This window comes from Eucyclogobius newberryi, unplaced genomic scaffold (genome assembly GCF_026437365.1).
Source record: "Eucyclogobius newberryi isolate DKJ021-1_F unplaced genomic scaffold, fEucNew1.0.hap1 SCAF_6, whole genome shotgun sequence".
Taxonomy (NCBI): domain Eukaryota; kingdom Metazoa; phylum Chordata; class Actinopteri; order Gobiiformes; family Gobiidae; genus Eucyclogobius; species Eucyclogobius newberryi.
This window is the reverse complement of record NW_027316278.1, coordinates 9,588,250-9,660,338: the sequence shown is the minus strand read 5'-3', so window position 1 is coordinate 9,660,338 and position 72,089 is coordinate 9,588,250. Positions and strand designations below refer to the sequence as shown.

At 39.7% G+C, this 72,089-nt stretch overlaps 1 protein-coding gene and 1 pseudogene across 1 annotated transcript; one reads left to right on the top strand and one right to left on the bottom strand.

Moving 5' to 3' along the window:
• Nucleotides 1-21,774: 21,774 nt before the first annotated feature.
• On the top strand, nucleotides 21,775-48,734 carry LOC140347381 (ectonucleoside triphosphate diphosphohydrolase 2-like; annotated as a pseudogene).
• Nucleotides 48,735-50,892: 2,158 nt separating this feature from the next.
• Nucleotides 50,893-68,328, bottom strand: LOC140346528 (class I histocompatibility antigen, F10 alpha chain-like). The gene is made up of 8 exons (XM_072432639.1): nucleotides 68,208-68,328; nucleotides 55,586-55,852; nucleotides 55,019-55,297; nucleotides 53,630-53,926; nucleotides 52,739-52,834; nucleotides 52,632-52,649; nucleotides 52,172-52,210; nucleotides 50,893-51,322 (listed from the first exon to the last, which is right to left on the bottom strand). The coding sequence occupies exons 1-8, from the start codon at nucleotides 68,278-68,280 to the stop codon at nucleotides 51,288-51,290; spliced, it is 1,104 nt and encodes a 367-aa protein (XP_072288740.1). The 5' UTR covers nucleotides 68,281-68,328; the 3' UTR covers nucleotides 50,893-51,287.
• Nucleotides 68,329-72,089: the final 3,761 nt, after the last annotated feature.

Below are 72,089 nucleotides of genomic sequence, written 5' to 3'. Positions count from 1 at the left end.
ATATTGGCCAAAAAGGTTGAAGGAGGAGACTCCAAAACTTTACAAATCCTTATCAGTATAATGCACAAAAGTGTGCAAACCAAACTGTTTCAGCTCGATAAATGAATAAAATGAATGAATACCTGGAGCTTGTATCCATGGAACAAGCTGCACTTGCTCTTGGAGACTTGGGTAAGAAGCAACCAAATATATTTGACATAGTATTGTCGTCTCGGAAATGAGTCATGAGTCATAAAGCAAATGTAAAAGCTAAAGGTCAAAGTCATATTCTACTTTAAGGTTACGACCACGATTTAATGTGTAGTGTTCAAATGCAGAGGAATGACACAAACAACACTGAAAACCACTTAGGAAAGGACCATGTCTGGAACTGAACAGTTCTATAGGTCTAAACTCTGGCTAAAAGAGGTCCAGAGTGGAAATGGGCAGTTGCTTTACTAGTTTTGAACAAGGACAAACACACAAAAAAGGACTGAAATGTGGACTAAATTGACAAGTGTTTTAGCTGCGGATGAGCGCCACTAAGGGTGCATATGCCACAGTTTGAGAACCATTGACATAGTGTGTTTTTACTGACATACAATGTATGTCGTCTGACTTAAAGCCTCGCATGTTTTTCTGGTTGTGACTTGGTTTGATGAGATGGAACCTGTAGTGAATGTCATGGTTTTTCACTTGTGGTTGTCTCATTTTAGTGAGGAAATTTTGACAAATGAAACTTTGAAAGTACAGGAAGTGGTGTGCCATGGGCCATTGAGGATGCAGAGGCAATTTGCACACAACCTTCGCAGTTTTCTGACAGTTTGGGTGATCATTTGGCTAGATAGGGCTGTTGTCAGCTAATATTTGCTGTTGAAATTATGACTGTTGCGCAGCTTGTCTGGATTTATTTGGCCCTGTTTGTACTGTGGTTGTTGGGATGCAGCTGTGGCGTTGTCATGTCCGACAGTGAGGTACCATCATAAACTTTGCAGGGCTTGTCGTGCTGGGGACAACTGGGCAAAATGTCTCGCGAAATATTAAATGCGATCATGTTCACTGCGTTTTGGTGAAATGTGTAGTCTAATCTGTCATATGAACTTTAAGGATTAATAAGTGACTGATTAATGAGTGACTTATATGTGATATTATTTGTTATTTTCACACTTGCAACTGAATTTCATACTCCAGTGCGACTTATATATGTTTTTTTTCTTCTCTATTACGCATTTTTTGGCTGGTGTGGCTTATACTCCAATACGATAACTCAATATAGGGACTAACACCCCCATCCCACGTACAAGTTTGTGTGTAACTGTTATTATTTGTTGGTATATTTGCATTCGTGCCCCTGTATATGTTTGTCGAATGTCGATTTTAAAAAACTAAACAAAAACTTTACAATCTGTAGTGTACAATTTAGACCATTCGTGCATTTTTGTATAATATATGTCTAATTATTTAATGTAAAGGGCAATACCGTATCTCCCTTGAGACAAGCCAATATGGATTCAGTTGACGTTTTCATTGGGCCAGTTCCAAGCTCAAATAAATCAAGTTAGTTGTGTCAGGAACTTATCTTGTGCATCATGAATTCTCATAATAATTTTTGAGCTTGCTACCATTTCTTTTTGTAACTTCAGAAAAGATGTCTGTGCTTTTCTCTCAAGCTAAAGTCTCTTTCGTCACATCGCTCAGCTCATTGTGCGATTTTGCCATCAAACTTGCTGCGGACAGTGTTTATCCTATTGTCTTACGAAGAAGCGGGCCCCAATCCCCCCCTTTAACTGTTTGTTATGATTAGCCGTGTGTGAGCTCAGCGACATGAATGGCCGCGAATAGTCCACAGACAGCAGTGTCCGTGTGCCCAGACTGTGTAAATCCCCCGGAGTCCCCCTTCGCCGGGACGTCCGACAGGTGAAACCCAAGCTGCTGATCCGCGATTAACACTGGCCCGCTGCAGACAGGCGCTGACTGCTCCATCTGTGGGCCAAGGAACAGGGACCGTGCCAGGCTTCCAAACTAATAAAGTGACTCATCCAAGTGCCCTTCTCAGAGCAGAGGAGGAGGAGAGGGGGAAGAGAGAGACGAGACGAGAGAGAGATTAGACGGAGAGGAACAGCGAGACACAAGAGCGAGATGAGGAGAGTAAAAAGGTCGGTAGAGAAAGGAGGTGGAGAGAATTAAGAAGGAAACAAACGCAGAGCAAAAGTATAGAAAATGGATAGAGAAGAGAGAGAAACAGAGACATTATGTGTGAGGGAGAGGAGAGAGAAAGACAAAGAGGGAAAGGAGAGCAGGAGAGAAGAGACTTGGAGAAGCAGAGAGTAAAATATGTGAAAGAGAAAGAGGGAAAAGAAAGAGAAACCGATAGAGAGAGATTAGAATATGTGATCGAGAAAGTGGGATAAGAACAGAGACAACGAAGAAACAAAGACAGGTAAAGGACAGATCGAAACGGGGAAGAAGAGAGAAACAGACATGAAAAAGAGAGCGCGGGAGAAAGGAGAGCAGGAGAAAAGAGACTAAGAGAAACAAAGAGCGAGAGAGCGTAAAATTGGTGATTGGGAAAGAGGGATAAGAACAGAGAAAAGAAAGAAAGGTAAAGGACAGATTGAAATGGGGAAGAAGAGAGATACAGACATGAAAAAGAGAGAGAGAAAGGAGAGCAGGAGAGAAGAGACTAAGAGAAACCGAGAGAGAGAGGGAGAGAGAGTAAAATAGGTGATAGAGAAAGTGGTATAAGAACAGAGAAAAGAAAGAAACAAAGAGAGAAGATAAGGGTCAGATCGAAACGGGGAAGAAGAGAGAAACAGACACGAAAAAGAGAGCAATAGGCTGTCGGGAGTGAAGAGAGACGGAAGGGAAAGGGAGCGAAGACAGAGAAAGAGAGAGGGACGCTAATCAAAATAGCCTCACGCTGCCCGGCTCGGCTCAGGCAGACAAGGCCGCGCAGCATCTGTGTTATTTTTAAGGAGCAAAATGTCACCGGGCAGTGAACATGCTCAAGGCGCATATCTATCAGGGCGAGCCGCAAGGTCAGGCCAGATCACTTTTTCAGACAAAGACCTTTGTAAATGGTGGCACGGCGGCTTTGAAGTGCGAACACGAGAAGACCAGGAGCACATTCACCGAGCGCCGCCGCTTTAAAGAACTATAATGGTGACCGGTATTAAGTGATAGTATGTAAAGAATTGGTAATGGTTATTTAAACTCCCACAATAAGTCAATGTTTAGTTCGGAGTAAGAGATTTGGTCTTGGTCAAGTTCTAGTGGCGCAAAAGCTACATATTTTGTCCTTTTAGCAGTTTAAGAACCACTGTAATACTTCACGCTCACAAATACAAATTAAAACGTTATTGCCCGTGTCTGTGGTTCACAAGATTTCCATGCGGTTTCATCAACTAAAGCTAGGTTGCCAAAGAGATTCCGTGGTTCTATGGGCCCTCATCTCGTCATTATACCATCCAAAACGTTCATGAGTTAAGAGGAACATCGGTTACTCCTTAATTGTCCATAAGAATGAATGTGAGTGAGGAAGTATGAAAGCTACGTGAGAACAAGACGCTGCGAAACAGATCTAAAAACCACGTTTCGACTGGTTCACTTTGGAGCCGATTGAGACGGTCTGAAAATGTCTCCGCTGCAGTAAGTGAACCACGATTGGACAAGAGAGAACGCAGACTCAGGTGAACACGAACACAGATTCAGGTGATCATAACTTTATTTGTTGGGCTGACACGTTTAGCAAAACAGCGCTTGGGCACGTTAGCATCTGTTGTTTGTTCGACGCACGGCAACCGCGTCTTAATCAAAAACGTTATAGTTCCCCGTGCATAATGGATCTACAACTGTCCGAAACAAGTCATTACATAAAAAGAGGTGAAAATGCGCTCTAGAGGTGCAGAGATGTTAAATAAATGAGGAAGAAGCTGATGGAGGTTGTTTCTTGTTTACTCTTGTTAGCTTTTGCCACGTCTTTTAGCGACTACATACTTGAAATGACTGAACTGTCTTTTTGTGTACTGCTGATTATGAAGGAAAAGTAGTATTCGGATACAGCTGAGATTTAAATAAAGCATTAGTTAAGTTTCAAGAAGCTCTAACGTGAACCGGTCTGGGGGAAAGTTGAAACGTGGGATGAACTCCTTTCAGCCACCCAGAACTGGCACACCGCTGTTTTTTTGGGTGTCACATATCAGTTGGGTTTAAGGGCAAAGGAACCTAATGCAAACAAGTCCGACAATTCATTTATATTCATTTGGGGCTTGCTCTCTCATGCTTTTTAGCTGTTTTCAATTCATCAAAGTAATGGCTTTTGGGGCCATCAGGCTGTAGTTAAGTCAATACAAAATACACCAGGGCCAGGAACAAATAGTGAAATTGTCGACATGAAATCGGTGAACGTATGGGTCTGATAAAGTATTGTTATCGTATTGTATTGTAGAACTGTACATGAAATGCCACATTGTAGTCGTGTGAAGACAACAAAGCATCCAAACAATTTGACCCCTGAACGCTGGCATTGGGAAAGTGGCCATTTATTAGGAATTAGTTCTGGCTGAAGAAGCACGTGACCCCGCGCTCCCAGAGGACACATCGGCCCATTCAATTTGACTGGTTTGGGATTTCAGCCACTCATTGATAGCCATTTCCGAGATTTATTCTGTCATCGGTCCCCAGCGCGTCGGACATATGTGCGGAGAAGTCATGGGCCCCGCAGTCAAAACACGCCCGAGACCTCCGAGGAATTCGCCCGAAATCAAAAGAATACCACAGACGGACTGAAGTGCTATGAAGTGGCTGGTGACTCACTGCAAGGAGGTCCCCTGGTCTGACTGCACTGGACATGAGGGGTCTTTCTGTGTGGAGTTTGCATGTTCTCCCTGTGTTTGACTGGGTTTCATGGAGGTACTTTAGTTCCCACAAATACATGAACACACACAGTACTGTACTTAAGTAACATGTGTAGGTATCTGTACTTTAACCAGGTGATTTTTACAGTTTTTACTTTTTCTTCATTACATTTGAGAGCAGGTATCAGTACTTTCTATGCTAATACATTTTTTAACTAGACCTTTCTAAGGTTTTGCGCTGCTGAAAGTTTTTTGTTAGCATGTTTCTGGAGACAACTTGCCACACTGTTTTGTTCCCTTTGAGCAAACAATGTAGAGAAAAACAACCTAGAAAATTCTGATCACCAAAAATCCCCAGTATTCCTTATCAAGGTTACAATTTGACGCTTTAACAGTTCTCCAAATTTGTCTGAATTACTTTAATACTTTTCATGTGATAATTTTTGCTCCCATGGCTGTACTTTTAACAAACAAAATGAAGTACTCCTTCCTCTAAGGTCCTGGACATCTGCTCCAACATCTTGAGAAGGGCTTCTGAGCAATGCACTGCAGTCCAACAGCTTTCTACTGCTCACCCCTAATTTCAAATGCACAGCAGAAGAACGTATGTTAGCAGTAAAGCTTTGTTTTTGTTTACTCATTTGTCTGCTCCCTTTTTTGTCTGTCTTGTTTGAAGTCACTACACAAATACTGACACAGCACTACTGTTGCTGCTCAGGCTGTGCAATGATACAGTTTGTAATCAAGAATCTGTCATTTCTACCAGTCAATGATCAGCTGAGGGCTTTTATTAAATCCACAGTTCCACCGCCAATCCTCGTTCTGTAAAAGCATGTGGTCTGAAGCAGAAGAGAATTGACAATGAGTAAAAGTCTGCATTGTTTATTTTCAAATTAAAATGAAACTGAATCAAAATTGTGATCAATCAACATGAGGCGAAATAAACTGTGATGTATTTCTTGTCATATTGTCCAGCCCTAGTTGCTGCTCTAGCAAAAGAAGAATTGAGAAATCAGAAAAGTTTTATTGCCATTGTCAGTGAACGAAAATCACAAAAGTAGGAACTCGAATGTTGGTATTCATAAAATAAATCTTCTTTTTTTCGCGACAAATAAAAGTCCAAGTATAAAGTTAACATTCGTGAAGATGCAACAACACACAATCAGCCCGGCTGCATGAGGTAAAGTAGTGCCGAGGCATCCACAGGGAGCACGTCTGCAAACTGTCAGTCACCATTTCATCCAACTCAAGACTTTGCACCTGTATTTAGAGGTAGAGATGTACTTATTTTGCACATGTTTTACATCAGATGCCTTTTCACAGCCTCGTTCATTCGTAAAATTAACCACAAAGGGGCAGAAATATCCCTCTTTTGGAAGATTACCTTGGACTCTTTTTGAAGTGTTTTTTAATAGTTTTAAAGGCGTTGCACCTCATTTTTACTGTCTTAAAATGTGAAAATCAGTACTAGTTCATTGCAGAAGTCCACATCTATTGCTCACTTACCTAACACCTCCCAAGCGTCCTAATTATTCACCGCAATGAGTTTATAAGTGCTTTCCACAGCTCATCACAGCTCGTCACGGTAAAGCTAACAGCAACTAGCATGCTAACGACGCACTTCCAGCTTTGCAGAGAATACTATGCTCTATAATCAGATGCAGAGAAAGTGCTGTGGTCTCATTTTTGACCCAAATAGATCATAGAAGTACAGCTCCTTTAATTACTCACGACGTTCCAATTTAACATATTGCCAAAACAGCTATATTATCCATGTTTTTGTCTTATCTCACACCTCTGTCTTTAATCACAATCCGTAGTAAATGAATCGATTAACACCGCTTCTCCCCGCTCCGGCCCCTGTCCCAGTTGTCCCGTCCCGGTCTGCAGCTCTCACCTGATCAACACTGCCTGCACTTCACACAGGAATTTTCCATTTTCTATTTTCTGTCTGCCGGGCCTGAGCCGCCTCCGCCCCCTCCACGCCGCGCGGACACAAGTGCTGCCCTACAACACAAACCGGCCGGTGACACGACAGCATGTCTGGTATTTCAGGACCACCTCCGTGACGCCGCCGCTGTGGACGGAGGGTTATCTGGATTGTCTATACTCTATACATTGTCCCAAGGAGCTTTGGAGACCGGTGCGTTTATTCGACGCAGCTTTACCAACGGAATTCTGAAGTGAAATATGTGAAGGAAACATAAGCATCTGTTTAACGGGCATTTAACAAGTTAGACTAGTTAGTTAGTTAGTTAGTTAGGGAACATATTTAAGACAATGCATTTAAGATTTTACTAAAATGTTGACAGTTGTGGTGATATAATGTGGTGTGGTTTATAATTGTAGTTCCTGGTTGATCGTGAGCAGCAAATGTGACACGGAGGTAATTCCACAACTGTTACCTAGCAACCATACTGTGAAAGGGCCAAAATCTACATATCCTACTCAATATTTATGCTGATAAAATCTTTTTTTGTTAAATTGTTGTTCAAACTGTCATAAAAATGTGTCCGTTTTGTGTAAATTGTCCCTGCGTTTTGAATGGCATGTCGCTTGTTGATGACATAGACAGGGAGGGATTCTGTTTTAGAACTCGGCTCTGCTTCCTGCCATTTTCAACTTGTATTATTGAAACCTTTTCTCCACAAACAGCGACTTGACTAATATAAAACGACTGATAAATACGTACCACAGGTTCTTTCCCCCCCAAGTTTATAAAAACCCCTCTAATATGCACGTGAAGTTTTCAGTTATTCATCTGCTCTGGTGGAATAGGGTTTAGATCTCAGGAAAACTGGACAGCTGGCCAAGTCACTACTTTTTCGACATGCACCTAAACCTGTACTACAATTGAGGTGCCTTTGTTCAAGTCCCTGTGCAGTCCTATTGATGCTGCATGTACCAACGCTGTCCAATCACACGAGGAGCACACTGCGAGGGGCATTCGACTGCGAGAAACGGGCAGGAAAATGATGTGTTTGGACGTGTACTCGCTCATTTTAGATCAGCAGCAATGACACAACTGCGGCCCCTCCATCGCGGACTAGCACGTGTCGCTTCGTTGTTTCGGTCCGCTGTGTTAAAAGTGAAAATACTGGAGCTCCTGTGTGTGATTTTGCGCAGCAGAGAGCAAATAACTTAACGTAAATTCCTACTTGGATGTGCCGTGGACCCCCCGATGTGCACCTATTCAGTTCTTTGACTTGCATGTAGATTTGGGACAAGAGCGGCCTAACAGGTTTTGGGGGCAAAGGCGATTCGATTTTGGTTGTGTGGCGCACTCAGAGTTGTCCGTGCATTGTAGACGTAGACTTCTTCTGCACATACTCTCTTTGCGCCATCACAGAAGTATGCACAAAAGGCTGATCAAAATTGTGCCACAGTATCTGGAGAAAGGGCCCTTGGAAGTGGCAGTTACCAACACAGTTCCTCAGAAAATTTGAAGAATGGGTTTTATAGAGAACACATTTTTTCTAAGGAGACCACAAAAGTTTACCATAAATCTTCACTCACTGTTAAAAAGATGTTTAGGCCCAGATGTTTTGTCGAGCTTTACAATGCATGAAGATAAGACGGCAGTGTTGTGGATCATTTAGTCATAAACATTTAATTAAGACGACATATTTCTTTTACAGAATGGTTGCAGCTTAAGGTAATGGTCTTGTCTGTTTGATATGACATTTATGCTGTGTTTAGTGTATGTCTACTCAAAATGTGCTAATTTTTTATCATAAAGATTGAAGCTTGACTCTTTTTTTGAGGCTGTACTTGGAGAAGGGCCCTATGACGTCGCAGTTCCCCACACATTTCACCAGAATACCTTTTGAATGAATCTAACTCACCTTAAAACCTGTTTAGCAAAGGTAACGGCTGTGAAGATATCTCTCAGGGTTGAGGAGTTGAGGTCAGAGAGTTGTTTCTCATTACATTATGTGTCTAGCTTTTACCTGGCCGACCCCTTCAGAAGGACTTCTCTGACCCCTGTCCATCTCTCCTTAAATCTCGCAGGTTGATTTGACCCCAGTGTGCAACAGAGGAGGAGGGGACATGCATCACACACAACGCACAGGTAAGAGGAGGAAACTTTAATATTTTCATAGATTCAAACCGTCATAAAGAAGAGACCGCCCTGAAATATAATAACGTATATATGCACAAATGTCTCTGTTTCTGTAATATTTATTTTTGACACAACAGTACAGTACAGTATTTTTTTCCATCAGATATATTTTCTCTTTCTTGAGAACATTTTTTTTATACCAAATTGTACTTTATGTATATTTCAACACCTTTAATTGTTATTTGAGTACAATTTTAGCAACACTTTTCATCCGACAGAAATGTATCGTGAAAAGGGTGTTTGTGCTGCTCCACCATGGATCTATTATAAGCTCTTAATATACTGTAGTTCTATGACAACAATGGACTGAATGTCATTTTTTTGGTCTGGAAATAGCTCTTCTTTTTAATACTTACACCGCTACATTTTTATTTGTCATTTCAACGTTAGCATTTCTCAACAGCAATTCTGATTTGATCTTTGGGACAGTATATTACGTACGTATGAGCAGCCGCTACCACACTATTGGTGCTTTTAAACTGCTTCATTTGGCGCCTAACGATGTGGCAGTCCTATTAGCTTCCCAGGGCCGGTCTCACTTCTTCTGCAGGAGCGGGTTCAAGTAGCCCCTATCTCTGCTCCTCTGATAACGCCGTTTGATGTGCTTTGGCCCAAGTGCAGAGCAAACACGGCTGGGGGTCAAAGACATTAGGTGTAACGCCATTAGCCTGCACTCACACAGGTCACAAGAGCACGAGCTGAGAGCTGCTGCCACAGCATCTTCAAAAGGGCGTTAGCATGCTATTAGCCAGCAAATAATTACCTTCTAATTATGTCCTAATGAGCTCAGCTGATAACATGGCAAACATAGCACCTCTTGGGCTGAGGAGGCCTGGTTTTATGAAGAGCTTAAGCTTAAGGTATAAATGAATGTAATGTATTGGCATAAACTATTATTAATGCTGCGTTTCAGTTGTTCTCAGGGCTCGGAACTGAGAGTGACCTTTTCTCTGTGTTTCTGCAACACATTACACTTTATGCACAGTAACAACTCCAGTCAAATAATACAAACCAGGAGAGCTCAAATCAGCCAAAATGTAGATCCAATAAAGGTCTTTTCTTGACCTAAGCTGTGTTTGTAAGCTATAAATCAATGTTTGTGAATTTCTACTTTTTATTAACTACATGACATGACATAACATTAGCACAACAGCACATTTATAATTGCAGATGGTGGACAGGAGAGAGCAACTGAAGGGAAGTACTTCCAATATTTTTGTAAATAATTTATTTTGGAGGTTAAATCGTATCCAAACGCACGGTGCAGACCTGTCGGATGGTCTAACTCGGATAAACTTTGGGTTCTGAAATGATGGCTGATCAAATAAGAATGTTGAGTAAGAGTTCCAGAGTGAATTTACAACTTGGATCCCACCTCTGAGGACTGGAACGCTGCATAACAGTGCAGTCATGTAATGCTCAGTATATACTGTTAGTTGACATTGAAATGTCTTGGTTTATCTCAGTGGAGTAGGACATGTTTTGTGTTTCCTGACTGATTCTATAGAGTAGGCTATTATTTTTTATAGATTTCAGGCAAATGATTCCTTCATGATTTGAATGATTTTGTGAATAACTGAACCAATTTAAAATACATAATATGTTTTTATTTGAAGTGCACTATTGCTATAACAACACAGGAACGTTGACATGTCAAATCAGGAAGGGATTCTTATGTCTGAAACTCATAAATTCAACAAATAGGCTACAATGATGAAATTTTTTTTAAGCGCATCATAAAAAGCCGTGGTTGTTACTTAAATAAAAGTAGTAAGAACTGCCTCGTAGAGAACATGAACTGGCTCCTGCAATCAGACCTGTGGGGAACCATTAAAGCACTATATGTCTTTATTACCTGTAAGACTCCTCTTAAGTTGTTCTGTTCTCGTAGGGACTCCCTAAAGCCCCTTAAGTGCCTCTAACTATCCCTTTGGTCCAGACAATTACGAGGAAACCACAGGGGCTCTGCAAATGTTTATTCCTCTCAGTGTCCCTATCAAACCGGGCTGCCATCACCGGGACGGGGGCAGCAGAGGAGAGAGGGGGGGGTAGAGAGGGGTGTGTGTGTGTGTGTGTGTGTGTGTGTGTGTATTTGGGGGGGGGGATTCACAAACGGGAGCAGCAGTCAACAGCCCGGCGCAGATAAGGCTCAGATCTGACAGAGGATATAGTTACATGTCACTTGTGAGAGCTCTCGCATTCCTGAGAAAAAGTCTAGTGCCTAAACTTCATTTCAGCACCTCCTCTGCTCCCCCCGAGCACCTCCTCCCCCCCATACCACGATCTGTCCAATTTAGACTTTAGTATTAGCACATACTATTAGACTATTAGTTATACTCTCAATATGTTGGGTGCATGTGGTCGTCGTAACAGCTAAGGCTAACCGGCCCTTCCATAATAATAATAATAATACACTTTTTGGACACTCAAAGACACTTACAATAAAGTTATGCATTGACTTTCTTATTTTTTGTAAATGCTCCGCTATATTTTAATTCAGTGGCAGCATAACGAGCAGAACAACTGATATAATTATTTCCGGAGCTTTTGTTGTTTGTTGTGTGCATATGTTTGGTCCTTCAAGCTGTTGCACAATGTAAACTGAAAGTAGTTTCTCCGTTGTTGCTCCGATTGTGCAGAGCTAAGCCAGCTTGTTTTCAACAACCAAACTCCTCAAAAACCGAATCAAAAACATCTTATACAAGGAAAGAAAGTTAGTCGGTTCATCTGTGTGTGTGATCCCAAAGTCTGTATCATTGATAAATGAGAACGTAGCTGCAGTGTTCCTGTTGTTTATCTGGTTTTATACAACTGTTTACTTGATTTTTCTCTTTTAGATGTCAGTTACAAACTAAATATTTAGAGTTGTAGACCTTTATACTTGTGGTAAGACTGGATCAGCTTTTTCACCTTTTACAGAAGAAGATGCAGCTTAAAGTGAGGACATGTTTGCAGTGTTTTTGTAGTGCATTTGTCTCATTGTCTCATTCTGTTTTATCTTTCAAGTTACTCCAGATTTCTTGACATTTTGCATTTTTTAAGCACTTAATTGGTGTGAGTCTCATTGTCCTGTTTTGGAGAGATTTCCGAATGCGTGTTAACCTTTAAAGACTTGAATGTTCACATATTATATTCACTATCAGGCCAGGTTAGGTGAAAACAAACTAGCATTAGCACTAGCACTACTAACACATATCTCTGCAGTATATCAAAATGGCTTGTTAGTTAGATTTACATGTTTGCAGAGGGATGAGCCGGTTTTACGAGGACAGTTGCAACACAAAACAGTGCGATTGCCTTCCTCTTCTCCAATGCAAATCCTCTGAACGCCTTACGAAACGCACAACCCCTTGTTTTTTCCTCTCTTTTTTATAAATCAGCATTCGGCTCAAAACGTGTCGTAAAACTTTGTCGAAAATGTCAGCGTGCATTGTGTCACTCAGCTCCCGCTCGCAGATAACTGTAATAACGAACGGCCTTAACAACCACGTGCGTCTCTTTAACATCGGTTTTCACGTCCGGACAGTTGCTCCAGCCGCACAGAGCGCTGCGAGGGGATTGTAGGCCGTCGGTAGATACCCTCCTTGTCTCTCTTTCTCTCTCTTTTTTTCCTCTTTTCTTTTCTTCTTTTTCCTCACACATTCCGGAAACAAGCGATGAATGACACCCTGTATCCGCCTCAATACACAAGCGCACCTGAACCGTGAAAGGAAGGTGAAAATTAAGTCTACTTTGCCCCATTAAAAACCTATAGGGCTTATCTACCCCCATAGGTTTTTGGAATGATGCCCTCCCCAATCTGGCACACAAGGAGGCAGCAGGGAACAACAAGTCAGCCCTTCACAATGGGCCACTATAGAAACAATTAGTCCAGAGTGCCGGGGTCTTGATTCTACCGTCTAATTGCCAGTTCAGGCGTTGGGACAGTATGTGTGCGTGTCCGTGTGTGTGTGTGTGTGTGGTTGTGAGCGCCCCAAGGGAAAAAAAACTGTGTCCTACAATAGGTACCTTTATTTCGGGACAGAGTGGGTGTGCTCCAGGCTTAATCCCGCATTCAGAGCTCGACAAGAAAAGTCATTCATATTGAAAAAGGTGGGCACAACACTGTTTCAGGTGCCTCCGACGCTAATCCCCACAGAGAGAGAGCGAGGGAGAGAGGGGGAAAAAAATTAGGATACTCGTTTCTTTCCCAATCGCCGAAAGAGGAACTTGATACGTTCCCGTCCGCGAATGAATGGTGGGGCTTTTGCGCGCGGACCGGGCGCCATTCCTGCCGCGTGAGTGATGAGTGGTTGACGTAAATAACAGTAGTCGGTGCGTGTAGAAAAGGATGAGGCCGAGCATTTACGGGCCTGTTCTGAGTGGGATTTGGGAACTGTTCGTTTTTTCTTTTGTTTTGTTTTGTCAGTGGCACATACCAGATCCCCCCCTGCTCCACTCTTAAACATCACCTGGGCCTTTAATCGCTCCAGCAGCATTCCTTCATGCAGTTTACAGCGGTCCGTCATGCACCGCCACAGGAAACGGGGAATACACGCAAAACAAATGTGGATGGAGAGGCGACACTTGCTTTAAGTGGATTGGGTTCATTTCACTAATTGATCGTTACAGTTTGCGCAGGGAAACAATTTAGGGATGGTCCGATATGGATTTTTTTTTCAGCAGATACGATATTTGTCTTCTGCTCTGGCTAATGAACTATATTTTATGCCCATATCAGTACTTAAAAACCTTCAAAGCCCACCAATATGTAGTTGTAAAGTTTAAGCACTTGTGTAAATGGTAACTTTGGTAAATAACGTGATTGTGTAAACATTATATTTCCACTGTAACTCACTAATCTGTTTGAAGGAGAACTACTTGATAACGTTTTTACCTTATTAACGTGTCTTTGTACGTCCCTGTGATGGTTAAATATGTATTTTCTTCACTAAACCCCATCTCTTTTTTTTTTATATTTTACAACGTTAAATGAGTTTGTATTTGATCATACTCACCAATTTCAATAAGAAAAGAATAAGTGTTTTTGGGTCTGTTCTCTGACAGTGTAATTTCATAAAGGGACCTACAGGAGGAGCCCTATTGCTAAAATTATAAGTTATTTAGTTCTGCTTTACACATCTGACACATCTGAGGACAAACTAAGAATAACGTATGGACACAAATGCTGGGGCCAAAAGAAAATTGCATAAATGTTCAATAATGTGCACCGATTTCAATATCTAGAAAACCCTGTGATATAAAGATAATGCGTAATGATGCTTTAGAAATGTATGAACAACATGGAAAAATACTGGATTTCTATATCAATTTGCAAAAAACATGTGAGTTCAATTCTTCTATTATTCTATTTCTGCGAGTCAGCTTTTCCCATGTACTTTGACTTTCTCTTCATCTTATAATGCTGGAGAACTAGTGTTTTTATAGCTGTCTGAGCATCTCACTGGACACAAACTTACTTCAAATCATGCGACTGCTTCATAATATCAATGCTCATCTGTATATTGAGTCAGCATATTCTGACTTTCACCAAGATATTTGAGCGACATAACAAACAGCGATATTGTGAATTCTCCTCAAAGGGGTTCAACATTGGGATTTATTGACAATATTTCAGGTAATTATTCTTTAGACTCCACTCTTTAGACTTTATTCTTTAGACTTCACTTTTTAGACTTTATTCTTTAGACTTCACTCTTTAGACTCCACTCTTTAGACTTCCCTTTTTAGACTCCACTTTTTAGACTTTATTCTTTAGACTTCACTCTTAAGACTTCACTCTTTAGACTTTATTCTTTAGATTTCACTCTTTAGACTTCACTCTTTAGACTTCACTCTTAAGACTCCACTCTTTAGACTTTATTCTTTAGACTCCACTCTTTAGACTTTATTCTTTAGACTCCACTCTTTAGACTTCACTCTTTAGACTCCACTCTTTAGACTTCATTCTTTAGACTCCACTCTGTAGACTCCACTCTTTAGACTTCATTCTTTAGACTCCACTCTTTAGACTTCACTCTTTAGACTTCACTCTTTAGACTTTATTCTTTAGACTCCACTCTTTAGACTTCATTCTTTAGACTCCTCTGTAGACTCCACTCTTTAGACTTCACTCTTTAGACTCCACTCTTTAGACTTCACTCTTTAGACTTTATTCTTTAGACTCCACTCTTTAGACTTCATTCTTTAGACTCCACTCTTTAGACTCCATTCTTTAGACTTCACTCTTTAGACTTCACTCTTTAGACTCCACTCTTTAGACTCCACTCTTTAGACTTCACTCTGTAGACTCCACTCTGTAGACTCCACTCTTTAGACTCCACTCTTCAGACCCACTCTTTAGACCCAACTCTTTAGACTTCACTCTTTAGACTTCACTCTTTAGACTTTATTCTTTAGACTTTATTCTTTAGACTTCACTCTTTAGACTTCACTCTTTAGACTCCACTCTTTAGACTTCACTCTTTAGACTCCACTCTTTAGACTTCACTCTTTAGACTCCACTCTTTAGACTCCACTCTGTAGACTCCACTCTTTAGACTTCACTCTTTAGACTCCACTCTTTAGACTCCACTCTTTAGACTCCACTCTGTAGACTCCACTCTTTAGACTCTACTCTTTAGACTCTACTCTTTAGACTCCACTCTTTAGACTCTACTCTTTAGACTCTACTCTTTAGACTCTACTCTTTAGACTCTACTCTTTAGACTCCACTCTTTAGACTCCACTCTTTAGACTCCACTCTGTAGACTCCACTCTTTAGACTCTACTCTTTAGACTCCACTCTGTAGACTCCACTCTTTAGACTCTACTCTTTAGACTCTACTCTTTAGACTCTACTCTTTAGACTCTACTCTGTAGACTCCACTCTTTAGACTCTACTCTTTAGACTTCACTCTTTAGACTTCACTCTTTAGACTTCACTCTTTCACACACACAGCTGTTTATGTTGCTCTAACTTTCCTTTATAATCCATCATAAAGCTGGTCACACACTGGAGGAAACTGTCATCTATCAGACCCAACAGTGAATGAAACTGTGACTTTACAGTGACGGTGACATCTCAATAGTCGGCTCCTCAAAACACTTCACTCATTGTCTCCAGAGTGACAAAGCGCGTTCGCATTCACCATAGAAAATCCTGCATTTTCTCAGCACCTGAGTTTGTGGGGCAGGCCACATCAAAGCCCTGCTCGAGAGGGCAAAAGTGTCCCAGGACCGACAAATGCACCCGTTGTAAAACTTAACAAGGTGTGAATGCCCCCTGCGCGCCCCTCTTCCCCCCCCCCCCCCCCCCCCCACCCCCCCACCCCCCTTCCCCCCTGACAAAAATGTGGATTCAGATGACAAGTTTCTGGGTGTGTTGATCAGACTGAGGGGAAACCAGACATGTTAATACGGACTGCATGAGAGGTGCGAGCCAGTTTGTATATTTGGCGAAAGGAGATCAGATTATTGGGTCAAATCACGTCTAAATCAGTCGTTTGCATCTCAATCCCACTGTCATTTGTTTCCTTTTGTGGCCCTAAAGGCATGATCGACGAGGAAACTGATCATTTCCAAACAGGAAGTCTCTGATAAGATCTTCCATCAGATTGGGACTATATTAGCACAAAAGACAACATTTACTCACAATAGACAAATCTGTACACGTCGCTACATTTTACCCATTTTGATTGGACCATATTTTGTTTTTACAGTGTTGTTTTGAGCAAATATGTTTAAAAATCTAAAGTGCATTACATTTTCTGCTAAATTAATCAATGTGAGTGATTTAACTGTTTTATATACAGTATGAGGCATGACAAATGCCCCTTTTACAGGGATTTTTTACACAGATGGCAATAAAGTTAACAAGTCAGATGATGAAAGAGTTTCTTCAAATGTTAAATGAATTAATCAGCATAGATAAAGTGGACATGTTTATCGCTCCTTCCTTCTACTGCTGGAGCAAGTTTAAGGAATGGTTCGGTTCTGTCGGACTGTGCTGCCCGGACACCTCCGATTCTGCTGAGAATCTTAAGAATTAAGTCCTGACCCTTCACCTTTCGGCCATTTGTGTCGCCCCGGAACTCCCGGAGCAGCCACCCCCCTCCCCCCAAACACCCCCCCGTCCCGCACACCCCACATGTACAAGTCACTGTCCACTGCTGCACACATCGGGTTAATGGACTCTGAATTCACGTTACAATTTGACCTGAGAGGGTGAATTGTACCATTCCGTACCTCAATAAACCTGGAAAAATGTCGATATTATATTGCATTAGATCAAATAAATGCTGAGGTTATGTTCTTTACCTTAATGTGTTTAAAGTAATGTTTTTCAAAGATTCAAATATTAAACATATTCTATCTTTTTAGCTCATTTCTTCACCAAATAATCTGATACACATTCATTCTGATATTTCAATATATTGTAAGCGTGTTTGCAAGTCGTGACCCATCGAGTGGTTTCACAGCTGTTCACTTTAATTTTCTTTCTTTACATTGTTCTGGCTGCCGCGTGCGTCTCTATGGTCGTTTAGCACGCATTCAACAAAAAGACCGGATTTCCAGCGAAAATGGGTGACGTCGAGTCTGAGCAGCTCCTGGGAGAGTTGGCCTTACGTTGTACTTTATGTAACATGTCCATTCTCTCTGGGGACATCTCAACAACACAACACACACACACACACACACACACACATGCAGTGCAAGTGCCCATCTCCTTCCTAACCTCAACCATTCTACCTGTTCCTGATCCAAACCTCAACCCATTAGGGAATTAAAGCCTATGACAGGATTTTACGATTTTCTAATTTTGACTTTATTTGGTGTATTTATACTTGACATATAAATTAAAGTTTTACACCAATTGAGTAGGTATTGCTGGGGGGAAACTTTGAAAAATCTGTATAAAATGACTGGAAGTGACATCACATCATTCCAGACAAAGTTTATGCATAATTTACACAAAGAAACAACTTTTTTGACTCTCTAAACATTAATTCAACAAAATAAAGTTGCTTTCACATTTATTTTTTTATTTTCAAATTTCAAAACTGATGACATTAGAGTTTTTTGCCCAGTGTTTGCTGGGTAGTTTCCTAGTGTGATGGCAGCAATTGCAAACAGGAAATTAAATTATAAACTTTAAAAATGTGCTTCTGTGATACATTTTTTATATATTTATCTTAACTGCATTTTAGTTCAGGGAGTATTCAACCTGTCATAGGCACTTTGAACTATTGTAAATAATATTAAAAGATAAGCAAACATACATGAATGAAGATGGGATACTTGGGGACCTCCATCGTGTGCCTATTGTTGCTGACTAAAACTAAATAAAAGATAATCACAAAGACTAAAACTATGACTAAAAGTATACATTTTGTCGACTAAAGTATAAAAACTACACACAAATGAATGAAAGGGACAAATAGAGACTAGATCCAAGTCCCAGAGTCTCAAACCAGAGCAGAAACCAACTCAATGTCCAAGAAACACGTCTGCACATGAAACAATGCAATACAGTTCATCATAGCCAAAATAAAATACTATATATTTTCTAGTGGACTAAATTAACATTTTTGTCAACTAAAACGAAAATAAAACTAGAAAGAATGATTGACTACAGCGAGACCAAAACTACATATTGTTTGCTTCGGGGGAAAAGCGCTGACTCCCAAGTAACATGACAAAATTGGCAATAAACAATCTATTTTTTATTACATTTTTGGAACAACAAACACCTGAACGATCTGAAAAATGAACCGTCTCAGCTCTGTGTGGCCAAAGTGACTCTCAAGAGATGTGAGTACGGGACAGGTATACGTCTGGTCACCCTTGAAGTTACATTTCTGAACCAATAGCTCTTTACATCTAAAATAAAATGGCAAAAAAAATCAAGAAAACTTTTTTTTTTTTTCAAATTTGACATTTTCATACAAAGTTTTTACTCTTTTCATACTAGTCTTTTTGCTTTTGTGACTTTGTTTAAATGTAGCAACTAAACTGGGGGTATTTAAACATGCTGTCTCATTTAAACAGTCCCAAACACAGCTCAGTGACATTATCTGTATTTTTTGAGTGGGAAAGGTCATTATTTATTTGACTGTTTATGAAGAATAGAGCAAATATACGTTGTGATTGTATCGTCACACATCAGAGAATTTTCTAATGTTAAACCAGTGGAGATTTTAAAATGCTCAATACTTAAACTAAGCATAAATTAAAACGTTTTTGGACAGTATAAAGTAAAAACCGATCACAAAAACATGATCACAGTTCCCTCTTGTGGCCTTTTGAAGACATTACAATATTATGTTTTACAATAGGTTAGTATACATTTATTAGCGACATAATAATGAAATAAACACATGCAGTCTATTGGTATATCATAAAGTATAAAAGACAAATCAGTGTTAGGTTCATGGTCATTTTTTTTTACATTTTGACCATTTGAAAACCATCTCTAAATAATCTAAATACTATATCTATTCTGTACGTTTTTCAGTGCAATAAAGGCATCCAAATATAAAACAAACCAAAAATGTTTATTTGTTTTTGTTTTTTAGGGGAGACTGATGTTTGTTGCCACTATCGTTGGTTTCCACACTCTCATCTCAAGGGGTTATTATTGCTCTTCGTAGATAAATGTCCAATCATAAAAAGAGTAGAATGTGGGTAAAAATTCTAAATATTTTAGAAGAAAGTTGTTCAGCATTGTTGTGCAATTATTACGTTTTCAGCTGTTTAGGGAACCAATCAACCAATGCCATCATGGGACAGATTGCTACAGTTAATACATCATAAATAGGCATCTAAATGTAGAATTTAACCATTCATTGTAATTAATTACGAAGTTTTAAGGTTATATATAGGTTGTACGTTATATCTGACTGTCCTGATTTCAAGGCGGGGTCTGCTTCAACGCTGCACAAATAAACAACTAAAAGGTGTGAATGGAGCTGTTTTTGCACAACAATGAGCTGAAAGACCCGATCATTCTTCACACATTTACCACACAGTCCTTGTCACAGTCAAAAGTACGACCCTCTTTAAAAGGTACAATCAATGATAATCAGAGCTGCTTCACCACATCAAATCTAGATTGTCAGTATTTTTAATAGAACTTAAGATAAGATATTCCTTTATTGTCCCACATGGGGAAATTTCATTGGTGCAACGCAGGTAGATACTTCAGCAACTCACCCCAAGTTTCAACCAAATGACTGGGGGATAGGATTTGTTGTCTTAAATGTTTTCTTTTTGAGGTTAAATGTGTGTTTTTCATGCCACTTAAATTCCCAAATTCCAAAAATGTTTACCATTGCTGAATTAAAATAAAATTAAATCAACTATGATTAATTCCCAATGATTTACATAACGTTGGAACAACAAAGTGAAATATTTAGTGATCAATAACAGACTAAGATAAAGGACAGCTGAACTATTTAGTATCAGGAGACGTTAACCTTGAAATAGAATTGGTAAGATAAAGGCCTTGGGTTTTTAAACAGTTCAGATGTTCAAAAATATGGCAACCAACCCGGGCCTTCCTTGTCTATTTGATTGGCTACAGGTTATGTGATGTGGCTTTAAAGTGCCTATGACAGGTCGAATACCCATTGAACTAAAATACAGTTAAGATAAATATATTTTGAATTTTACCCCGGATAAAGCGGCAGAAGATGGATGGATGGATGGAAAAAATATATAGTGCAGTGTAATTTCCTTAGAGTGATGTCATCAATTACAAACAGGAAGTGAAATTATAAACCTAAAACAATTGCTATTCTGTGATAACATTTATATATACAGTACAGACCAAAAGTTTGGACACACCTTCTCATTCAAAGAGTTTTCTTTATTTTCACGACTATGAAAATTGTAGATTCACACTGAAGGCATCAAAACTATGAATTAACACATGTGGGATTATACACTTAAAAAAAAGTGTGAAGCAACTGAAAATATGCCTTATATTCTATTTTAGCTTTGATTACTGCGTCGCACACTCTTGACATTCTCCTGATGAGCTTCAAGAGGTCGTCACCTGAAATGGTCTTCATCAGTCTTGAAGGAGTTCCAGAGATGCTTAGCACTTGTTTCCAGAGATGCTTAGCACTTGTTTCCCAGAGATGCTTAGCACTTGTTTCCCAGAGATGCTTAGCACTTGTTTCCCAGAGATGCTTAGCACTTGTTGGCCCTTTTGCCTTCACTCTGTGGTGTGTGCTGTATATATAAATGTCATCACAGAATAGCAATTGTTTTAGGTTTATAATTTCACTTCCTGTTTGTAAGTGATGGCATCACTCACAGGAAATTACACTGCACACACTGAAACAAAACTCATCTCATGTCACTTTTTTTTAAATTGACAAATAAAAATGTATTTGAGCACCTTTTATATAGTTGAATTCATATTTAGAGAGTCAAAAATTTTGTTTTTTTGTGTAGATTATGCATAAACTGGAATGAGTGTCCCTAGTGCCATGTCATTTTATACAGATTAATCAACATTTTCTCCACAAATACCTGCGCGATTGATGTAAAACTATAATTCATATGGACAACAGGTATAAATACACTGTGTCCTGAGTTCGAATCCCGACTCTGACCATTTACTGCATGTCCTCCCTTCTCTCTCACCCCCCATTCCACGCTTACCTTTCCTGTCTAATAAAGCCTTAGGGCCAAAAATCTTTTAAATAAAATAAAAAGAGAATAGGAAAATCGTAAAAACCTGTCATGCGTCACTTTAACTTTAACTCAACACACGATTTGAGCGGAAATGGCCTTTTTTATATCATTTGAACAACGTTTAAGCGTCAACTGCGACCGACCAATCACGCATTTTTAAATCCATAAACACACGCCCTCATTTGGCTCCCAGGCTGTGCTGGGGTTTGGGTTTAAAAAAAAGCGCCGCACGAGTCGTAATAAGCAAAGAAGAGACGTCTCCGCGCGCGCGTCCAGGATGAGCCCCCGTCACGCACAAGTCCTGCCCGCGCTCGCGCTCCTCGTCCTGGCGCTGGCTGGGATTCTGCTCCTGTTCCTTTCCACCACTGTGATGGACAAACCGCCAGAGTATGAGGTTCGGCTGGACAGGCTTTATTTTATTTTATCTTAATTTAAATGTGCTATGATTGTGTTTCTTTTGATGTTTAGTTGATGTCTATTTGTATTCTTATATTTTCGTTTTCGCTCTGGTCGCGTTGTTTTCTCTGTTCTCTGTTTATTCTTTATTTAAAAAAATGTTTGAACAGACTGGACTGCAGAGGGTAATTGGTAATTAGTAACAAAAGCGGTTGAGTTGAGTAATTGCTGGGGTAATTAATGCGCAAATGTCAGTCAAATTAATACAATACAATATCAATTAACCTTGATTTGCCAATGTATTTTTATTTGAAATATTAGGCAAGATGTGAAATTAAAAGGAAAAAAACAGGACTGCACATTAATCTGCATAATCGTGACCAGCGCCTATTAAAATAGTTGTTTGCTGTTGTATTTTGATCATTATAATCATTATCTGGACAATACAGACTCTAAAACACATGAAAGGACACATTTTTTGAGCGGTTATTTTTAGCACATTCATGGTGAAATTCTACCTAAAGGTTTTGTGTTCAAGCACCACATTTGAGCAAATAAAAATATACTTGTAAAATTCACTAGAAAATTAAGAAATTGATTGAAAATGTGAAAATGTTGACCAAAAACACAAATTTCTACCTTTAACAGTTCCCAAAATCTGTCTGAAAAACGTTTATTTATTTACTGTTAAAGTACATTTAACATAATTTTAAACATAATTTTTATTATACTTTTACTTGACTCATTTTCCCACTCATGTATCTGGATTTTGAGTACTTCTCCCCCACATAAAGGCTCGTTACTTCGTTTGTGGACAGCTATGAAGTGAAACAGTCTATTGTGACGGAGATGAATGGGAGAGCAACAGTTAAGCTCTTGATCAACACGAGTAAATAAAGCCATTATGTGTTTTCACTGCATATTACAGAAAGCATTGCACTCACCGAAAGACATCACACGAACATATAAAAATCGCATGTGTTATTTTGGAGATATGTCAAGTTAGAATATCGGGTGTATCATCTGTCATGAAAACTATTGAAAACGGTGGCAAAAGAAATTGATCGACAATAGAAATAAAAGAAACGTGAAGTGCAATTCTTCAAACAGGCTTGTAAGATGATACAGTCGCACCTTTTGTAGTTAAATCCTTTGTCCTTTTGCTGTTTTGTTGAGAGACTTGAACCTCAGCCAATTGTGGACATCGCCTGAATATCATCATCGGGGAAAGCTGAATAAATGTCTAGATATACATTTTTGTCCGTGTGTTGTCCACCTCTAAAGGCCTTTGAATGAGAGGCAGGGGAAGCAGGCTGTGATTGTCAGTCTTTTGCGTTCATCTTCTGAAAGATCACGCTTCTTCCTGATTGGTTTAATCCACCTGTCACTCACACAGAGCTCCACAATCAGAATCAGAATAGTTTTTTATTGCTATTGTCGGTGAACAATACACAAACTAGGAACTTGCTTCGACACCAAGGTGCAACATAATAATAATAACAATAAATATAGCCGCAAGCGGCAATGATCGGCCCTCGCTACGCCGCCGCCACGCCGCAAGAGGAGGGGGCGCTAACGCGCCCCAATTGTCCTTTTATTACGCCTACTGCTGAATCTGTGACGCTGTCACATCTTCTCCCCTTTGTTTTACCATCAAAAAGCAATTTTATTTTGAATTCTTGGCAAAATGTGCAGCTTTGCCGCACAGACACCGTGACTCTTTGAATAAAAATGTGGATAACTTTTGATGGTCCACCACTGAAGATGAGTCTCACCAAATTTCAGGTTAATAGGGCTAACGCCCTGGGAGGAGTTTGTGAAAGTCTAAAGTGTAAACATGTTCTGGCGATTTCCCCATTGGAATAACATGGGAGGTTTTGGTCATCGCTACGGCAACGCCATAACAATTATGACATGGGTCTCACTGACTTTTTTGATGGGGATGCCAAAATTGAGTTGTGTGTCAAATTTCAGATAATTTCGCAAAACTAAACATTCAACCTCCATATAAAATCTGTAGGGGGCGCTGTGGCGCCAAATAAATTTATTTCACTTCAAGTAGGTTTAGGGCAAAGAGTTTAACAACTGATTCTAATTTGACGCAATTCGGACTTTATCTGCGCAAACGGCAGAAATTTTACATATGGGAGATTTCTGAAATTCTAGCTACAGTTTGCGGCTTCGCCGCACAGAGACCGTGAGAGGTATCAATGTAATTTGGATAACTTTTGATGTCCCACTCCTCAGTAGCATTTTCACCAAATTTCAGCTTTTTAGGGCCAACGCCCTGGGAGGAGTTTGTAAAAGTACGACGTTTGGAAAAACTCCGAAGTCATGTTTAGCCATTTTTTAAGCAATATGGCCGACATTTGGTTGGGCGGACGGCGTTGCCGTAATAATATTTTTTACTTCTCTTGTCACCATCTACCTCTGCGCCAAATTTCATGATTCTACGATCAGATTTTGGGTCATTTCCCATCCCTCAATGCATTTTTGGTACATTTGGGGGCGCTGACGCGCCAATTTTTTTTATTTTAGAAAAGGGAAATAGCCAGAATGTAGAGAGGCACGATTTTTAGAGGTGTGCAAATTTTTGTGACTTTTCGTCAATGTTCACTGGGTGAAAAATGGGGGGGTTGGTCCCGAGAAGAAGAAGAAAGAATTAAAGCCGCAAGCGGCATCCAACGGCCCTCGCTGGCCGCCGGCCTTCCGACTCTGCGCTTTCGACTTCATAAAGATGGGGCCCTTATTGTGTGTTGAATTAAAAAAGAACTTGACAGACGGCGACACATTGGACATGGCCAATCCAGTGCAAATGAACACAAGTGTCAGTCAAATTTGCTGCGCCGCCGCACAGAGACCGTAGCACTTAGAATATAAATATGGATAACTTTTGATGCCCCGCTTGTGTAGATGATTTTCCCCAAATATGAACTTGATTGAGCTATTGCCCTTAGAGGAGTTTGTTAAAGTGTGAAGCGTAAATGTGAACATTTCAGAGATTTCGCTGTTTTCCCATTTCTGACATATATTTGCAGGTCCGCCACACAGAGACCGTAGCACTTAAAATCAAAATATGGACAAATTTTGATGCCCCGCTTGTGTAGATGATATTCCCCAAATATGAGTTTGATCGGACAATCGCCCTAGGAGGAGTTCGTTAAAGTGTGAAGCGTAAAAATGTGGTGATTTGAGCGATTCTACGATTTTCCCATAAGGATAACATGGGATGTTTCTGTCATCGCTACGGTTACGCCGTACAAAATATGACTTTGGCTCTCATACTTTTATGATCAGGATGGCAAATTAGAATTTTGTGCAAAATATCATGTCATTTGGAAAAACTCTATTGTTTATAGGCCACTCTGAAGGCCAAATTGTCGGAATTCTGGGAAACGTTTGCGGCTCCGTCGCACAGAGACCGTAAAAGTTATCCTTAAAATTTGGATAACTTTAGATGCCCCACTTGTTTAGAGGACGTACACCGATTTTGAGGTTGGTGGGCAAAACGCACTAGGAGGAGTTCGTTAAAGTGTAAAACATAAAAATGTGGTAATTTGAGAGATTTTGCGGTTTTCCCATAGGGATAACATGGAAGGTTTCTGTCATCGCTACGACTACGCCGTAAAAATTTAGGCATTTTTGTGATTGGCTTTTGTGATCGGGACGGCAAAATAGAATTTTGGGTAAAGTTTAGACAATTTTGGTAAAACTAATTTTTGACCTTCAATGTTAATTTAAAGGTCACTCTGTAGGGGGCGCTATCGCGGCCATTTCAATTTTGTCAGCCTAAACTGGTCCAAACTAGAAAGTTTAACAACTGATTCAAATTTGGTCATAATCGGACTGGTTTTGATCAAATGGGAGCAATTTTTAGATCTGCAATATTCCAAAATAAGTTGTCCAACTTTGTGGCTGCGCCGCACACAGACCGTAAAAGGTATCTCATAAAATTGGATAACTTTAGATGCCCCACTTGTCCAGAGGACGTACGCCGATTTTGAAGTTGGTGGGCAAAACGCACTAGGAGGAGTTCGTTAAAGTGTGAAACATAAAAATGTGGTAATTTGAGAGATTTTGTGGTTTTCCCATAGGGATAACATGGGATGTTTCTGTCATCGCTACGACTACGCCGTAAAAATTAAGGCATTTGTCTGATTGGCTTTTGTGATAGGGATGGCAAAATAGAATTTTGGGTAAAGTTTAGACAATTTTGGTAAAACTAATTTTTGACCTTCAATGTTAATTTAAAGGTCACTCTGTAGGGGGCGCTATCGCGGCCATTTCAATTTTGTCAGCCTAAACTGGTCCAAACTAGAAAGTTTAACAACTGATTCAAATTTGGTCCTAATCGGACTTGTTTTGATCAAATGGGAGCAATTTTTAGATCTGCAATATTCCAAAATAAGTTGTCCAACTTTGCGGCTGCGCCTCACACAGACCGTAAAAGGTATCTCAAAAAATTGGATAACTTTAGATGCCCCACTTGTCCAGAGGACGTCCGCCGATTTTGAAGTCGGTGGGCAAAACGCCCTAGGAGGAGTTCGTCAAAGTTTGACGTGAACAAAATGGCTAACACAGCGTGTTTTCATTTTCAAAGGAAGATGGCGGCCATAGGGTAAATCTGGGGGCGTGGCCACAATAATATTTTTTTTTTGTCCTCACGAGAGGAATGTGTGTTCCGAATTTCGTAGCTCTACGACAAAGTTGACCTCGGGGCGTCTCCCATAGGCGCAATGTATTTTGACTTTTGTCGGTGGCGCTGTCGCGCCATTTTTTAACGAAAAAAAAAATGGCCCAGAAAAAACAAAATTTTTCGCCGATTCTGAATTTTGGGCAAAGTTTGGTGAGTTTTTGAGCATGTTCAGGGGGTCAAATTAGAGTTCAAAGCGATGAAGAACAAGAAAAATAATAATAAATATAGCCGCAAGCGGCAATGATCGACCCTCGCCACGCCGCCGCCACACCGCCGCCACGCCGCAAGAGGAGGGGGCGCTAACGTGCCCCAATTGTCCTTTTATTACGCCTACTGCTGAATCTGTGACGCTGTCACATCTTCTCCCCTTTGTTTTACCATCAAAAAGCTATTTTATTTTGAATTCTTGGCAAAATGTGCGGCTTCGCCGCACAGACACCGTGACTCTTTGAATGAAAATGTGGATAACTTTTGATGGTCCTGAAGATGAGTCTCACCAAATTTCAGGTTAATATGTCTAACGCCCTAAGAGGAGTTTGTGAAAGTCTAAAGTGTAAACATGTTCTGGCGATTTCCCCATTGGAATAACATGAAAGGTTTCGATCATCGTTACGGCAACGCCATAACAATTATGACATGGGTCTCATTGACTTTTTTGATGGGGATGCCAAAATTGAGTTGTGTGTCAAATTTCATATAATTTCGCAAAACTAAACATTTAACCTCCATATAAAAGCTGTAGGGGGCGCTGTGGCGCCAAATGAATTTATTTCACTTCAAGTAGGTTTAGGGCAAAGAGTTTAACAACTGATTCTAATTTGACGCAATTCGGACTTTATCTGCGCAAACGGCAGAAATTTTAAATATGGGAGATTTCTGAAATTCTAGCTACAGTTTGCGGCTTCGCCGCACCGAGACCGTGAGAGGTATCAATGTAATTTGGATAACTTTTGATGTCCCACTCCTCAGTAGCATTTTCACCAAATTTCAGCTTTTTAGGGCCAACGCCCTGGGAGGAGTTCGTAAAAGTACGACGTTTGGAAAAACTCCGAAGTCATGTTTAGCCATTTTTGAAGCAATATGGCCGACATTTGGTTCGGGGGACGGCGTTGCCGTAATAATATTTTTTACTTCTCTTGTCACCATCTACCTCTGCGCCAAATTTCATGATTCTACGATCAGATTTTTTTTGGGTCATTTCCCATCTCTCAATGCATTTTTGGTACATTTGGTGGCGCTGACGCGCCAATTTTTTTTATTTTAGAAAAGGGAAATAGCCAGAATGTAGAGAGGCACGATTTTTAGAGGTGTGCAAATTTTTGTGACTTTTCGTCAATGTTCACTGGGTGAAAAATAGGGGGGTTGGTCCCGAGAAGAAGAAGAAGAAGAAGAAAGAAAGAAAGAATAATATTCCGATGCGAAAACAATGTTTCCCATTTTTCAAATATCATAAACTATACATTTTCGGAAAGCGCTCGCGCTTTCCTACCTCATGGTGTGGGTCCCTGGTCACTGACGGGTACTTTCGATAATTTTGAGTGGGCTCCGCCCACTTTGTGTTTTTGGCCCTCTATACAGTAATAATGTTCAATTTTTGCATTACATGCTTATATGCACGGAACATGCAAGAGATGGGGAACGTATTCGTGAGCTACTTAGCGCAAATGAGTGCTTTATATGGGGATGACGACCGCTTCGCGGTCGTCATCCCAATGTAAAGTGCTCGTTTAGTGCGAACTTTTGCATGGGCTTCGCCCGTTTACAACGGTAATGTTCCATTTTCCTACAACTAATTAGTATGCACGGGGCGTGCATGAGTGGAGGAGTGCGTTAGTGAGTGTTTGGAAGTGGGCGAGCGCTTCGCGCTCGATTTCGTGCGCACTACGTGCGCACTTTCGCAGCCGTGCTTCGCACGGCCTTACGAGATTAATAGGCCTCTCGCCAGCTTGTGGCGCTCGGGCCTAATAATATTTTTAGCAAAAACAATATAGCCGTTTCCACTATAACAACAAATTATACATCGTTTGAAAGCTCTAAGCCTTCCCCATGCCGCCATGGGGTGGAATCATCATTACGAGCGCTTACGCGCTCGTCACTCCCTATTCCGTCGGGATGCCCCGCCCACTCCCCATAGACTTCCATTGATTTGAGCAGATACAAGCATGGCCCATGCCTGCGGCATGGATTCTCGCGTACGGGACGATGCCAGGAGGGTTTTTGGAGGAACGCAGCGCTTCGCGCTGCTGTTGTCAAGAATGAGTGAATGGGCTACGCCCATTCACTCATTCTTGACTATTTCTGTCATAGCAGGAGTAAGTATGCATGATCCATGCCTTCGGCATGGGCTAGTTCACTGTACTTGCCAGGGGCGACGGGGTACCAAACATGCGGGCTGCGCCCACATGTTTGGTCAGACAGTTGCAACGCTGCCGAAGGCAGCGTTGCAATAGGCCCTCCGCCCTGCTGGGGCTCGGGCCTAATAATATTCCGATGCGAAAACAATGTTTCCCATTTTTCAAATATCATAAACTATACATTTTCGGAAAGCGCGAGCGCTTTCCTACCTCATGGTGTGGGTCCCTGGTCACTGACGGGTACTTTCGATAATTTTGAGTGGGCTCCGCCCACTTTGTGTTTTTGGCCCTCTATACAGTAATAATGTTCAATTTTTGCATTACATGCTTATATGCACGGAACATGCAAGAGATGGGGAACGTATTCGTGAGCTACTTAGCGCAAATGAGTGCTTTATATGGGGATGACGACCGCTTCGCGGTCGTCATCCCAATGTAAAGTGCTCGTTTAGTGCAAACTTTTGCACGGGCTTCGCCCGTTTACAACGGTAATGTTCCATTTTCCTACAACTAATTAGCATGCACGGGGCGTGCATGAGTGGAGGAGTGCGTTAGTGAGTGTTTGGAAGTGGGCGAGCGCTTCGCGCTCGATTTCGTGCGCACTACGTGCGCACTTTCGCAGCCGTGCTTCGCACGGCCTTACGAGACTAATAGGCCTCTCGCCAGCTTGTGGCGCTCGGGCCTAATGATGATGATGATTTTTAAGTACCCGTATTTTCCGCACTATAAGTCGCACCTTTTTCATAGTTTTGGCCGGGGTGCGACTTGTATTTATATTTATACTTATATACTTATACTCCGGAGTGACTTATGTGATATTATTTGTTATTTTCACACTTGCAACCTTTTTTCTTCTCTATTATGCATTTTTTGGCTGGTGCGACTTATACTCCGGTGTAACTTATAGTCCAGAAAGTACGGTAGCTAGATCTGCTAAAATGAAATAAGGGCATGCAAAATACAATGTGTAGAATACGAGTGATTTAAATAAAATGTATGTATAACAACAGGATTAATCATACATAAATGTTGCTTATTCATGATACAGACCGAGGGGTTCTGTTTTACAACTCGACTCCCTGCATTTTAGTTTCCATTTTCTTCTTCACAAACGGCCACTTGACTGTAGAACTTTGATAAATATTCACCACAGGTTCCATCCCACCAAACAAAGCAACAACACGAGAAGCTGCCGTGTGCACTTTAAACTCCGCCTCCCTCTCTTCCAGTACGGGATCGTCCTGGATGCGGGCTCCTCCCACACGTCCATGTACATCTACAAATGGCCGGCGGATAAACAGAACGGGACGGGCATCGTCACTCAGCACGACGAGTGTAACGCCAAAGGTATTGTCTCTGTGGTTCTGCAGTGTTAAAGAAATACGGTCACATTTGTAGCGCTTCTGAGACCGTTTTTAACCGTGAAATGCCTGGCGACCGATGAGTGAGTCATGTATGAGAGATGGTTTATGTGTGTAGGTCATTTAGGGCTGTGATGAAATTCAAATGAACATTTTAAACACACTTACTTCCTTTTTCTCTCATTTGGAGGCAAGATTCAATGATTCAGGGACCCATATTTAACTCAGAAAATCACTCAAAAATCTGAATTCTTTCAATTGCTCAAAATCAAGTGAAATATTTAGCTTTCAGAACAACGAGAAAAGACTTTTGAAATGTCAAAATATCCACATTTAACCAGAGTTTGTGCAGCTTCTTTGTATCGTCTCGACTAAAGGGGAAGACGACATGTGGTTTTCATGATTATTATTATTGTTATTATGTACAGTACGTTCAACATGTAACACAGCAGTTATAACCAAGGCAAAATTTGCAACGTCCATCTCCAGAAGGGGCGGAGCAAGCAGCAAATTGTCCTTTACGTGTTTTCATTTGTGACACGAGGCCAGGCTCCGAGTCTAAATGTTTTAAATAATCGCAACCAAGTACAAGGACCTGGGGGGTAGACGAGTGAAGACACGAATGTTCTGAAAACTCACCTCTCTTGCACACTTATACCAATAAATATGTTTTTATCAAAGCCGTTAAAAAACAGCCAGAGCTTACCAAAGTGCTGTACTGACGACAATACATATACACAAACACAACAATGGTAAAGGCTTTTCTTGCTCTATCTGGAGTCAAATGCCAAAGAAAAACATGGCTAAATCGATCAAATACAGTGCGTTTGTGACATTAAAGCAGGGTTGGCATTCCCAGACCTTCACCCACCCACTTCTCTGAACCGTTCTTGTCTTTTTTGCCCGGACGTGACAATAAGCCCAAATATGAACACAATCTTACGTCTTAAAATCCAAAATGTAACAATATTCTGCATGAATACAGGACAGGATTTGCCCAAACTGTAGTGATGTTTTATTTGTTTCACCTTTGGTGCCAGGAACAGTGAGCCTTGGACTTCCTCTCTGTGACCATGCCAAGACCCGGTCAAATGGAGAGCGTATGTTCAATTTTGCAAGAGTTTTTTGAGTTTAGTTCCTTAATCGTGCGCCCATGCCATCTTAGTCAGGGGCAGTGATTCCTCTTTTCATGTCACTTGAATTTCCTGTTGGATTTTTGTTTTAACGGATCCTTTGGTCAGATTAAGCTGATCTAAACAGCCCAAAACACTGGAAAAAGTTAATGAATTACAATGTCATTGTTATTCTTTGTAGATTCAGTACAAGACACATTTTTAAAGATTTGTATTTTTGTTGTATTTCAGGTAAAAGAATGGGAGACACAGTGTTTTTTGTTTTATTTTCTATTTTTGAGACACTGAAATTTGCTTTAAGTCATTACCATCATCATTAAATAAATAACCATATGAAGGTGTATATTGAGGATATATATATACTTTTATGAGCTTTAACCATGCTTTAACCTAAATTACATACTTCATTAAAATTATTTCTATTATTAAGGCGACAATGTCAAATCATTATCTATCATTAAATATCTGGGAAAAAGGCATAATATAAAAAAAGGCTGAGAAATAGTGACAGAAATGTTAAAACATGTCTTTATAAGCATTAGTTGAGCTTTAATTAGCAAGTAAATTGAGACACAAGAGTGCAAAATGTCACCTTACACTCCCAACATAACTTTTCTTTTTCTTTTTAATCAGCTCTTTTTTTTAGAATTTTTCACTTTTAAGAGTGTTTTTTAAACTTCCTATAAGTTATCTGTCTTTTCCCCCTGTATCTACTGCGTTGTAACACCAAAATTTCCCCATGTGTGGACAATAAAGGATTATCTTATCTTATCTTATCAACGATATATGTAGTTATAAAAAACCTCTAATAACATGTTACTTTTAAATAATCACATTGCGGAATTTTTGCTACTTTTTTTTGAACTTTCACACTTCACATTGTCACTGTTCACGCTCTGTGCAATGCCATTTCCTCTCATCTCAAGAGCTTGTACAATCATAAAGCTCGTCGATTGAGCTAGTGAATAAAACGTTATTTGTCTGTGTGTCCTCTGTACAGGGAAAGGAATATCCGGTTATGCAGGGCAGCCCGGTGGAGCGTCTAAAAGCCTGGAGGAGTGTCTCCAAAAAGCTGTAGCGAGCGTCCCAAAGGCCAAACACAGTAAAACCCCTCTGTACCTGGGGGCCACGGCGGGCATGAGGCTCCTGGAGTGAGTAGTAAAAACAGTCCATAACATGTGCTAACAAATAAAAGTCGTTTTTAGGCATAGGAAAGATTCTCCTTTGACTTAAAGAAACTGCATTGGTCCTTCGGGAAGATTACTTGCAGTCTGAAGCTATTTCATTTTTCATCTATTTATTTATTTAAACAATCACAACAGCAGAATCAAACAATGAAATAATCAAAAGCTGACAAATCAATGTCCACAGGAATTTAGCAAGTGGATAACTGTCCAGAGCATAATCAGTGTTCTTAGACCCTCCTTCTCAGCAAAGCAAAAGATGAAAAGAACCACACTGAGGGAGAGATCCTGCTCCCACAGACGGACAAGCTGCAGATGGTCCAGGACTGACGGATATTTGCAGATAAAGACTGTAGAGCCAGAGACACTTAAGAAGAGAGGAGGCTTCATTTGGAAGGAAAAGAGCGTTCCTCTGGCATAGATTAGGAGCGTGTGCAAAGGTCAGGGCCGTGAGACGGGGCATCTGAGGTGCAGTCATCACTGAAGCACTAGCAGCAGTGTCTGAAGCACTACCACTCCCCGAGGGCACTGGAAGCATGAGAACAAGTCAATGGACACAAGAAGAAAGTAAATATGCCTGTGGCAAACAAACATATAATTCAGTTGTTATTGTCTAAGTGTCTGGAGGCTAAAAGTCATAGAATATAGAGAAATAGAAGGTTAAAGTTTGATACCATTCTGTGTAATATTATAGCTAAAGGAGCAACATTTCCTCCAGGTCATATAAGAGATGCAAACACAGTAAGGACAGGACACAGCTTTTCTAAATTAAAACATGCTTTCATTTTCTGGCTAAAAGGATTTCATTGAAAAAAGGAGTGACAAAAAGTTCTATTCACAGCCATAATAAGATAACAATTTATAGATGTAAGTAACAGTAAAAGTAACAGTGAGGCACTATCACTTTATAACAGGAAAGTGACACCAGCAGACACAACAGTGAACCACGGCACACACATATACAAAGAAAACAAAAAAGCTACTCACAGATACTAATGCTGCATACACGTGTTTCCGAGATGAGAAGTCGAGATTCAGACTTGTTTACCGTCATGCGCTTTTTAGCTCAGAAAGTCGGGATTTTGATGTGAGAAAGCTTTGTTGTTGTTGTTGTTGTTCCTCCAAAACTACCATATTTTCTGGACTATAAATTGCACCTTTTGTCATAGTTTTGGCCGGGGTGCGACTTATACTCCAGAGCGACTATATGTGTTTGTTATTTTCACACTTACGACCACAAGAGGGCGCTCTAGGCTCTAAGCGACGCAGAAGAAGAATCTGCACTTCCTCTTCCTCTGGAGTTTGTGGAGTTGTTTAGAAGTGACACAGAGGAAGAAGAATTCAGTGGATTTAGTGATTTGGGGTAAAACTGATGCTTTGGTAAACTTGTTAGCATGTTCTTTATGCTATAGTTATCTGAATCACTGAATGGTATTGGATTTTATCAAATAAATTTCCCCAAAAATGCGACTTATACTCCAGTGCAACTTATATGTCTTTTTTTCTTCTCTATTATGCATTTTTTGGCTGATGCGACCTTTACTCCAGAAAATACGGTAAACTTATTTGACACGTAAATCCTTCTGTTTTAGCTACGTTACATCACTATTAAACAGGAGTGTCGATTCTTTTTATCTGTCACTCTTAAATGTAGTAACAGTGAGTTTAAGAGCGCAAATATTTTTTGTTTACTTCAGGAAGAAGCTCCGTGGGAAACAAAAGCGCCACAAGTCATTCCGTGCGCTCTGCGCGCCACAGATTCACGCCTTTTTAATAAAATATGTAAATTAAACGAAGCAGCGAAGCAATAGAATAATAATTGAAGCTTTTTCGTAATCGAATTATTCGATTAACTCGAGTAATCGTTGCAGCCCTAATCGCGATCAAAAGGCGGTCGGCGGGAAGGCGGTCGTGCAGGAAGGCGGTCGTGCAGGGAAGGCGGTCGTGCGGGAAGGCGGTCGTGCGGGAAGGCGGTCGTGCGGGAAGGCGGTCGCGCGGGAAGGCGGTCGTGCAGGAAGGCGGTCGTGCAGGAAGGCGGTCGTGCAGGAAGGCGGTCGCGCGGGAGCCATCATCTCTGCCCCGCAGCATTTTAATTATTATTTATTAACCTTCATTTAAGAACCCATTGAGATCGAAACCTCTTCTTCAAGGGCGACCTGGGACAAAAGTAAAGATACAACAGCACACCAAATTTTAAAACATTACACATTTAAAAGACATTTCGATAAGAAAAACAGAATCTACATTTAAAAGCACAAGATGTTTTTTTTTAAATATTCACTCTCTGTTCCTGTTGTTTATCTGCTTTTCTATATTTGACATAATTAGTTTGGCTTTAGTGTGTTTTTGCTGGTGATGGACAATACCACAGTTTTATTTTATTTTCAAACTCTATCCGACACTAGTAATACTATGGCCACTATCGCGATATCAATCCTATACCGATACCAATGAGTTTTGTTCTAAAATGCGTTGAAAGTACGTCGGCCATCATTATTATTATTTTCTTTCAACCTCTGCTCGAACTAAAATGAATTGTAAATAAATCTGCAAAACATAAAACCTAAAATATGAACACTGTATGACAAAAACATAAACAAAATTCTAACTATTGATATTTTGGCACGAGTATTGATACATTTCGATACCTCTGTCAGCGTCGATATATTGATCTTTGGTATTGATCCGCCCGTGACGTCGCCTGGACAACTTCTACACTTTAGCCAGTGACATTTTATGATTTTTATCCCGCTCTTTCTCGCCGACAGGATCGTGAACGCGTCCGAGTCACAGCGCGTTTTAAAGGAGGTGGGCGCCAAACTGAAGTCGTACCCGTTCAACTTTAAAGGATCCACCATTCTGAGCGGGCAGGAGGAGGGCACCTACGGCTGGGTCACCGTCAACTATCTACTGGAGAACTTTGCAAAGGTACATTCAGAAAAAAAATACAGATCTGTGACGCACTCAGAGTTTCTATGGAAATTGCTTGCACATAACATCTCTTAGTAGAAAAAGCTTCAGTTGTAGTCATCTGGACTCAGTTTGAAAAAGTAGACGTTTCGACTCTCATCCAAGAGTCATTGTCAATAACAGAATTTAGGTCGAGAACTCCGATATTAATACTGTTCTGTGGTAAGACCCGCCCATTGGGAGGAGCCTTCCTGAAGTAGAAAGAGTTGTTTGTTTCAACAGAAACTCCCCCCTTGTATCTACCGAGCCTATTCAGAATCTTAATGGGCTATTAGAATCCTCTTTGTCTTTGTGAGACCCTGGCTCAACCACCCTGAGTACCTGATTAGCATCTGAATGTCCTCTACCTTTCCAGGGGTTCAGTAACCCATTATAAATAACAGGAAGATGAAACCTAAGCCCTCCATTTCTGTTTAAAGAAGGTCTTTCTTTTTTAACAAAAATAGCTTCCTTGACTCCTCTTTCAAACCATCTTTTCTCCTGCTTAAAACCTTCACATCACCGTCTTCAAACGAGTGATTAGAGGCTTCAAGATGGAGATGCACGGCGCTCTGTGGACCTGAACTAGTATTTCTTCTGTGGTGATAAAGCCTCTTGTGTAGAGGCTGTTTTGTCTCACCTATGTACCGTTCTTTACAGCTTTCTTCACTGCATTGGATCGAATAAACTACATTGCTCTGTTTTTGAGTCGGCAACTTGTCCTTAGGATGAACCAGTTTTTGTCTTAAAGTGTTTCCTGGTTTAAAATAAACAGGGACTTCGTGTTGTCTAAAAATTCTCTGCAGTTTTTCCGAGAGGCCAGACACATAAGGGATAGAAACACCCTTCCTTCTCTGTTCAGTTTCCCTTTTGTCCTGCTTCTTGGTTCTCTTCACTCTGTTGAGAGCCCAAGGGGGGTAACCACAGGCTGAGAGGGCATTTCGGACATGTTTTTCCTCTTTCTTCTTGCCCTCTGAGCTGGTGGGCACACCTTGAGCTCTGTGTTGTAAGGTTCTGATCACACCCAGCTTGTGCTGTAGTGGGTGGTTGGAACCAAAGAGCAGATACTGGTCCGTGTGTGTAGGTTTCCTATATACTTCTATTTGGAGTTTCCCGTCCTCTCCTCTGATCGTGGAACAATCAAGAAAGGCCAAGCGATTCTCCTTAGCGTCTTCTCTTGTAAACCTAATATGTGGGTCCACAGCATTGATGTGATCAGAGAAGGTTTCCAGCTCTTGTTTCTTGATTGTTACAATCGGAGTTCTCGACCTAATATCGGAGTTCTCGACCTAAATTCTGTTATTGACAATGACTCTTGGATGAGAGTCGAAACGTCTACTTTTTCAAACTGAGTCCAGATGACTACAACTGAAGCTTTTTCTACTATGGAACACGCCTGGACGAATGAGGGATTACACCGACATAACATCTCTTACACAATACGAACACTTCTCAAAAGTTCTTCCCCTTTCAGTATTAACACTCTTATCACAAAATGACAACACAAAACACACAAAACACTTAAAGGGAAATCTGTTTCAGTACTTTCAGTTTTGCCATTTTCTTAACAGGAAATTAACCCTGTTTCTGTGGTTTTGAGATCAATTTTGAGAACGTAAATGTAAAATGTTCATCTATTTATATGTTACTCATTACTAAATACCAGAATAAAGCATAATATAGCTGTAGAGCCTTTTTGTTTTTTAATAATTACAATTGTCATCTGTTCTTTGCGTTAGAGCTCCAGTAGTAGTAGACACTTTTACTGAAAAATCAAAAATCGAAACACAAATACCTTGCACGTTGTACTTTTGCATTGGAAGTTATTGATAGTAATAACTCACGAGTCATATTTAGACACTTGAATGATACGTTTACTCCTCAGTTACACTGTGGGATGGACAGAGCGACACCAATAACTCGTAATAACTCCACTAACTCATCCGTAGGCCAGAAGAGTGTTTTATACCTTTTCCTGTTTGTTTTTCAGTACGGTTTTGTGGGTCGTTGGTTGAACCCCGGCAAAGACACGATCGGACTCAGATCACGTTTCAGACGGAGGTGCAGACGGAAAGCCAAGACACCTCCATGACGCTCAAGCTGTACGGACAAAACTACCAGCTCTACACGCACAGCTTCCTCTGCTACGGGCAAGACCAGCTCCTGCGCAAACTGCTGGCTTTCCTCGTCACCGTACGTGTTTTTGTTTATTTCTAATCGTTGCCGTATCCGCACCGTACTTCTCAGACTGTATGCCTTTTAATCTTTCGGTTTATGATCTGATCTTATGAGAGTAAACGGGAGTTAATGAGAGATTATGGAGTGAATTGTGGGTTTATTCTCATTTATACGGAGTTTATAAGATAAGATAAGATTCTATACGATAAGTTTCAAAAAAACACTCTTAATAGAAGAACTCTTATAAACAAAACAAAAAACTCTTATTAACAAAACTCCTCTCATATCTTAATAGGGAATGGAGCGAGAAGAAAATAAAATAAAATAGATAAATAAAATAAAAAGATAAAAATAAAAATAAGATGACAATAAAATAAAATAAAAAGATAAAAATAAAAAATAAAAAAATAAAATAAAGAATAAAAAAATAAATAAAATAAATAAAATAAATAAAATAAATAAAATAAATAAAATAAATAAAATAAATAAAATAAATAAAATAGATAAAATAAATAAAATAAATAAAATAAATAAAATAAATAAAATAAGTAAAATAAATAAAAATAAATAAAAATAAATAAAAATAAATAAAATAAATAAAATAAATAAACTAAATAAACTAAATAAATAAAATAAATAAAATAAATAAAATAAATAAAATAAATAAAATAAATAAAATAAATAAAATAAATAAAATAAATAAAATAAAGTAAAAATAGCTGGCATAAGACTAAATAATACTAGTAGTAAGTAAGTAAACAAAATAAAACACTCTTATTTACATCAGTTGTATGCACATGAATATGGCCTTATGAGTATATTACTGTATAAATGGTTGTTATTGTGTCTTGTTAGTGCAGCTTGGGTCAGATACAGTGCCACGCCTCGCCCTTTTAGACGACTAGTCAATGCGCTGTACAAGTTTTTAGTCAACTACAGCCCTGCTTCCTTCATTGATGTAATAAAGCAATAATAATAATGATAATACTACAACTGTTTGACGCCACAATGATGACATAATTGCGCCTTACAATCCTCATTTAAGAGAAGACTGAAACAATAATTTGAATGAAGGTTTTGTTTCGATTGTGATTTTTTTTTTTTTGTCCAGAGTAAGGATAGTATCAATGCGACCAACGTGATCCACCCCTGTTATCCCAACAACTACGTCACGACCGTGAACCTGAAGGCAGACGTCTTCAGCTCGCCTTGCACCGAGCGGTACAAACCCAAAAACGTGGACCTGCAGAAGGATGTCACACTGCAGGGCACGGGAGACCAACGGACGTGTCTGTCCGCCGTTCAAAAGATGTTTTCCTTTGACGATTGCAAGTACTCTCGTTGCAGCTTTGATGGCGTCTACCAACCGGCCACATCTGGGAAGTTCATGGTAAGAAATGTGTAACTTTTGTTGTGTTGCCACTGTAAAAGTCAAAACTACAATATACTTATGTTTACTGTGAAAAGTGAGGACAGAAACAAGACTCGCCCTGAGCAAAGACCAGTGTTGGGAAGTAACTAAGTAACAGAGCAAGCAGTGATTGACTTATAAAATCTGAAATTACCGTGTGTCACATCTATATATGAATTACCAGTATTCTATAATAAGCCTGTTTTCCCCTCACTTCTGCTGCTGAAGCTTGGCAGAACTCACGGTGTCTTTTACTGGCCTCTACAGGCCGCTGGGCATTACTGCACGGGAAGCTTGATTCTTCTTCTCCCACAGCTGCTCGGTCTGTGGTCGTGTTCAGAGGCCCGTTCATGCTCCGCTCTCTAACATGAGTTTTTAGAACCAGAGCAGACAGCAGCTTCTTTTAGAGCTCTGAGGACCACACAGCCTCATGGATCTAAGCTCAAACCACGCTGAATAAACCTGTGTGGGAATCAAACAGACTTAAAATCTATCTTTTAGAGACAAGTCTGTGTTTGTATCTCGGGCTCTGTTCACGTTTATAATGATTAGACTCTAATTACAAATACAGGCAGTCATTTAACAACCTAGAGCTCTAAATTGTGTAATGAATTTGTCGGTGTCACGCAGGAGACTGGGGTTCAAAGCCCTCCCCTCTTGCTTATTAGATTTTTTGTTTTAATTTCACTTTTGTGTTTTTCACTAAATATTTAACTGCTTGCCCATCCACAGCACATTACTGATATCTAGAATCGTACGTTTGTGTGTTTATTGTATTTTATATTGCCTTTGTACACCACTTTGGGCCATTGTGGTGATTTTAAATATGCTTTATAAAAACAACTTTGCTTACTTACTTACTTCTGTCACTAGATCAAATGTTTTCTTACCAACACTGGCCAGAGCACTAAATCGGGACTTTTTGTACTACAGACGAAGCTCTAAACCAAAGCTAAAGAATAACCTGACAATTTATTAACCAAGTCTTCAAAAAATGTCCAAACCACGATTAAAATGTGCATATACTGTATATCTATATCTATAACAATCCTATCTCCTCTTCAGGCTTTCTCCGCCTATTACTTTTCCAACAAATACGTCAGCGAACTCACCAACATCTCAGACCCCCGAAGGATGAAGGAGGCAAACCAACGTGTCTGTGCCATGAGCATGAATCAGGTGAAACAAACATCTTATTAGTATAAAGTCAAAGGGTGCGTTTGTGTTCTTGTATCATTAAAACATGTGGGGCCGCCATGTCACTGTTTACAAGATACAGAATCAATGGGGGATGGAAAAAAGATTCAGAATAAATATAAATAGTTATAGCTTCTTGACAAATCAATGTGGAAGTGAATCTGTGACGGACAAACATCTATTGTTTCTGGAGAAAACTTACTTCTGTTTCAAATGAACTAGAAAAAAAGCATTTGGAAGAAACATTGGGTGGAAACTGACAATTTAACATAACAGATACAACATAAATTAAAGCCGCAAGCGGCATCCAACGGCCCTCGCGGGCCGCCGGCCTTCCGACTCTGCTCTCTGCATTTTACAGAGTTGGCGCTAACGCAATTGTCTAAGAACTAAGACAGTGACACATTGGACATGTACAATCCTGTGCTTAACCAGTGCAAATGAACACAAATGTCGGTCAAATGTGCAGCTCCAGCGCACAGAGACCGTGACACTTGGAATATAAATATGTATAATTTTTGATGCTCCGCTTGTGTAGATTATTTTCCCAAAATATGAGCTTGATCGAGCTATTGCCCACAGAGGAGTTCATTAAAGTGTGAAGCATAAATGTGAACATTTCAAGGATTTGGCGTTTTTCCCATTTGTGACATATATTTGCGGCTCTACCGCACAGAGACCCTAGTACTTAAAATCAAAATATGGATAACTTTTGATGCCCCACTTGTGTAGATGATTCTCCCCAAATATGAACTTGATCGGGTATTCACCCTAGGAGGAGTTTGTTAAAGTGTAAAAATGTGGTCATTTTAGAGATTTTGCGGTTTCCCCATAGTGATAACATGGGATGTTTCTGTCATCGCTACGGCTACGCTTTACCAAATATGATTTTGGCTCCCATACTTTTTATTTGGGGATGGCAAATGAGAATTGTGTGCAAAATGTCATGTCATTTGGAAAAACTCTTGTTTATAGGCCACTCTGAAGGCCAAATAGTCCAAATTCTGCGAAAAGTTTGCGGCTCAGCTGCACAGAGACCGTAAATGTTATCAATAAAATTTGAATAACTTTAGATGCCCCACTTGTCTAGAGCAGGTACACTGATTTTGAGATCGGTGGGCCAAACGCACTAGGAGGAGTTCGTTAAAGTGTGAAGCGTAAATGTGAACATTTCAAAGATTTGGCGTTTTCCCATTTGTGACAGTATATTTGCAGCTCCACGGCACAGAGACCGTACCACTTAAAATCAAAATATGACTAACTTTTGATGCCCCGTTTGTGTATATGATTTTCCCCAAATATGAGCTTGATCGGGCAATCGCCCTAGGAGGAATTTGTTAAAGTGTGAAGCGTAAAAATGTGGTCATTTTAGAGATTTCGCTGTTTTCCCATTTCTGACATATATTTGCGGGTCCGCCACACAAAGACTGTAGTACTTAGAATCAAAATATGGATAAGTTTTGATGCCCCGCTTGTGTAGATGATATTCTCCAAATATGAACTTGATCGGACAATCGCCCTAGGAGGAGTTCGTTAAAGTGTGAAGCGTAAAAATGTGGTGATTTGAGCGATTCTACGATTTTCCCATAAGGATAACTACGGTTACGCCGTACAAAATATGACTTTGGCTCTCATACTTTTATGATCAGGATGGCAAATTAGAATTTTGTTCAAAATATCATGTCATTTGGAAAAACTCTATTGTTTATAGGCCACTCTGAAGGCCAAATAGTCAGAATTCTGGGAAACGTTTGCGGCTCCGTCGCACAGAGACCGTAAAAGCTATCCTTAAAATTTGGATAACTTTAGATGCCCCACTTGTCTAGAGGACGTACACCGATTTTGAAGTCGGTGGGCAAAACGCACTAGGAGGAGTTCGTTAAAGTGTGAAACATAAAAATGTGGATATTTGAGACATTTTGCGGTTTTCCCATAGGGATAACATGGGAGGTTTCTGTCATCGCTACGACTACGCCGTAAAAATTAAGGCATTTGTCTGATAAGCTTTTTTGATCGGGACGGCAAAATAGAATTTTGGGTAAAGTTTAGAACATTTTGGTAAAACAAATTTTTGACCTTCAATGTTAATTTAAAGGTCACTCTGTAGGGGGCGCTATCGCGCCCATTTCAATTTTGTCAGCCTAAACTGGTCCAAACTAGAAAGTTTAACAACTGATTCAAATTTGGTCCTAATCGGACTGGTTTTGATCAAATGGGAGCAATTTTTAGATCTGCAATATCCCAAAATAAGTTGTCCAACTTTGCGGCTGCGTCGCACACAGACCGTAAAAGGTATCTCAAAAAATTGGATAACTTTAGATGCCCCACTTGTCCAGAGGACGTCCGCCGATTTTGAAGTCGGTGGGCAAAACGCCCTAGGAGGAGTTCGTCAAAGTTTCACGTGAACAAAATGGCTAACACAGCGTGTTTTCATTTTCAAAGGAAGATGGCGGCCATAGGGTAAGTGTGGGGGCGTGGCCACAATAATATTTTTTTTTGTCCTCATGAGATGAATGCGTGTCCCGAATTTCGTAGCTTTACGCCAAAGTTGACCTTGCGGCGTCTCCCATAGGCGCAATGTATTTTGACTTTTGTCGGTGGCGCTGTCGCGCCATTTTTTAACGAAAAAAAAAATGGCCCAGAACAAATCAAATTTTTCGCCGATTCTGAATTTTGGGCAAAGTTTGGTGAGTTTTTGAGCATGTTCAGGGGGTCAAATTAGAGCTCAAAAAGCAGAAGAACAAGAAAAATAATAATAAAAATAATAAAAAATATAGCCGCAAGCGGCAATGATCGGCCCTCGCCATGCCGCCGCCACACCGCCGCCACGTCGCAAGAGGAGGGGGCGCTAACGCGCCCCAATTGTACTTTTATTACGCCTACTGCTGAATCTGTGACGCTGTCACATCTTCTCCCCTTTGTTTTACCATCAAAAAGCTATTTTATTTTGAATTCTTGGCAAAATGTGCGGCTTTGCCGCACAGACACCGTGACTCTTTGAATGAAAATGTGGATAACTTTTGATGGTCCTGAAGATGAGTCTCACCAAATTTCAGGTTAATATGTCTAACGCCCTGGGAGGAGTTTGTGAAAGTCTAAAGTGCAAACATGTTCTGGCGATTTCCCCATTGGAATAACATGAAAGGTTTCGGTCATCGTTACGGCAACGCCATAACAATTATGACATGGGTCTCATTGACTTTTTTGATGGGGATGCTAAAATTGAGTTGTGTGTCAAATTTCATATAATTTCGCAAAACTAAACATTTAACCTCCATATAAAATCTGTAGGGGGCGCTGTGGCGCCAAATGAATTTATTTCACTTCAAGTAGGTTTAGGGCAAAGAGTTTAACAACTGATTCTAATTTGACGCAATTCGGACTTTATCTGCGCAAACGGCAGAAATTTTAAATATGGGAGATTTCTGAAATTCTAGCTACAGTTTGCGGCTTCGCCGCACAGAGACCGTGAGCGGTATCAATGTAATTTGGATAACTTTTGATGTCCCACTCCTCAGTAGCATTTTCACCAAATTTCAGCTTTTTAGGGCCAACGCCCTGGGAGGAGTTCGTAAAAGTACAACGTTTGGAAAAACTCCGAAGTCATGTTTAGCCATTTTTGAAGCAATATGGCCGACATTTGGTTGGGCGGACGGCGTTGCCGTAATAATATTTTTTACTTCTCTTGTCACCATCTACCTCGGCGCCAAATTTCATGATTCTACGATCAGATTTTTTTGGGGTCATTTCCCATCTCTCAATGCATTTTTGGTACATTTGGGGGCGCTGACGCGCCAATTTTTTTTGTTTTAGAAAAGGGAAATAGCCAGAATGTAGAGGCACGATTTTTAGAGGTGTGAACATTTTTGTGACTTTTCGTCAATGTTCACTGGGTGAAAAATAGGGGGGTTGGTCCCGAGAAGAAGAAAGAAGAAAGAAGAAAGAAGAAAGAATAATATTCCGATGCGAAAACAATGTTTCCCATTTTTCAAATATCATAAACTATACATTTTCGGAAAGCGCTCGCGCTTTCCTACCTCATGGTGTGGGTCCCTGGTCACTGACGGGTACTTTCGTTAATTTTGAGTGGGCTCCGCCCACTTTGTGTTTTTGGCCCTCTATACAGTAATAATGTTCAATTTTTGCATTACATGCTTATATGCACGGAACATGCAAGAGATGGGGAACGTATTCGTGAGCTACTTAGGGCAAATGAGTGCTTTATATGGGGATGACGACCGCTTCGTCATCCCCATATAAAGTGCTCGTTTAGTGCGCACTTTTGCACGGGCTTCGCCCGTTTACAACGGTAATGTTCCATTTTCCTACTACTAATTAGTATGCACGGGGCGTGCATGAGTGAAGGAGTGCGTTAGTGAGTGTTTGGAAGTGGGCGAGCGATTCACGCTCGATTTCGTGCGCACTACGTGCGCACTTTCGCAGCCGTGCTTCGCACGGCCTTACGAGATTAATAGGCCTCTCGCCAGCTTGTGGCGCTCGGGCCTAATAAAAATAATAATATTTTTAGCAAAAACAATATAGCCGTTTCCACTATAACAACAAATTATACATCGTTTGAAAGCTCTAAGCCTTCCCGATGCCGCCATGGGGTGGAATCATCATTACGAGCGCTTATGCGCTCGTCACTCCCTATTCCGTCGGGATGCCCCGCCCACTCCCCATAGACTTCCATTGATTTGAGCAGATACAAGCATGGCCCATGCCTGCGGCATGGATTCTCGCGTACAGGACGATGCCAGGAGGGTTTTTGGAGGAATGCAGCGCTTCGCGCTGCTGTTGTCAACAATTAGTGAATGGGCGTAGCCCATTCACTAATTGTTGACTATTTCTGTCATAGCAGGAGTAAGTATGCATGATCCATGCCTTCGGCATGGGCTAGTTCACTGTACTTGCCAGGGGCGACGGGGTACCAAACATGCGGGCTGCGCCCGCATGTTTGGTCAGACAGTTGCAACGCTGCCTTCGGCAGCATTGCGGGAGCAATAGGCCCTCCGCCCTGCTGGGGCTCGGGCCTAAATATTCCGATGCGAAAACAATGTTTCCCATTTTTCAAATATCATAAACTATACATTTTCGGAAAGCGCTCGCGCTTTCCTACCTCATGGTGTGGGTCCCTGGTCACTGACGGGTACTTTCGTTAATTTTGAGTGGGCTCCGCCCACTTTGTGTTTTTGGCCCTCTATACAGTAATAATGTTAAATTTTTGCATTACATGCTTATATGCACGGAACATGCAAGAGATGGGGAACGTATTCGTGAGCTACTTAGCGCAAATGAGTGCTTTAAAGCACTCATTTGCTTTATATGGGGATGTTTAGTGCGCACTTTTGCACGGGCTTCGCCCGTTTACAACGGTAATGTTCCATTTTCCTACTACTAATTAGTATGCACGAGGCGTGCATGAGTGAAGGAGTGCGTTAGTGAGTGTTTGGAAGTGGGCGAGCGCTTCGCGCTCAATTTCGTGCGCACTACGTGCGCACTTTCGCAGCCGTGCTTCGCACGGCCTTACGAGATTAATAGGCCTCTCGCCAGCTTGTGGCGCTCGGGCCTAAATAATAATATTTTTTAGCAAAAACAATATAGCCGTTTTCATTATAACAACAAATGATACCTTGTTTGAAAGCTCTAAGCCTTCCCGATGCCGCCATGGGGTGGAATCATCATTACGAGCGCTTACGCGCTCGTCACTCCCTATTCCGTCGGGATGCCCCGCCCACTCCCCATAGACTTCCATTGATTTGAGCAGATACAAGCATGGCCCATGCCTGCGGCATGGATTCTCGCGTACGGGACGATGCCAGGAGGGTTTTTGGAGGAATGCAGCGCTTCGCGCTGCTGTTGTCAACAATGAGTGAATGGGCGTAGCCCATTCACTCATTGTTAACTCTTTCTGTCATAGCAGGAGTAAGTATGCATGATCCATGCCTTCGGCATGGGCTAGTTCACTGTACTTGCCAGGGGCGACGGGGTACCAAACATGCGGGCTGCGCCCGCATGTTTGGTCAGACAGTTGCAACGCTGCCTTCGGCAGCATTGCGGGAGCAATAGGCCCTCCGCCCTGCTGGGGCTCGGGCCTAATAATGTATAGAGAAAGTGTATTGTATTTTTGTCTTGTGTTATAGGTCATTTACAAGTATCTTTGATTGATTGATTGATTGATTGATTGATTGATTGATTGATTGATTGATTGATTGATTGATTGATTGATTGGTTGGTTGATTGATTGATAAAGCATTGATAGCCTATAGCACTTATATGACCTTAATGATACATTCCAGTGAGTCCTTACTGTTTCCATTCTCTTGATTCATTTTGATGTAATTTTCAGCTGTACAGTAGTTTACACCAAACATAAAGTGATATGGTTTTGTCATTATGAAACTTTACACCCACAAGGATCACACATACAGTCACTTCTTTTTCCCGCCAGCCGCTACCTTTTCTCACAAAAGTGTCACATAACAAAAAAAAACTTCACACTAAGTGAAAATCAAAACCTGTGTCATTATTACACAATGCATTCATGACATTACTTTTAAATAGCTGGTATTCTAATCTCATAATACAAAATATACATATACTATGGCACAGACATAGCAAAATGTATTATTTTAAGGTAGAATTGAGGATTTGTTGTTTTTTGAGAAGTGTTGAATCATGTTTTACCGAAGTATTTGCATTCATCCAGAATGTGGCAATTTTAAATGAGAAAATAAATATAAAAACACAGTACATAGTCTTCTATTGGGGTGGGCGTATGAGATGTTTCTGTTTTACCTGTTCATGGGTTATAAGCAACATTCACCATTCAAAATATGTATTTCAGATTGATTTGATCTATTTTTATCAAGACAAATGCAGTGAATAAAACTAAATACAAATCATTTAGAAAGTACATAGAGCATGCCTGCAAGTATGGCTCTTAGATATTTTATTAAAAGTCAAAAAGAGACTTTAATAGAGATTATGCTGCACTTGTTTCATCTGCCACAATGCGTTCTTATATATGTTGATTGTGTTCCAACATATACTCCCTCTTGTGTTCTCACAGATGACAACGATCACCAAGCAGCCCGAAAAATACATGAAGAACGTGTGTGCCGTCTCCAACTTCATCCAAGTCCTTCTGACACAGGGCTATGGCTTCAACAACTCCACGCTTCCCACCATTTCCTTTGAGAAAAAGGTTAGACCACGAGTAATACACACTTGAATACGCGATACGCTACGATTAATGCCAAAACGGAGCTGTACATTCATTTTTATCATACACGTTTATTCACAATTGCACTGAGTCAATACGTTCCAGCATGGTTCAGCGTATTAACTCGTACAATGACTGATCAGTTAGATGTAAGTAGCAGGTTTGTGTAGTAAAGCTGTTGTGTTTGCAGGCTGGAGGGGCGTCTGTGGGCTGGTCTCTGGGGTACATGCTCAGTCTTACCAGTCAGCTGCCACAAGAGGGCGCCAGCGTGTTGAAGGCCTTGCCCTCCGGAGCTTGGTCTGGACTCTTGATCCTCTTCTTCGTTCTGATCTTCTTGGCTCTGGTTCAGTTACTGCTGGTCTTCAGAAAACACAGGGCCAAGAACGACTTGCTGTAAAAATGAGGTGCAGCGCGACTGAACGGAACTAGTTTGTCCAAGATTCCCTTTAAATAACATGAACTGTCCGAAAATCTTCAGTTTTATTTCTTAATTGCATTGTTATCTCTTCCATATGATACGATTTGTTGATTATTTTCTTTCCATTTTAAGTTAAGTAGATACAACTTTTGCCAATTTGTTGTAATTTGTTTCGCAATAGCTGTTCGTTCTATGGTTTTGGAACTTTTGTGCTGAAAGTTATTACAACTCAGTTTGTCAAGTTTTGCAAAGAGGGTGATCTATCTGTACTCTACAAATACACTTTGATTGATTGATTGATTGATTGATTGATTGATTGATAAAGCATCGATTGATAGCCTATAGCACTTATATGACCTCAATGCACAAATACATTCCAGTGAGTCCTTACTGTTTCCATTCAAATTCTCTTGATTCATTTTGATGTGATTTTCAGCTGTACAGTAGTTTACACCAAAAATAAAGCATTTGTTGATACAATTTTGTCATTATGAAACTTTACACCCTCAAGGATCACACTTACAGTTACTTGTTTTTTCCGCCAACCGCTACCTTTTCTCACAAATGATGATGTGTCATGTAACAAAACAAGCGTCACACAAAGTGAAAATCAAAACCTGTGTCATTCATTATAAATAGGTGGTATTCTAATCTCATAATACAAAATATACTATGGCACAAACATAGCAAAATGTATTATTTTAAGGGATAATTGAAGATTTGTTGTTTTAGATTTGTTTCTTGAGAAAATAAAGAAGTGCTGAATCATGTTTTACTGAATTATTTGCATTCATCCAGAATGTGGCAGTTTTAAATGAGAAAATAAGTATATAAACACAGTACATAGTCTTCTATTGGGGTATTTTTTTACCAGTTCATGGGTTATAAGCAACATTATTGAGGACTATTCACCATTCAAAATATGTATTTTGGTTTGAATTACTCATTGCTATGGTAACTGTCCAATGCCAACTATGAAAAACTGCTTTTGTTCTCCCTTTGCACAAAGAAGGCCAGGAAAATGATTTGAATAATTTCCGACAAATCTCCAAACTATTCTGCCCAGAAAAACCCTTGGAGAAGCTAATGAGTAACCAGATGTGTGCTGTCTTAACCAAATATTAAAGTTGAAATAGTTAGATACAAATTCTGAAAAATTGTTTGCAGATTGCCTCACAAATAAATAAATAAATAAAATAAGTGCGACACACTATAATCAAACCCTCAAATCAATAAATTCAATAAAAAAATAATGTTAAATAAAATCATATGTTACAATAGCAACGGGTAAATATCTGCGGTGAGGGACGAGCTTCAGGTAAAACACAGAAATGACTCATATCTCTCACATTTACAGGCTTTTCAGATTCACACATGAACCGTTTCAGTTTGTGGCCATGGAATAAACGCATTAAACAACTCGGATCTGTGCGTTAAACACTTTAAACACACTTTGTGGAGGAACACCGTCTAAAACTCCACGTTTAACACCGACACAACCAACATCGGTGCAAAGAAACTGGATAAATGTATAAAGAGTCAAACTGAGCTGTTCGTCCTGACAAAGCTGCAGTTCTCAAAGTCTCCACTAGATGCTGCCAAAGCACTAAAGAAGTTACGACAGGTTTATAAATGAAGATGTGGAATGGATTAGAACAAAACCAAAAGAATATTTTAAGATCCCACAAGACGCTGCTTTTAAATTTATATTAATACATTTAGGCTTCACTCGTGATGTCATTTCTACTCACATTGTGCTCATGTCATAAACTTAGTACAAGATTAGTCCAACTACTCTTCAATATGATGACAAAGTCGAGATCATTGATTGTTTTCTCGATTTGGTCCTTCTGCTTTTGACATGTTCCAATGCGTCGCTGTGAGAAAATGTCCTAAAACGCGTGTTCTTTTTGTGTTTTAGGAGTGAAATCAGAGTCTGCTCCAGCGTCACTGCACAGTTCACAGAAGAGACTCCAAAGGTCCAAGGCAAAGTCCAAGCCCGGTTTTGGGACTCGAGTCAAACTGGAAGTCAAGTCTCTCAGAAAGTTTGATCAGACAAACCATGGAAGCAACAAGTCTCTAGAGGAAGGACACGTTTCAAGAACTCATTCATCTGTTTGACTCAAAGTGCTTATTTACTTAACTTACATATTGTTATCATCTGATGTAACTAAATTAAAGGTTATTTTCTAGATGTTGCAGCCAATTATGGGCCTAAAAGATAATGATTTATGTATGCACTGTTTACATTTAATAATACAGGATTGTTTTATATATATATAATGCTTTTTGAGACTCTTAAAAGTCACAGTTACAATCAGACTTATCCAGACATAAAATGATGACACATTCAGGACGTTAATGTGAATGTCGTGCTTTGCCAAATGATGTGAACAGGAATTGAACCAACGACTTTTCACTTTTGTCTGGCAGCTCGTCCTCAAAAGTCTCTGTGGATCCAGTTGTCGTGAACTAATGTGAGCACAAGATAAAATGTGTAAAAAAAACACACAATTATTATTATTTTAACATGTCATTTTTATTCAAAAGCAAATCCAAAGTTCATCTTCAGAGTATTAATGAAGTATTCCTTAAAGCAGCTGAAAAAGCATTATAAAAGCCCATCTTTAGAAACAAACTATTTACTCAACTGGAAAGTGGGAATTAACAGTATAAATAAACATTGGTAACATAAAAATATAACTTCATGTCATTCACAATTTAATTTAACACAAAATTATACTGATAAATCTTTCCATCGTTGATTTAATTGATCCAAAAGTGATTAATGACAAATGAGTTTCCAGACAGTAGCAGAGATATGAATATAGCATTAGCCAAACACATGATAAGTTTGTATTAAATTTGTGAATCAATTTGAGGAACAAATTCATAACTATTCACATTTTATCAAGATTTGTGCTGTTTTTTTATGTTTCTATAATTTGTTGCTCCTGAAAGATCAAAATCCAGTTGTATTTATTTATTATATATGTTGTAATGATTAACACATGAATATATCGTCAAACAAACTCACGTTAAAAGTGGAAAACGAGCCACAAACTGTTCAGGACAAAAGCCTAAAACATTGTGAACCTTGAGACAAAACGCTCCTCTTTTCAGATGAAAGCGGCTCACACGTGTCACTCTGGTTTAGGATTCAGTGGTTGTTCCACCTCTGAAAAACAAAAACAACAACAACTCTACTTTAGTCAAATCATAGTCGTGTTTGTGAATATCTGGACTATACAGACTCTTAAACACAAAGGCATTATTACATCAAAATGAATAAAACTATTTGATTTTCAACAATAAAACAAACATTTTTTTTGATTGATAATGTATTAAAATAGTCTCATTGTACAAATACACGGAAATATTTGTTAGTTGCACTACTACTTCACTACATACTCCATTATTATTAGTATTATCTTGTCTTACGCTAGATGTTTTTATTTTATTTTTATTTCATTTCATTTATTATTTTTCCCTCCATCCCTTGTTGGGAAATGGGAGGTTCTGTCTATAGGAGTTTTTGTTTATAAGAGTTCTTCTATTATATAAACTTCCTATAAGTTATCTGTCCTTTTCCTCTGTATCTACCTGCGTTGCAACAATGAAATTTCCCCATGTGTGGACAATAAAGGATTATCTTATCTTACAATAATGATGCTATTGCAAAGTAAATATGTGTTTCCCACGTCAATGTCGGGAGTGAAACACACAAACCCATGAACACGCTCACATGAAGCACCTGTTTTGTCATGTTCATGTTTTAAAGGCTCGATTTGGCTTCAGTAAAAAAGTGTGACACCAAATCAACTTGTGTTTGTCTCCAAAGTTCATGTTGAGTTCATTCTGAGTGCGATGCCCTCTGTGTGTACATTTATAGAGGTTTCTCCTTTTGCATTTCCCTTTGTCACCTTGGATTTCAAAGGTTTGGATTAAAGTCCAAAAGCCTGATCTAATCACAGCATCAGCTCCTCTGTCACTCAAAGCAGAGAAACATCAGCTTATATTTTCTCACCTTGAACCGTTTGTCGTTCAGCCCCTGCTTCACTGGGAGCTGAAATGAAGATGGACATTTCACACCGTTACATTGATCCTAGCAACATTTCTGTGTCACTAATAAATACAGATGAGGCGTGTTAATATAACCACTGTTGTGAAGCACAAACGAGCTCTTCATCCAAGCCTCTGTTATTGTCATGAAGTGAACATTTTGTCCTGAACTTGATATTGACGAGTATTTGAAGAGTTTGGACTCGTGAGAGCTTCTGGTCCAGAGCGTCTCCAACACTGCAAAAAGTGCTCCAAAGACGACACAGATGAACAGAGCGAGGGAATTAAAAAGAGTTGTGATGGTCGGCTCCTGTCGCCTGGTTTTAAAGCTAAATGTGTCGCGTGTGGGACTTTGTGTACGATAAAACAGGCAGTGGAAATATTACGCCGCATCCATGTAAAAGACGTTAGAATGTGTTACTTACGAGGCGTGACGGTCTTGGCTGGAAAAGAAAACAGTGAAATGTTAAGTAGTTTAAATTGTGGCCTAATTTAAAACTATTTTCATATAAATAATGACATTTCATCTTACGTTTGCGCCATTTGTACACGGCAAATGCCACAGCGCCCAAAAGAGCAACAGCAATAACTGTGGCTGCACCTGCGATGAGGCCCGTGTGCTTCTTAGCTGTTCAAATAAAGAACACAAACTATCAAACTAAACTGTCATTCAGACTTAAATATCTAGTCACAACACATTTATTTGTTCATGATTTAATGGGAATAGATTTGTCACTGTGTTAAAGTTGTCAAAAGTATCAAAAATTACAGCTCGAAACTAGATACTCAATCGAGCAAGTATCGATACTGATAAAAAGATAAAATGAGAATAAAACACATAATAGACCTTTCCTGAATAGTTTTAGAATGTTCTTTATCACAACTAGAATAAGACCACAAAGTAACATTCATGAAACTACTATTATTCTGTGTCAAAAAGTACCTTCTATTTAGAGATGGACCAATTGTTTTTGTTTTTCATTGTCGATTGTTAAAAAATCAGATCATTTTGGACCGATATTTGGGGCCAAATCAGATAATTTCCCAGAAAATATGTAATTTAAATTCACTCCAAAGTCACCCACAGATTTGTTTTACCACAAACCTTTAAGAGAGCAGTGGAGTCACATTTTCTGCTGTTTCCTCTTCTTAACCTCAAGTGTTTAAATAAAGCTTTATGTGTTTTCTTTAGGCAAAAGGTCCAAACATAATATCTCATGTCGTGGGCTGGAGAATTAAGGCTGAAAAGTGTCAATCTCTAATTCTTTTGCCTAAAAAAGGAGTGATTTTATAATAATTTGTGATGGCTTTTTCTTTCGACACGACTCTGAAATGTTTGTGCCGTGACTGCAGTGTGAATATTGCGTTAAGCTTCTGTTGTGACTGCATGATTGGAGCCTGTGTGTGACATTACAGTGCTCACCGTTGGTCCTGATCTTGTCCGGGTGCAGCGTGTTGGGGATGTCTGGCACTCCGGACAGCTGAAACATGCACTCGTAGCGGCCCCAGTCCTCAGGTGGGACAGAGGACACGTCCAGGTCCACACTCATCTGGAAAGTCCCGTCGTGGTTGGGCAGCATCTCCCCGGGGTCCACGCCCTCGTGCAGCTCGTCTCCGTCTTTGGTCCAGAACAGCATGGCTCTGTCGGGGTAGAAGCCTGTGGCGTGGCAGGTGACGGGGGCCGAGGGAGACTTCTGCAGGAAGGACACCAGGGGGAGCTCTGGAGGAGGCACGAGACACAGGCTCAATCACAGAGTTCACCTGCATTTTAATGTTTAAAACACTGTCATCAGAGTCTTCAGAGGAAGTCCACCAAAACACATCAACTGACGTCACATCCAAACACTCATTCATTCTTTATGCTTTATTTTTATTTTTAGGATAACATTTTTTAGCCTCAAACCTTTATTTAAGCTGCTGAAAAAGTATAATCTGTGGTAAACTGAGTAATATATATGAGGATAAAAATATTGTGGGGTCAAGATTCAAACCTTATCGTACTTTATCCATGAAAGAGTCTCATTCTCCCAATTTAAAGTAACAAATCATGTAAAATACACCTGTAAATCTGAGTTGTTTTCATTTGCCAAAACCACTTCTATTTTTCATATTTTGTGATATTCTGAGGTTAATCCCAGTTTCTCCATTAAAATAACATTATGTTCTACTTCACTTTAGCCTCAATTCATGAATTTAGTCTGTTTTTGTTCACAAACTTTTAAAGGGTTTATATTGTGCTCTTTTCCATATTTCTATTTCTATTTTAATCAGGTAAATTTATTTCAGAGTTTATTTTGACATCAATAATAAACAGATAACATTCTTTTTTTTTAAAGTCAGTTTTTTACAATAAAAGTGTTCAAATGTTGTTGTTTTTTAAAGTTTTGCAGAAAAAATAAATGATAAACTGTAAAAGTATATTTAAAATTAACTACAAAAGTTCAGAGATGAGATTAGCAACATTTAAAAAAATATGATTAGATCTAGTTTCAGCTTTATTCTAATTACATGAAACACACTTAATTTTGCAAAACTCCAAAACGATTTCAACATTTCATTTTTATTTCAGCCACTTCTAAACTGCAGCTCAATCATGAAACGATCAAATCTAGAGTTTAGAAAACATTGGTGTTGAATGTCACGTTTTATAAATATGATTAAAGTACAGACTGTGTCATAATGACCAGAATTAACTGTATATTTGTAATTACTGTAAATTATAGTTTTAATAGTGAATAAAACAGATTCTTCTCTTGAACAGATTCCTGCTCCACAGTTGTTTTAGTCTGAAGTTGATATTTAAACATGTCACCTTTCCTCTGGAGGACGCTCTGTCCATTTCGCACGTGTTTCTTCAGATACTCAACACACTCGTGGGTGATGTAGTTTTTATAATATGGTCCACTGACTCCATCCCTCTCCCACTTGTGTTTGGTGATGACGGCTTCTGGTCTCGGAGCCACAAAAGTCTCAGTCTTCAGGTCAAAGGCGATAAAATCTTCTCCATCAAAACCGTACTGATCATATCCATTTATTTCATTTGTCTCATCGTTCCATTCACAGCCGTTCATCCTCTGCACCATGTGAGAGCCTGAAACAGAAACATGAGGTTTATATTCACATCTTATTTTTACATTTTCTGTTGTTGGACATTAAACTATAATAAAGTCTTGTTTATTAATGTCTTCAGAGTTATTTTAAAAAGATGAATATTTAGTCAAAGAGCACGAGCTGAACAAATGTGTTTTCTCATGTACAAAATGTAGATGAAACTGAAAATAAATGTTCATATAAAACTGTACGAATATAACAAATATAAATGTGGTGTTTTCACATGAAATTTCACAAGACGAAGAGTAAAAAGTGAGATCAGACAAACCTTCAGTCTGGTTGAGGCGTCGTCTCACTATGTCAATGCTGCCTTTGTACAAATGCTCATTTATCAAACTGATCTGAGTCTGTGTGTCCCAGTACTGAGGCTCGTCCTCTGTGATCTTCTCCATCCACTTCTGTTTGGGCTCTTCTCTCTTTGTGTCACTGTCATAATGAGTGATCTCAAGCCCGTTCACATAACCAACAGCAATGAACTCTGGGAAGTTTTTCACATCAGTCGAAGAAGTGTGAAAATACATCAGAGAGTGAGTCACTGTGGAAGAAAAGAAATTGATTTTCATTCAAAATGTTGAATAAAATGAATCTTACACATCACAAACGAACACAATGAATAGTAATAAAGTTTTTATAATTTAAATTCATCGAACGCTGCAATAGAGTGTTACTATTGTTACTATTTCTTTTTTTTAAACTTTTTATTAAGAATATAAGAGGTTTTTATAATAGCTTTTATAGAGCTTTTCTATTAAGAGTGTTTTATTAAAGTTTTCTATAAGTTTTCTGTTATCTTATCCTACATTTTAATGCTTAAAGTCAATTAGATTTATAATAAAAATAAACAAAATACTTTCAATAATTTCAAAACAACTTTTAAACATTTAAAGAAATACATTGTTTTAAATCATGAATATTTCACACTTTAGTTTTTCCGTTTTGAATTCAAATCAGAAAAATCTCTTTTATGGATTTGAGTGAATCACACACAGATTTATTTTAATGTTTTTAAAGTTGTCAATGAAATAAAAGAAATAAAACAAGGCTAAACATTAAGAGCGTTAAGTCCCATGTTTTATTTCAAATGTGGATCTGAAATGATAGTTTTGTTCTCTTTAAATGTTTGATTCATGTTTATAAAATGACATTTAAACCTGTCAGAATCAGACTGAGCCTCTGCGTCAGGAGTCGTCAGGTAAAGACACAAATACACAGAGAAAATAAAAGTGAAACAGATCATTTTCCTGGAGAATATGTTCATTATAGAATCTGATTGACAAACATGTTATTATTTAATTTGACCCAAAACTAAATGTGATCAGCCTCAAATCCTCTACAACGGCTTAAAGTGTTTTTTTTAAACTTCCTATAAGTGATCTGTCCTTTCCCCCTGTATCTACTGCGTTGTAACACCAACATTTCCCCATGTGTGGACATTAAAGGCATAATATCTTATCTTATCTTAAAATGCAACACTGAGCAATTACAATGGATTTGAGCTTAATTTGTGTCAAACTAAAACATTGTTGAGCAAATGGATTTAAACCCTTAAAATAAAGATATAAGTGAATTGTGATCAAACTGAATGTTCAAGTCCAGGTCACGTGAGTCTAGTCCGAGTTGTGTCCTCAGCACTGCAAGTCTGAGTTCAAATAAAGTCTGAGTCAAATCCAAGTCAAAAGTCCATTTAGTTGAATTCAAATCTTTTCTAACTGAGTCTGGTCCTGCTCTGGAGTCGGCCCAGGTCACGGTGACCCCCCACGAGCCCGAAGGTTCACTGGTCCAAAGGTTTTAAAGGTTCACTGGTCCTAAGGTTTTAAAGGTTCACTGGTCCTAAGGTTTTAAAGGTTCACTGGTCCTAAGGTTTTAAAGGTTCACGGGTCCTAAGGTTTTAAAGGTTCACTGGTCCGAAGGTTTTAAAGGTTCACGGGTCCTAAGGTTTTAAAGGTTCACTGGTCCTAAGGTTTTAAAGGTTCACTGGTCCGAAGGTTTTAGAGGTTCACTGGTCCGAAGGTTTTAAAGGTTCACTGGTCCTAAGGTTTTAAAGGTTCACGGGTCCTAAGGTTTTAAAGGTTCACTGGTCCTAAGGTTTTAAAGGTTCACTGGTCCGAAGGTTTTAAAGGTTCACTGGTCCGAAGGTTTTAAAGGTTCACTGGTCCGAAGGTTTTAAAGGTTCACTGGTCCGAAGGTTTTAAAGGTTCACTGGTCCGAAGGTTTTAAAGGTTCACTGGTCCTAAGGTTTTAATGGTTCACGGGTCCTAAGGTTTTAAAGGTTCACTGGTCCTAAGGTTTTAAAGATTCACTGGTCCGAAGGTTTTAAAGGTTCACTGGTCCGAAGGTTTTAAAGGTTCACTGGTCCTAAGGTTTTAAAGGTTCACTGGTCCGAAGGTTTTAAAGGTTCACTGGTCCTAAGGTTTTAAAGGTTCACTGGTCCTAAGTTTTTAAAGGTTCACTGGTCCTAAGGTTTTAAAGGTTCACTGTTCCGAAGGTTTTAAAGGTTCACTGGTCCGAAGGTTTTAAAGGTTCACTGGTCCGAAGGTTTTAAAGGTTCACTGGTCCTAAGGTTTTAAAGGTTCACTGGTCCTAAGGTTTTAAAGGTTCACTGGTCCTAAGGTTTTAAAGGTTCACTGGTCCGAAGGTTTTAAAGGTTCACTGGTCCTAAGGTTTTAAAGGTTCACTGGTCCGAAGGTTTTAAAGGTTCACTGGTCCGAAGGTTTTAAAGGTTCACTGGTCCGAAGGTTTTAAAGGTTCACTGGTCCTAAGGTTTTAAAGGTTCACTGTTCCGAAGGTTTTAAAGGTTCACTGGTCCGAAGGTTTTAAAGGTTCACTGGTCCGAAGGTTTTAAAGGTTCACTGGTCCGAAGGTTTTAAAGGTTCACTGGTCCGAAGGTTTTAAAGGTTCACTGGTCCAAAGGTTTTAGAGGTTCACTGGTCCGAAGGTTTTAAAGGTTCACTGGTCCTAAGGTTTTAAAGGTTCACTGGTCCGAAGGTTTTAAAGGTTCACTGGTCCTAAGGTTTTAAAGGTTCACTGGTCCGAAGGTTTTAAAGGTTCACTGGTCCTAAGGTTTTAAAGGTTCACTGGTCCGAAGGTTTTAAAGGTTCACTGGTCCTAAGGTTTTAAAGGTTCACTGGTCCGAAGGTTTTAAAGGTTCACTGGTCCGAAGGTTTTAAAGGTTCACTGGTCCGAAGGTTTTAAAGGTTCACTGGTCCTAAGGTTTTAAAGGTTCACTGGTCCTAAGGTTTTAAAGGTTCACTGGTCCTAAGGTTTTAAAGGTTCACTGGTCCTAAGGTTTTAAAGGTTCACTGGTCCTAAGGTTTTAAAGGTTCACTGGTCCGACGGTTTTAAAGGTTCACTGGTCCGAAGGTTTTAAAGGTTCACTGGTCCGAAGGTTTTTAAAGGTTCACTGGTCCTAAGGTTTTAAAGGTTCACTGGTCCGAAGGTTTTAAAGGTTCACAAGTCCGAAGGTTTTAAAGGTTCACTGGTCCTAAGGTTTTAAAGGTTCACTGGTCCTAAGGTTTTAAAGGTTCACTGGTCCGAAGGTTTTAAAGGTTCACTGGTCCTAAGGTTTTAAAGGTTCACTGGTCCGAAGGTTTTAAAGGTTCACTGGTCCGAAGGTTTTAAAGGTTCACTGGTCCGAAGGTTTTAAAGGTTCACTGGTCCTAAGGTTTTAAAGGTTCACTGGTCCGAAGGTTTTAAAGGTTCACTGGTCCGAAGGTTTTAAAGGTTCACTGGTCCGAAGGTTTTAAAGGTTCACTGGTCCTAAGGTTTTAAAGGTTCACTGGTCCTAAGGTTTTAAAGGTTCACTGGTCCTAAGGTTTTAAAGGTTCACTGGTCCTAAGGTTTTAAAGGTTCACTGGTCCTAAGGTTTTAAAGGTTCACTGGTCCGAAGGTTTTAAAGGTTCACTGGTCCGAAGGTTTTTAAAGGTTCACTGGTCCTAAGGTTTTAAAGGTTCACTGGTCCGAAGGTTTTAAAGGTTCACAGGTCCGAAGGTTTTAAAGGTTCACTGGTCCTAAGGTTTTAAAGGTTCACTGGTCCTAAGGTTTTAAAGGTTCACTGGTCCGAAGGTTTTAAAGGTTCACTGGTCCTAAGGTTTTAAAGGTTCACTGGTCCGAAGGTTTTAAAGGTTCACTGGTCCTAAGGTTTTAAAGGTTCACTGGTCCGAAGGTTTTAAAGGTTCACTGGTCCGAAGGTTTTAAAGGTTCACTGGTCCGAAGGTTTTAAAGGTTCACTGGTCCTAAGGTTTTAAAGGTTCACTGGTCCTAAGGTTTTAAAGGTTCACTGGTCCGAAGCTTTTAAAGGTTCACTGGTCCTAAGGTTTTAAAGGTTCACTGGTCCGAAGGTTTTAAAGGTTCACTGGTCCTAAGGTTTTAAAGGTTCACTGGTCCGAAGGTTTTAAAGGTTCACTGGTCTGAAGGTTTTAAAGGTTCACTGGTCCGAAGGTTTTAAAGGTTCACTGGTCCTAAGGTTTTAAAGGTTCACTGGTCCTAAGGTTTTAAAGGTTCACTGGTCCTAAGGTTTTAAAGGTTCACTGGTCCGAAGGTTTTAAAGGTTCACTGGTCCGAAGGTTTTAAAGGTTCACTGGTCCGAAGGTTTTAAAGGTTCACTGGTCCGAAGGTTTTAAAGGTTCACTGGTCCGAAGGTTTTAAAGGTTCACTGGTCCTAAGGTTTTAATGGTTCACGGGTCCTAAGGTTTTAAAGGTTCACTGGTCCTAAGGTTTTAAAGATTCACTGGTCCGAAGGTTTTAAAGGTTCACTGGTCCGAAGGTTTTAAAGGTTCACTGGTCCTAAGGTTTTAAAGGTTCACTGGTCCGAAGGTTTTAAAGGTTCACTGGTCCTAAGGTTTTAAAGGTTCACTGGTCCTAAGTTTTTAAAGGTTCACTGGTCCTAAGGTTTTAAAGGTTCACTGTTCCGAAGGTTTTAAAGGTTCACTGGTCCGAAGGTTTTAAAGGTTCACTGGTCCGAAGGTTTTAAAGGTTCACTGGTCCTAAGGTTTTAAAGGTTCACTGGTCCTAAGGTTTTAAAGGTTCACTGGTCCTAAGGTTTTAAAGGTTCACTGGTCCGAAGGTTTTAAAGGTTCACTGGTCCTAAGGTTTTAAAGGTTCACTGGTCCGAAGGTTTTAAAGGTTCACTGGTCCGAAGGTTTTAAAGGTTCACTGGTCCGAAGGTTTTAAAGGTTCACTGGTCCTAAGGTTTTAAAGGTTCACTGTTCCGAAGGTTTTAAAGGTTCACTGGTCCGAAGGTTTTAAAGGTTCACTGGTCCGAAGGTTTTAAAGGTTCACTGGTCCGAAGGTTTTAAAGGTTCACTGGTCCGAAGGTTTTAAAGGTTCACTGGTCCAAAGGTTTTAGAGGTTCACTGGTCCGAAGGTTTTAAAGGTTCACTGGTCCTAAGGTTTTAAAGGTTCACTGGTCCGAAGGTTTTAAAGGTTCACTGGTCCTAAGGTTTTAAAGGTTCACTGGTCCGAAGGTTTTAAAGGTTCACTGGTCCTAAGGTTTTAAAGGTTCACTGGTCCGAAGGTTTTAAAGGTTCACTGGTCCTAAGGTTTTAAAGGTTCACTGGTCCGAAGGTTTTAAAGGTTCACTGGTCCGAAGGTTTTAAAGGTTCACTGGTCCGAAGGTTTTAAAGGTTCACTGGTCCTAAGGTTTTAAAGGTTCACTGGTCCTAAGGTTTTAAAGGTTCACTGGTCCTAAGGTTTTAAAGGTTCACTGGTCCTAAGGTTTTAAAGGTTCACTGGTCCTAAGGTTTTAAAGGTTCACTGGTCCGACGGTTTTAAAGGTTCACTGGTCCGAAGGTTTTAAAGGTTCACTGGTCCGAAGGTTTTTAAAGGTTCACTGGTCCTAAGGTTTTAAAGGTTCACTGGTCCGAAGGTTTTAAAGGTTCACAAGTCCGAAGGTTTTAAAGGTTCACTGGTCCTAAGGTTTTAAAGGTTCACTGGTCCTAAGGTTTTAAAGGTTCACTGGTCCGAAGGTTTTAAAGGTTCACTGGTCCTAAGGTTTTAAAGGTTCACTGGTCCGAAGGTTTTAAAGGTTCACTGGTCCGAAGGTTTTAAAGGTTCACTGGTCCGAAGGTTTTAAAGGTTCACTGGTCCTAAGGTTTTAAAGGTTCACTGGTCCGAAGGTTTTAAAGGTTCACTGGTCCGAAGGTTTTAAAGGTTCACTGGTCCGAAGGTTTTAAAGGTTCACTGGTCCTAAGGTTTTAAAGGTTCACTGGTCCTAAGGTTTTAAAGGTTCACTGGTCCTAAGGTTTTAAAGGTTCACTGGTCCTAAGGTTTTAAAGGTTCACTGGTCCTAAGGTTTTAAAGGTTCACTGGTCCGAAGGTTTTAAAGGTTCACTGGTCCGAAGGTTTTTAAAGGTTCACTGGTCCTAAGGTTTTAAAGGTTCACTGGTCCGAAGGTTTTAAAGGTTCACAGGTCCGAAGGTTTTAAAGGTTCACTGGTCCTAAGGTTTTAAAGGTTCACTGGTCCTAAGGTTTTAAAGGTTCACTGGTCCGAAGGTTTTAAAGGTTCACTGGTCCTAAGGTTTTAAAGGTTCACTGGTCCGAAGGTTTTAAAGGTTCACTGGTCCTAAGGTTTTAAAGGTTCACTGGTCCGAAGGTTTTAAAGGTTCACTGGTCCGAAGGTTTTAAAGGTTCACTGGTCCGAAGGTTTTAAAGGTTCACTGGTCCTAAGGTTTTAAAGGTTCACTGGTCCTAAGGTTTTAAAGGTTCACTGGTCCGAAGCTTTTAAAGGTTCACTGGTCCTAAGGTTTTAAAGGTTCACTGGTCCGAAGGTTTTAAAGGTTCACTGGTCCTAAGGTTTTAAAGGTTCACTGGTCCGAAGGTTTTAAAGGTTCACTGGTCTGAAGGTTTTAAAGGTTCACTGGTCCGAAGGTTTTAAAGGTTCACTGGTCCTAAGGTTTTAAAGGTTCACTGGTCCTAAGGTTTTAAAGGTTCACTGGTCCTAAGGTTTTAAAGGTTCACTGGTCCGAAGATTTTAAAGGTTCACTGGTCCGAAGGTTTTAAAGGTTCACTGGTCCTAAGGTTTTAAAGGTTCACTGGTCCGAAGGTTTTAGAGGTTCACTGGTCCTAAGGTTTTAAAGGTTCACTGGTCCGAAGGTTTTAAAGGTTCACTGGTCCGAAGGTTTTAAAGGTTCACTGGTCCGAAGGTTTTAAAGGTTCACTGGTCCAAAGGTTTTAAAGGTTCACTGGTCCAAAGGTTTTAGAGGTTCACTGGTCCGAAGGTTTTAAAGGTTCACTGGTCCTAAGGTTTTAAAGGTTCACTGGTCCTAAGGTTTTAAAGGTTCACTGGTCCGAAGGTTTTAAAGGTTCACTGGTCCTAAGGTTTTAAAGGTTCACTGGTCCGAAGGTTTTAAAGGTTCACTGGTCCGAAGGTTTTAAAGGTTCACTGGTCCTAAGGTTTTAAAGGTTCACTGGTCCTAAGGTTTTAAAGGTTCACTGGTCCGAAGGTTTTAAAGGTTCACTGGTCCTAAGGTTTTAAAGGTTCACTGGTCCGAAGGTTTTAAAGGTTCACTGGTCCTAAGGTTTTAAAGGTTCACTGGTCCGAAGGTTTTAAAGGTTCACTGGTCCGAAGGTTTTAAAGGTTCACTGGTCCTAAGGTTTTAAAGGTTCACTGGTCCGAAGGTTTTAAAGGTTCACTGGTCCGAAGGTTTTAAAGGTTCACTGGTCCGAAGGTTTTAAAGGTTCACTGGTCCGAAGGTTTTAAAGGTTCACTGGTCCGAAGGTTTTAAAGGTTCACTGGTCCGAAGGTTTTAAAGGTTCACTGGTCCGAAGGTTTTAAAGGTTCACTGGTCCTAAGGTTTTAAAGGTTCACGGGTCCTAAGGTTTTAAAGGTTCACTGGTCCTAAGGTTTTAAAGATTCACTGGTCCGAAGGTTTTAAAGGTTCACTGGTCCGAAAGTTTTAAAGGTTCACTGGTCCTAAGGTTTTAAAGGTTCACTGGTCCGAAGGTTTTAAAGGTTCACTGGTCCTAAGGTTTTAAAGGTTCACGGGTCCTAAGGTTTTAAAGGTTCACTGGTCCTAAGGTTTTAAAGGTTCACTGGTCCGAAGGTTTTAAAGGTTCACTGGTCCGAAGGTTTTAAAGGTTCACTGGTCCGAAGGTTTTAAAGGTTCACTGGTCCTAAGGTTTTAAAGGTTCACTGGTCCGAAGGTTTTAAAGGTTCACTGGTCCGAAGGTTTTAAAGGTTCACTGGTCCTAAGGTTTTAAAGGTTCACGGGTCCTAAGGTTTTAAAGGTTCACTGGTCCGAAGGTTTTAAAGGTTCACTGGTCCTAAGGTTTTAAAGGTTCACTGGTCCTAAGGTTTTAAAGGTTCACGGGTCCTAAGGTTTTAAAGGTTCACTGGTCCGAAGGTTTTAGAGGTTCACTGGTCCGAAGGTTTTAAAGGTTCACTGGTCCTAAGGTTTTAAAGGTTCACGGGTCCTAAGGTTTTAAAGGTTCACTGGTCCTAAGGTTTTAAAGGTTCACTGGTCCGAAGGTTTTAAAGGTTCACTGGTCCGAAGGTTTTAAAGGTTCACTGGTCCGAAGGTTTTAAAGGTTCACTGGTCCGAAGGTTTTAAAGGTTCACTGGTCCGAAGGTTTTTAAAGGTTCACTGGTCCTAAGGTTTTAAAGGTTCACTGGTCCGAAGGTTTTAAAGGTTCACAAGTCCGAAGGTTTTAAAGGTTCACTGGTCCTAAGGTTTTAAAGGTTCACTGGTCCTAAGGTTTTAAAGGTTCACTGGTCCGAAGGTTTTAAAGGTTCACTGGTCCTAAGGTTTTAAAGGTTCACTGGTCCGAAGGTTTTAAAGGTTCACTGGTCCGAAGGTTTTAAAGGTTCACTGGTCCGAAGGTTTTAAAGGTTCACTGGTCCTAAGGTTTTAAAGGTTCACTGGTCCGAAGGTTTTAAAGGTTCACTGGTCCGAAGGTTTTAAAGGTTCACTGGTCCGAAGGTTTTAAAGGTTCACTGGTCCTAAGGTTTTAAAGGTTCACTGGTCCTAAGGTTTTAAAGGTTCACTGGTCCTAAGGTTTTAAAGGTTCACTGGTCCTAAGGTTTTAAAGGTTCACTGGTCCGAAGGTTTTAAAGGTTCACTGGTCCGAAGGTTTTAAAGGTTCACTGGTCCGAAGGTTTTTAAAGGTTCACTGGTCCTAAGGTTTTAAAGGTTCACTGGTCCGAAGGTTTTAAAGGTTCACAGGTCCGAAGGTTTTAAAGGTTCACTGGTCCTAAGGTTTTAAAGGTTCACTGGTCCTAAGGTTTTAAAGGTTCACTGGTCCGAAGGTTTTAAAGGTTCACTGGTCCTAAGGTTTTAAAGGTTCACTGGTCCGAAGGTTTTAAAGGTTCACTGGTCCTAAGGTTTTAAAGGTTCACTGGTCCGAAGGTTTTAAAGGTTCACTGGTCCGAAGGTTTTAAAGGTTCACTGGTCCGAAGGTTTTAAAGGTTCACTGGTCCTAAGGTTTTAAAGGTTCACTGGTCCTAAGGTTTTAAAGGTTCACTGGTCCGAAGCTTTTAAAGGTTCACTGGTCCTAAGGTTTTAAAGGTTCACTGGTCCGAAGGTTTTAAAGGTTCACTGGTCCTAAGGTTTTAAAGGTTCACTGGTCCGAAGGTTTTAAAGGTTCACTGGTCTGAAGGTTTTAAAGGTTCACTGGTCCGAAGGTTTTAAAGGTTCACTGGTCCTAAGGTTTTAAAGGTTCACTGGTCCTAAGGTTTTAAAGGTTCACTGGTCCTAAGGTTTTAAAGGTTCACTGGTCCGAAGATTTTAAAGGTTCACTGGTCCGAAGGTTTTAAAGGTTCACTGGTCCTAAGGTTTTAAAGGTTCACTGGTCCGAAGGTTTTAGAGGTTCACTGGTCCTAAGGTTTTAAAGGTTCACTGGTCCGAAGGTTTTAAAGGTTCACTGGTCCGAAGGTTTTAAAGGTTCACTGGTCCGAAGGTTTTAAAGGTTCACTGGTCCAAAGGTTTTAAAGGTTCACTGGTCCAAAGGTTTTAGAGGTTCACTGGTCCGAAGGTTTTAAAGGTTCACTGGTCCTAAGGTTTTAAAGGTTCACTGGTCCTAAGGTTTTAAAGGTTCACTGGTCCGAAGGTTTTAAAGGTTCACTGGTCCTAAGGTTTTAAAGGTTCACTGGTCCGAAGGTTTTAAAGGTTCACTGGTCCGAAGGTTTTAAAGGTTCACTGGTCCTAAGGTTTTAAAGGTTCACTGGTCCTAAGGTTTTAAAGGTTCACTGGTCCGAAGGTTTTAAAGGTTCACTGGTCCTAAGGTTTTAAAGGTTCACTGGTCCGAAGGTTTTAAAGGTTCACTGGTCCTAAGGTTTTAAAGGTTCACTGGTCCGAAGGTTTTAAAGGTTCACTGGTCCGAAGGTTTTAAAGGTTCACTGGTCCTAAGGTTTTAAAGGTTCACTGGTCCGAAGGTTTTAAAGGTTCACTGGTCCGAAGGTTTTAAAGGTTCACTGGTCCGAAGGTTTTAAAGGTTCACTGGTCCGAAGGTTTTAAAGGTTCACTGGTCCGAAGGTTTTAAAGGTTCACTGGTCCGAAGGTTTTAAAGGTTCACTGGTCCGAAGGTTTTAAAGGTTCACTGGTCCTAAGGTTTTAAAGGTTCACGGGTCCTAAGGTTTTAAAGGTTCACTGGTCCTAAGGTTTTAAAGATTCACTGGTCCGAAGGTTTTAAAGGTTCACTGGTCCGAAAGTTTTAAAGGTTCACTGGTCCTAAGGTTTTAAAGGTTCACTGGTCCGAAGGTTTTAAAGGTTCACTGGTCCTAAGGTTTTAAAGGTTCACGGGTCCTAAGGTTTTAAAGGTTCACTGGTCCTAAGGTTTTAAAGGTTCACTGGTCCGAAGGTTTTAAAGGTTCACTGGTCCGAAGGTTTTAAAGGTTCACTGGTCCGAAGGTTTTAAAGGTTCACTGGTCCTAAGGTTTTAAAGGTTCACTGGTCCGAAGGTTTTAAAGGTTCACTGGTCCGAAGGTTTTAAAGGTTCACTGGTCCTAAGGTTTTAAAGGTTCACGGGTCCTAAGGTTTTAAAGGTTCACTGGTCCGAAGGTTTTAAAGGTTCACTGGTCCTAAGGTTTTAAAGGTTCACTGGTCCTAAGGTTTTAAAGGTTCACGGGTCCTAAGGTTTTAAAGGTTCACTGGTCCGAAGGTTTTAGAGGTTCACTGGTCCGAAGGTTTTAAAGGTTCACTGGTCCTAAGGTTTTAAAGGTTCACGGGTCCTAAGGTTTTAAAGGTTCACTGGTCCTAAGGTTTTAAAGGTTCACTGGTCCGAAGGTTTTAAAGGTTCACTGGTCCGAAGGTTTTAAAGGTTCACTGGTCCGAAGGTTTTAAAGGTTCACTGGTCCTAAGGTTTTAAAGGTTCACTGGTCCAAAGGTTTTAGAGGTTCACTGGTCCGAAGGTTTTAAAGGTTCACTGGTCCTAAGGTTTTAAAGGTTCACTGGTCCTAAGGTTTTAAAGGTTCACTGGTCCAAAGGTTTTAGAGGTTCACTGGTCCGAAGGTTTTAAAGGTTCAGTGGTCCAAAGGTTTTAGAGGTTCACTGGTCCGAAGGTTTTAAAGGTTCACTGGTCCGAAGGTTTTAAAGGTTCACTGGTCCTAAGGTTTTAGAGGTTCACTGGTCCTAAGGTTTTAAAGGTTCACTGGTCCAAAGGTTTTAGAGGTTCACTGGTCCGAAGGTTTTAAAGGTTCACTGGTCCGAAGGTTTTAAAGGTTCACTGGTCCAAAGGTTTTAGAGGTTCACTGGTCCGAAGGTTCCTCACAGGCTAAAGTGAAGATGCAGACGGCATCAGGATGTGGTCAGTCTGTAAAATGTGCACGAAGCACGAAGACACGCGCTGGGGCTCGTCACGTTTAGTGCACCAGCTGCTACAGGAGACACATGTTGTACTGTGTATGTGAAAATAACAAGGGAACATATCGAATCCTCCGCTTTATGCCCTCATTTGATCATAAGTATAGAAATGATATATGTATATATAGAAACGCGTGATCCGATCACCATAGGATTGATAGTCAAAAAGGAAATTCAGCTCGCCAAGACGGGAGTGTCTACAGAGCCGCGGCTGCTATTTGAGTTAATTCATTCATTAATAATAGGATAAGGAGCTCAGGCTATGCACAGAAACAAGTCGGTTCTGGAAAATACGTGAGTTTAATCATAAAAAGTGCATCAACACTAGAAAAGTCCAAAAAGCAGTGTGTGGGGCAAAGGGAGGCGAGGAGAGCCCGCTGCACGGACACACAGCTTCAGACTAATGAACCTTCAGACTCGTGAGCAGCCACCGAGGTCACAGTGACACTGGAGAGGGAAAGTGACTCAGACTTTAGTGTGAAAAACAAAGAATGACTGAAGACATCTGAGAGAGGTTATTACATTTGTTTGTCCCAATTAGAAAGAAAGAAACGAAGAACACGAGGAGAAACAGCAACAGTCCCTAAACTTACTTCAAACGTGGTTCTCAAATAAATACCGGTTATTCTTAGTTATTTTAATATATTTAAGCTTTTTCTACTCAAAGTTGTCTAATATAATCTTTAAACCAATCAGACATCGTGACGTCATCTGTCGCTAGGTAAAAACAAACTAAAAACAAGCGCGAAAACGAAAGTCACAAAACGATGTGCGTGTTTGCTTCTCCACAAACCTTTACTTTCAATATATATTTGTGTATTTCACGGACAAAATATGTGATATTCTCTTGTTTCAGTTGAATTCGATCATAAGAAAAAGAACCAGTGGCAAAATAAACAATTAAACCGAACATTGAAATGAGTTTGAACATGTTGAGCAGTGAATAAGAATAAATACAAACAGTTTAAAAATATATGTCCAATTATTATAGCATTTATTATAGAAAGATAAACTTGTCCAGAATGAATTAACTCGGTTTGTGTAGGATCTGTCACATTATAAACAAAACTAAAACAGTAGATAAATGAGTTTACTCACTTGATTCTGCCTCGTTTATAATCAAGACTGCTCCAAGAAGAGAGACCAAAACTACAATATTCATGACGAACATTGTAGAAGAAGTTTTCAGAGGTGTTTATCTCCTGAAAGGCGGAAGAGTAATGTCGAGAGGCGTGACAGACGCGCGTGTTTAAATACAGTGGGCTGGACCTTTAGATGGGACGGTCACGTGACGATTATTGAACCAATGAGAATTCAGACTGAGCTTGAGCGTCACGTGTCACTAGGTGAACGTAAGTGACACAGGTTGTGAAGCGAACAGGGCGAAAACGAAAGTAAAAGAAATCGATACAAAACAAGAATAATGTTTGTTTTTTAATGATATAGTTTTTTAAATACCAGAGATATAACACAAATCTACAAGAAACACGACAGAAAATACATAAAATTAGCTTAAACCAGTGTTTTTATAACGTTTTAGTTCTTTCGACTTCACTTCCTTATTGGCTAAATTTAACCGAGGTCTGCTTCAAGGTAGTGGGACTATTTACACTATATTTAGCCTTATCATGGACCAAAAGGTTTAAAATCAAATTAAGACAGGCCTTAAGAAAAGATGTAAAATAAAATTAAAACAGGCCTTAACATGACACCATTAATCCAAGCAAAAACCTAACTTCAATGTGCAAAGCTATAAATTAAATTGTATCCTATAATTCAGATTAATCAACAGCAGAAACTTCCCTCTCACACCACAGTAATGTATAGTAATAGCAACAAAATATAGACTTAACAGCTGATTAAAAAGATGATAAAAGTTGCAGTTTTTGCAGTTTAAAAAGGCTCTAGTGTTTCATACATACTAAGAATAAGGAATTATTTGTAAAACTCTTGCATTTATGTTGATGTTCTTCTTTCACTTATTGTTGTAGATTCAGCCTAAAATGATCTGTAAACTGCGTGTGTGGTCAGCATTATTCCAGTGTTATTAGGCGTCCTGAAGCTGTTTCACTTTGTGGCGTCACAACAAAACCAGTGGAGGTCAAATATCAGCTTCTGTTTCTCTTATTATTACAGAACATTCACTTTTTCACCTCAGCAATTTTAAGTCCCTGTCAATCATCACTGACACTTACATTTACAAGACTCATATTTTCTGTACAAACAACTAACTCAGCAAAACAAATAAGATAAGATAATGAATTATGGAATATCACTTTAAACAAAATGCAGAATCTGACACACATTTGCACATTATTGATGTACTAATGGTTTCAAATTGCTTTAAAATGCATTTGACTAAGATTGTCTGATCTCGAGTTTGAATCATATTATTTAAAGGTACATTATGTCACTTTTCTGATGTCCATCACCTGCTTGTCTCAGTGGAGATGTCTTTGTTTTGCCGGAAAAGTGATCTCCATGGAGACAAGCAGGTGAAGTTAAAGGTCAGATCTGTGGAGTGGCGACCCTGCAATTAAAATATATTATTAGAATTAATGGAAGAGAGAGAAGTTTAATATCAAACTGAAACCTTCCAGGGAAAACAATAATATTTCAATAGAGACAGGAAACTTTCAATCATTTTGGACTCTAATATTTGAAATGATGTAAATCTACTGTAAAAAAAAAAGTCAACATTTTTAATTATCTGGCAACATAAAACAATATTGTGGGCTTTTCACCACGTACACTATGTATTCACATGTTACACCAAACAGCTACAAAGAGAGAACCACATTTTTTGTTACATACTGCATCCTTGACATGAAAAACAAACCCTAAAACTCAAAAACAAATGTAGCTGCCTGTTGTTTACGTTCACCACTTTTTATGAGTCTCAAGTCAGGTTTAGAGTTTAAAGATTTAATCTAAGATGCAAAAATGATCAGTGAAAGTGAGTGAAAAAGGCAAAATGTACAAGTGCATTTCTATGGAAACAGCTTGGGGAGGCAGTATTGATGTTATTATAAATCACATTTTGGGAGCGGGACAATGTACAACAGAGTAATGAGGTTTCCAGAGCCATCCAAAACATAACAGTCTTCATATATCTATTTTCTTAGTTTAAATGTCTTCAGGTACAGTATCTTTCTACTCATATCCCCCTTAAATGCAAATAAAAGATGATTTGTAGCGTTGTAACAAAGGACTTTTTACAAATTCAGCACCATGGCGTAGCTTCCTGTTCAGAAAACTGGCCCAAAAAGTATATTTTTCTGACATTCTCAGCGCTCAGAAAAATATGAGTGGTATTTTTTGTTGTTAATTATTCCTTACTTTTTGAAATATAAACAGTGAATTTTAACCTGTAGCGTCATATAGCACCAGACCCTTCTACGTAAGAACAAATATTGAACGATTTGAAACTCTTCATCATCGGTAATATTAGCACCCATGATTTTGTAATGTATACTGATGCATTGTGGGTAAAAACAAGCGTCACTTAACATCGTGAGCTCAATTTGCATGATTGGAAAGTGTCGCGTTTATGTGGAGAATATCCAAAGTTCTGGTTAATTGTGAAGCTAGAACAGATTCATTAAACAAGTGGCACGTTGTATGAATGTGATGCACAAAGATCAGCTGGAATAAGTTAACAATTGATAGCGGAAAATGTGTTTAAAAATGTATATAGCAGCAATGTGGGACGATATCACATGGCTCCTGGTAAACGTGGGATTTACTGGTCGTTATATATTTCGATTAACAAGGACAAATAAACAATAATATCGTTAATTGTGAATAAAAAGGAAGCTAATAATCATTCGTGGAACATTTCTTATAATCGTGATACTCGCCAACAAAGATAATCACAGTTATACCACCAGATAGTGCAGAAAAAAGCAACTTATCCATCATGTTCTCCACTAGATCATAGTCGTTTTCACTTACGATTCAACGATACACATTATTCCTTTAAGTACTTTATGTGTAGAGTCGTTTGTATATTTCCTTTTGTAAACCAGCATCATTTTAATAATGAATCGCAATATTATAATTTATCACAGTTATTTTTGGATAATCGTGGAACTAAATTTCAATACTGTCCCATGTCTAGTTCCAAAGTGAAATAGGAAAAAGCACCAGTTTCTTACATCCTTTGTAAACAGAAAGCCGTGGAAAATTGCGCCCAGACTTATTCAATCTCAATCGTCTCTACATTTTACCACTGAACACATTGTACAAAACACACAAAATCACTAAAAACCATTAAAGTTGTGAAGTATAATAAGTGACCTTTTACACAGTTTGTTTCAGGACAGTGAAGGGGGCGTGGTCATGCTGGCAAGGGCTGCAATAAAAACAGAGAATTATTAATAATGGTCAACGGCTGCCAATACCCCTAATCATTCATGGTTTAGTTACTATCATCACCAGTTAAATAATCTGACCTAAATATTTGACTTTTTACGTTTGTATCTCTCTCTTGAGAAAATAATAACAGAAATAACAAAACAAAAAAAATAGGCTTCAAGTTGTCAAATATCGGCTTTTTCATTTTCCATTAAAATCAAGATTAAAAGCGCTTTTATAAATCTTTTCTATGTACAATTTGTATTAGCTGTATAAAAATGAAAAAACATAACAAGACAATCATTATCATCACCATGTCATAATAAATAAAGAGTAAAAAAAACTAAAAAATACAAGTTTCAAATGAGTGTGGAGATTCAGAGGACATGAGATTATTGTGACCAGTGTCTCTACAGCGTGAGCTAGATGTTGTTGTTGTTGTTGTTGTTGTTGTTGTTTTTTTTATGGCGGTTGGAATCCGAGTGTTGCATTAATGCCAGACTTTGTTCATCAGACTCTGCTCTGGAAACCCCAAAGTGTCTGGACCGGACCAAAAAAACAAACAATTGGGCGAGATCTAAACAAGCTTCAACAGCAAAGAGTCCACGGCAACTTCCTCATTCT

Coding starts and splice junctions, on each gene's coding strand:
- LOC140346528 (XM_072432639.1), bottom strand. CDS start 68,280: ATGTTCGTCATGAATATTGTAGTTTTGGTCTCTCTTCTTGGAGCAGTC. Junction 55,298..55,585: donor ACGCCTCAACCAGACTGAAG/GTTTGTCTGATC, acceptor TTTCTGTTTCAG/GCTCTCACATGGTGCAGAGG. Junction 53,927..55,018: donor GAGCGTCCTCCAGAGGAAAG/GTGACATGTTTA, acceptor TGCCTCCTCCAG/AGCTCCCCCTGGTGTCCTTC.